The following is a 72,089-nucleotide window of genomic DNA, read 5'->3' as shown; positions in this document are numbered from 1 at the left end:
CGGGTATCTGCACCCACTCCGATCATTCATGAGCCATTTTTCAAACTACCTGCTGTTGCTGCACCAACAGTACAAGACACTGTGGTGCCAACACCTGTTGTTATCCCGCCTGTGGCAACAATGAATGATGATGAGGAACCTGTGGCTCAGGATCCTATAGAACCTATTGCCACACATGAGGGGGAGCAACAACAGCCTCAAACAAAAAATGTTCCAATTGAGGAGGCCCCTAGAAGGTCTCAAAGAGTTAGAAAATCAGCTATTCCTGCTGATTATGAAGTGTACAACACTGAAGAATTTCAAATGGAGGATGATCCCACCTCATTTGAAGAAGCCATGAAAAGTGATCATTCATCAAAGTGGCTTGAGGCCATGGAAGATGAGATGAGATCAATGAATGCAAATAAAGTTTGGGATTTGGAGATAATTCCTAAAGGAGCCAAAACAGTAGGCTGTAAATGGGTCTACAAAACAAAACTTGACTCTCAAGGGAATATAGAGAGATATAAAGCCCGACTTGTGGCAAAAGGCTTTACACAAAGAGAAGGGATTGATTACAATGAGACCTTTTCTCCAGTCTCATGTAAGGATTCCTTCAGAATCATAATGGCATTAGTGGCACATTACGATTTGGAATTATATCAGATGGATGTAAAGATGGCATTTCTCAACAGAGACTTAGAGGAAAATGTTTACATGGCACAACCGAAAGGTTTTGTCATGGAAAGAAAAGAACGTTTGGGATGCCGCCTAAAGAAATCTATTTATGGATTAAAACAAGCTTCAAGACAGTGGTACTTGAAGTTTGATCAGACAATAAAGAATTTTGGGTTTAAAGATAATGTTGAGGACAATTGTGTCTACGCAAAGTTTAAGAATGGGAAGTTTATCTTCCTTGTCCTGTATGTGGATGATATCTTACTTGCTAGTAGTGATGTCAGTCTACTACTGGAAACAAAGAAGTTTTTGTCCTCAAAGTTTGATATGAAAGATCTTGGTGAAGCTTCGTTCGTTCTAGGGATCGAGATTCACCGAGATAGAAGTAAAGGGGTATTAGGACTATCATAAAAGGCATACATAGAAAAAGTCTTAAAGAAATTCAGTATGCACAAATGTAGTCCCTCACCTGCTCCTATAGTCAAGGGCGATAGATATGGGGATTTTCAATGCCCCAGGAACCAATATGAGATCGATCAAATGAAAGTGGTTCCATATGCTTCAGCTGTCGGAAGCTTGCAATATGCTCAAGTGTGTACGCGCCCTGACTTGGCATTTGTTACCGGGTTACTTGGCAGATTCCAGAGCAATCCTGGAATAGAACACTGGAAATTGGTAAAGAAAGTCTTGCGTTATTTGCAAGGAACGAAAGGCCTCATGATGACGTATAGAAGATCTGATTCACTCCATATAGTGGGATATTCAGATTCTGATTATGCGGGAGATAATAGAAAATCCACGTCTGGATATGTGTTTACTCTCGCAGGGGGAGCTATTTCATGGAAAAGCTCAAAGCAAACCGTCACTACATCGTCCACAATGTATGCCGAGTTTGTAGCGTGTTATGAGGCAACGGGGCAGGTGAACTGGCTAAAGAAGTTCATACCCGGTTTGAAGGTGGTTGACGACATCAATAGACCACTGAAGTTATACTACGATAATAATCCAGCAGTACAGTATGCTCACAACAATAGGTCAAGTGGTGCTGCCAAACACATTGACATAAAGTATTATGTTGTAAAGGATAAAGTCCGGGATCAAATGATAAGTCTTGAGCATATAAGTACCGAAAAGATGCTCACGGATCCGCTTACAAAAGGCTTACCACCCAACGTGTTTAGAGAACATGTAGCCGGCATGGGTTTAAGGGAAAGCCTATGATTCCTGGACTATAAAGGGCCCAAAAGTTAAAGTAACTATTTCAGATCAGAGACATGCATTGTAGCTGTTAAATCTATTGGCGATTGACCGTGACGATGAGACATGCTCTATACATCATCTGTGAAGAAATGAGTAAGGATAAAAGGATTGAAGTTTAAAGTTTAAAGATAAAAGTAATAGTGAGATCAAGGGGGAGAATGTTAGATTGATCTCCTGACCAATAAGCCCAATGGCCTATTGGGCCTTGGTCTCGCGCCCTGATCGGGGGCGCCCAACCCTACATGGTTGGTGGGCCCCCGTCGCACTGCGCTATATAAAGAGGTGGGGGCTGGCGGCTCAAAGCACGAGGTTCGCCGTGAGCCGCAAACCCCACCGACAAACCCTAATTCCGATCTAAGAGGGCGCGCAGCCAGCGATGGGAAGCTCCGCTGATCCTCGCCGTCGTCACTGCTACGCCCAACCGCGCTGCATCGACGTCCGTGCAACCTCTACTCCACCCGTCGCTGCCCGTGTGCTGCCTCCATCACCGAACCAGCGATGGCCAGCACAACCGCGACTTCATCCGGAGGCTTAGGTTCATCACCAGCCCCTCTCTACCCTATCTCCCTCTCGGTATAGTGTTCTAGGTCTAAATGTGCATGTGCTTCACGGATCTAAGTGTTCATCCGTCTAGATCTACCCTAGTCGATCCACAGAATCGCAACAGCCTGCTCTGGCTTGCACAAGAAGCATCGTGATCAAACCACCTGCGTATATACATATACATATACATATACATATACATATACATATACATATACATATACATATACATATACATATACATATACATATACATATACCCAAAAAAGTGCCAATTTAGTGTTGCGTCAAATTCAACAGATACGCTGCATTCATATCTAATAAATTTTGCAGAGACAAAACAAAATCAAATGGTCACTCTGAAGGTGGCTATCTTAGCCAATAGATTATAAAATAATGTTCTTTTTATGTGTTTAGGTGGCCTTCATCCATGTGTTTAGGTGGCCTTCATCCGAACCCCTGCTAAACCATATATAATAAACTAAGCGAAATCTGTTTATTAATTTATGTCAAATCTCAAGCCATGACCGTTGATGCTAATTAACCAGCTGCAGCGCTACAGTAAAATAAAATAACCAAACGTTACAAACACGTGAACTTAGCCCAAACTAAATAGGCTTTGTCATGTTCATCATAATTTCCACACATGTCATCTATGCCTGGCATAAGCTCTCCGGGCCAGGTGCCGAGCATCACGATTAAATTAAATGTTGCATGCCATACCATGAGTATGCATGCTAACCCAGACAAAATAAATTAATTGCACGTGCCTCGGCCGAGTCGATGATGCAACATATCTTTCTAGGCCATGGCAAAATAAATATTTTAGCTTAGCCCGAATAAAATATTGCACCATATGCTGAGTACATCCATGAACGGGCATCTAAAAACATGCTAAATCATGATCTTAAATGATCCAAAAGACTATGTCAAATTTAGTCTTCAAAGTAAATTAGGTGCATACACACATGATACTATGCACCAAAGAAATGTCCAACAAACAAACAAATCATTCCCTCCTGGTCGTATATGCATATGGGGCATGGTCAAGATGTTACATGCCGAGTTAGCTAAATTTAGCGCCATATCATGATATGACCAAATAATAATATATTGGCAAATGATTTGCATAGATTAACTATGTGCATATCATGGGTCCCTAGAATGCTGAACAAGATAGCGACCAATCGTACAAGGAGTATACGTTAGCTCCTCAACAAATGAAAATTTCATGTTTAAATAAAATAACATGCATCAAGTTCAAACCTATGCCAAGCATGCATATTCATCCATCCATCCGAGACTACAAGACTGAAGACTTTGTTTTCTTTTTGTAGTTTGTAATAGGAAGCCATATGTTGTAATCTTATTTTTCATGTACTCATGTTGGAACTCTTAATCAGGGGTGTTCTCTATGGAGATGTAATTAACATAATTTTTATGCAAATATAAGAATTATGGAAGTATGGACTTGCAATACCTGTTCTTTTTCTTTTGTCCCAATTAAATTTAACCAAAACCAAATTTGTCTCTGCTAACGCGGAGGCGGGTCATAACTACCTGTTTCCCCGCCATCAGATTCTGGCACGCCCAGTGGGACATACTTCTACCCTCATCTTTGAGTTCCAACATGGTTGTATCATACGACTTTGATTTAAATTGTCAAATGATATTATATGCACATTCATATTTGCATTCAAGAAAACTCATATATGGTTTTCTTATATGAAGGTATGGCCGGACGTGTTCAAGACTTCATCACGATCCGCATTGGTTCCCACTGGGTCGATGTTCCCATGGGTCCCGTTCAAGCTTCCAACAAGTGCTGGTGAAAGCTCTAGTTTGGTTTTGGTGAATTGATGAAACCCTAAGTGCTAACCTAGTTTATCAAGTGATCATGAGATAGGTAGCACACTTCAAGTCGTGAAGCAAATGAAGACCATAGCATGATGAAGATGATGCCATGGTAATGATCAAGTGCTTGGACTTGGAAAGAAGAAAGAGAAAAACAAAAAGCTCAAGGCAAATGTATAAATTGTAGGAGCTATTTTGTTGTGGTGATCAAGACACTTAGAGAGTGTGATCACATTTAGGTTTGATAGCTTGTACTATTAAGAGGGGTGAAACTCGTATCGAAATGCGGTTATCAAAGTGCCACTAGATGCTCTAACTCATTGCATATGCATTTAGGATCTAGTGGAATGCTAACACCCTTGAAAATGTTTGTGAAAATATGCTAACACATGTGCACAAGGTGATACACTTGGTGGTTGGCACATTTGAGCAAGGGTGAAGAAGTTAGAGGTGAAAAGGAGTTAGTCTTGCTGGTCACTGAGTGACCGGACGTTGGTCTTAGAGGGACCGGCGCGTCTGGTCAAGTGTGGCAGCATAGACACCAGCGTCGATCATCGACTGGACACTAGGTCTCGGACTGATCGGATGCTGAGGTCCAGCATCTGGTCATGTTGACGGATAGCGCAGAATGAAGTCAACGAGTGACCGGACGCTGGCTATGTCCGGTCAAGCATGACCGGACGCGTCCGGTCGTGAAATATCATTTCTAGAACCATACTAGAAAAGACCGGACGCTGGAGGCTTAGTGTCCAGTCAGTGCGATCGCAGCATCCGGTCAACAGATGACCATTGAAATCTAATGAATAGTATTTGAAGCAGGGGACACGTGGCGTGAATCATGTGACCGGACGCTGAGGGCCAGCGTCCGGTCAATCCGATCGGAGCGTCCGGTCACCCCGCGTTGTGCCCGGTAAAGGGGTACAACGGCTCTATTTTCTGGGGGCTTCTATTTAAGCCCCATGACCGGTTGAAGCTCACACCTTTGGCCATTTTCATTGACATATCAACCTTGTGAGCTTAGCCAAAGCCCTCCCACTCATCTCCATCATTGATTCATCATCTTTGTGAGATTGGTAGTGAATCCAAGTGCATTGCTTGAGTGATTGCATCTAGAGGCACTTGGTGTTTGTATTTCGCTACGGATTTCTCTTATTACTCTTGGTGGTTGCCGCCACCTAGATGGCTTGGAGCAGCGAGGATCGTTGAGCGAAGGGTGGTGATTGTCTCTGGCTCCAATCATGGTGATTGTGATGGGTTCTTGACCTTTCCCCGGCGGAGAGCCAAAAGGTACTCTAGTGGATTGCTCATGGCCTATGTGATCCTCATCTTATGTTGGTTGTGCGGCACCCTATTGAGGGTTTGGTGTGTGAAGCCAATTAGCGCGTGAACCTCCAAGTGAGTGAATCGCCACAACGAGGACTAGCTTGCCGGCAAGCAAGTGAACCTCGGTAAAAAATCATTGTGTTCATCATTTAATTCTGAGGTGATTGGTCTTCATTGTTATTCATCCTTGTGATTGATTGGTTTCTTCCATGATAAGGCGGTATAAACCTTTTGATCACTCTCTTTACATTTACCATAAACTAGTTGTCAAGCTCTTTAGTGTAGCTAGTCGTGAGAGCTTGTTTGCTTGGTTGGTGTGGCTCTTTAGTTAGCTTTTGAGAGCACACTAACATAAGGTAGTGTCATAGCTATTGTGTGGATAGATACTATCTAACTAGAATTGTGGTCGGTGGCTTGCATTTTGAGTAGGCTAGCTGCAACACTTGCTTCGCCTCATAATTCTCTAACCATTTTGTTAAGTGTTGTTGTAGAAAATTTTATTAGGCTATTCACCCCCCTCTAGCCATTAGGACCTTTCAGCTGGTTCACTCCACACCACAGTTGTATCACCGGCTGTAGTTGCTCATGACCAAGAGGTCAATTCCAAGCCTGAAGAAGGGTTCACCCCTGTCATGTCCAAAGTCCGCAAAGCGGCGGGCAAGAAGAGTTGCTGCCAAAGCAAGGATGATGGCTCCAATGAGCACGCTATCAATGTGCGCAAGGCCACTTCCTCCAATGTGGTTGCTCCTAGCTCATCCAAGCCCAAGAGCACCAAGTCCCCTAGTTCCAACATGGTGCCAAAGTTCTACCCCGCCACGCTTGGGGAGTGGCCTATCCGTGCCAAAAGGGCGTCGCCAACCTAAGTCAACAGCCACCAATGATGTCCTCTTCATCGACTCCAAAGACAAAGGGGGAAATGCCACCTTCAATTACTCATGATAAGTTGGGGGCTGGTTCCTCCAAACCTGCCCCAAGCATACTAGGGGCACCTTCGGCAAAGAATGTGTCGATAATAGCTTTCCCACCTCCAAATAGGGGGATAGTGTTGCAGGATCAACCTCAACGTCTGCAGCCCTGCAACAAAGAAAGGGCTGTAGCGGCGGGAGAGATGGATCACCCACGTCCTTCCAACAAAGGAAAGGTCGTGGTGATAGAATATAGTATGTCATCCACTGAAAGTGATTCATCTACAAAAAGCCAACTTTGGGCTAAAGCTCCTGAGTTTATCCCCATGTTGGTCTATAATCCCAGCAATGATCTACCTAAGCGTGAGCTTCGGTGGCAAGGGATTCACCTCTCCCTCATTGATATAAAGAGGGGACATGTTGATCCAGCTGCGACACTCTCAAATCCTGTATCATCAGGGGTGGCACCATCATGGCCTTCTATACAAGATTCTGTGTCTCTAAAGCTGACACCACCGACGACAATGCAAAATCCTTCAAGCATGGGCCAACTTCAACAACGTAATTGACTCTATGACTAAAAGCACAATGTGCTTATGTTTGTGATTCAATTTTGGCTCAACAAAGCGGAGAATATCGTAGGATCCAAAATGCTGCGAGGCAAGCTTTTTAGGCTTCCATTGAAAGGGCCATATGCCAGGACCTAAGGAGTTTGTTGCCTGGAGCATCCACATACTCAGATAATATTGAGGGTTAAATCATGCGACGCGCCAAAATCTTGGCCAAACTACCCGAAGCATCAAGAGTTCGTAAAAAGGAACTCGAGGCGAGAGAGATATGCAAAGTAGGCTGCCAATGTACGTGCAAGACAGTGCCAGTTTAAAGCAAAGGGAGATGGCAATACCAACTGACTCCACATCTAGTTGGGTATGAGGGGATGCGTCATCAAGACATGCTGGTGGCACCCAAGGAGAAATAATAGCAGCTACTCCAAAAGTGGGAGATACAACAACACTAGCTTATCGACCTCCTCATAAAAGAGCCTTGAGCAACCATTTTGAGGTATTCTCTTCAATGCTAGTGAGTGTTGAGGAAGCAGCCTGCAACACGAGTGATACTTCCTCCGCTTCTACACACTTCAAAATAAAGAAGCCTTGTAAACAAATTCCAGTGGGTCATCACCCGGTGACTCGAAGCTTAACAAACTCTGGTAATTCAAGAAATAATACGATCTATGTAGGGTCTTATAACCCCCTATTTGATGATCATTCTAACTTGAAAATGAATTATTGGATACTACAGGCTCGGCTGATCCAAACCCACTAAATGGTGAAGATCCACAAGCCCCAAGTGAGGATGACTCACAACCTCCGCATAGTGAGAGTGAGCCTAGTAGTGCTGAACAAGTGCTTGCCACAAATCAAGGTCAATCTGTTGAAGAACATATGAACCAAATGATGGTTGCCTTACAACAGAAAGAAGAAGAGTTGGCCGCGCTTCGTGAGCAAGTGGCCAACACCAGAAATCGTACAAATGATGTGAACACTTTGATCAGTTATAACGGTCCCCATCACCAACCTGAAATCACACTCGAAGCCATACAAAGGATGATTTCAAAAGGCGTAAAGGCTCAATATATGCAAACACATTATTCCATGCGTCCAGGGGTATGTGAAACCATATTCACCGGAGGTGGACATGGTACCATTTTCAAACAATTATTGCCAATCATAATTTAGTAAATTTAATGGGACCAGATCGCCACATGAACATGTGGCCCATTTCCTTGCTGCATGTCAAGATATAGCCCACAATGGAGCTCTTCTCCTCCGTCAATTTGTACAAACATTATCGGGTCCAACTTTCACATGGTATAGCAAGTTGGCACCTGGCTCCATCTGTACATGGGAACAAATGCAAGACACCTTCCTAGAGCGTTTTTATAGCACTCAAAGGACGGTGGGAATAACTGAGCTGACTCAAACCTTACAAAGGCCAAATGAGAAAGCTGCGGATTTCATCAACAGGTGGAGGAATTTAAGCCTCCACTGCCCACAACCAATCACCAAACCAGAAGTAGTTCGTATGTGTATGAATAACTTGAGCCCAGACATGGCCATTCACCTAAAGGGTGTAAGGCTAATAACTTTCGAAGAGTTGTCCTCAAAGGCCACAAACATAGAGAATTATATGCATCACATGTCTTGTCTGCTGAGGACGTTCAACAAGGCGCCATTGGATAAAAACAACCCACGAGATAAGCCCACACCTTCTAAGCTGAAGCAAATGCAGGCCATGGATACAACGGTGGGTCCTCAAAAGTTCCAAACTAGGGGCACCACCACAAGATTACCAAGCAAAGGGGGTGCACTAGCTCCTAGGAGGCCAACTCTTAGCGAGCGACAAAATCAAAAGTACTCTTTCCCCGATGAAGAAGTGGGGTATCTCTTCATGGGCCTACGGGAGTTGAAACTCATCGAGCTCCCCAAACCGAAAAGGCTAGAAGAAGCTTCTAAATTCGATGAGCCAAATTTCTATCACTTTCATCGCATCTTGGGTCATATGCTCAAAGATTGTTTTGTGGTAAAAAGCATGATACAAAAGCTCATAGATGAAGGCACCATAGATGCCGATCTACTCAAAAGCATGACAAATGGAAAGAAAACGACTACGTCAAATGTTGCCACTTTTCAAAGTGATCCGGTGAGTTGTGCAACTCCAAAAATGTGGCCAACTTATGATCGATATATAATATCAAAACCTAAGCACGTTAATATGTCTTTCTCAGGGCATTCACAACAGCAAGCTAAGCGCCAACATGAAGGCAAGGCTTTCCTTCGATGGATCCACACCCCAAAATGTGGACCATCAGGTTCCCAAAGATCAGGAGAGCGTCGACAACAACTCTCAAGATGATTTGCTCTCCGACGAATGATGGAAAAAGGCGAAGGCCCGTGCTTCTACCAAAATATAAAGAAGCGCAAGGACAGCCCCTTTGAAGACGAATATGCTGCTTTCTCCATCACAGTTTTTGAGGATGACGAGGAGTCTCTTCACTTCCCTAAAGAAGAGGCACCCGAAGTTGCTGAAGTTCAGCTTAGATCAGGCCGTCAACTACCTAGGCCATCTCCTCAACAAAGAAATCCCCCAAATGTAACTCCAAATGATATGACTGACCATACTCCTAATGTGTTGATCAAGTATGATGTAATCTCACACTTAATGCCTTGTGTCTCTCTTCTGATTTGCGAAATGCATTTATTACTGCACTTTCCTTCCCTAAAGATTATAGGGTTGAGGTTTCATAGGCAGAAGTAAAGTTATCCCAAACTCAAAGTATTACATTCAATGACGAGGATCTATTGTTAGGAAATAAGAAGCATAATAGACCCCTTCTTATGTTCGGCGAGATTGATGATCTCCCCATTAATCGCATAATGATTGATGGTGGTTCAGCCATAAACTTGTTACCCTTGCACACTCTTAAAAAGATTGGGTATTCTAAAGGAAACTTATGTCGCTCAAATGTTGTCATTCATGGCTTTAACCAAGCTGGTCAAGAAGCATTGGGCACCATATCTCTGGTTCTAAAGTTTAAAAATTTTATGACATATGTATACTTCCATGTCATTGATGCGGCTACCTCATATAATGTTCTTATCGGTCGCCCATGGTTGCATGAAAATGGAGTTGTTCCATCTACTCTCCATCAATGCATCAAGTATAAAGATCCTTTAGGGAGCGTAGTAAGGATTTTTGCTGATAAAAAGCCATTCACTATAGCAGAATCCTTCTATGTTGATGCAAAGTTTTATTTTGAGCCTATTGATAAAGTCTCAAAACCAAAATCATCATTGTCGTTAGAACAAAATATCCCGAAGATAGAGGATGTCAAGTCTTCACCAAGCCAAAAGATATACCAATACATACCAAGCAATCAAAGGAAGGAAGGCGATCCGATATTTCGCATCATAAGTAAACCCTCTCAAAATAGAGGTATTTCAGTTCCAACTCCTTTACCTCCTTTGGTGCAAAATAAAATAAAACAGGCCCAAATTGAAAGGGATAATAAGAGTAAATTGGTTACACATGTCACTTTGTTAAATAAAGACGATAAAACATTACCCATCTCTTTATATGACAACAAAGTTCTTTATATTATGCAACAAATGGGCTATGATATTTCTACTGGTCCTTCTTTATGCGATGTCCGGGGGCAACTCACACCATTTGAAAAGTTGATGTCCTAGGCTTAGCTTGAAGCCCTGCACCAAGATCAAGCATTAAAAGAAGAGAAATATGGGTTAGGCTATGAAGTTAATATGATCCTCTGCCGAACCTCTTGATGCTAGGGAAGCATCTCCACAAATGGAAGATGGAAATCAACCAACTATTGATGAGTTGGAAGAAATTAATATCGGCACGGACGATGATCCCCGGTCAATCTTCATTAGTAAGCATCTATCTAAAGAAAGTAAGGAAAAATACCATAAATTTCTTTCTGCAAATAGAGATGTCTTTGCTTGGTCTTATGAAGAAATGCCAGGTCTAGACCCAACAGTGGTTGTGCATAAATTGGTCATTCGAAAAGATATTCCTTCGGTCAAGCAAGGACAAAGAAGATATCGTCTAGAACTTCTGCCACAAATAGAAGCCGAAGTTGATAAACTCATAGTTGTTGGGTTTATCCGAGAAGTGAAATACCCCAAATGGGTGTCTAGTATCGTGCCCACGAAAAAGAAAAATGGGCAGATCCGTGTATGTGTGGATTTTAGAGATTTAAATAAAGCCTATTCAAAAGATGAATTTCCAATTCTAATCTCTGAAATCCTTATTGATGCCACTATGGGATATGAAATATTCTCCTTCATGGATGGTTTCTCTGGTTACAACCAAATAAAAATGTCGCTGAAAGATGAGGAGTTAACAGCATTCCGTACGCCCAAGGGCATATATTGTTATAAAGTGATGCCTTTTGGATTAAAAAATGCAGGCGCCACGTATCAACGTGCAATGACCATTGTCCTCGATGGGTTGTTGTACGAAATCATTGAGTGCTATATAAATGATATTGTTGTAAAATCTAAGCGCGAGAAAGATCACTTAAAACATTTGGAAATAGTGTTTGACCACCTTAGAAAACATAAATTAAAGATGAATCCTATGAAGTGCGCCTTCGGAGTATCTTTGGAAAAATTCCTTGGTTTCATAGTCACCAAGCATGGCATTGAAATTGACCCTACTAAAATAAAGACAATTGTCGACATGCCTCGACCAACAAACTTGCATGAATTAAAGAGCCTCCAAGGCCATTTAGCGTACATTAGAAGGTTCATCTCAAACCTGTCTGGGAGGTGCAAACCTTTTTCCCGGCTCATGAAGAAAGTAGTCCCATTTCAATGGGACCAAGCATGTCAAAATGCATTCGAGAACATAAAAAATATTTAACAAATCCTCCTGTCCTAGGTGTGCCAATTAAAGGGCGACCATTAATCCTCTATACGGCAGCCATGCTGACTTCATTAGGCGCTCTTTTAGCACAAACCAATGATGCAGGGAAAGAAGTCTCTCTATATTATTTAAGCCGCACCCTACAGGGGGCAGAGTGCAATTACCCGGATATAGAAAAAATATGCCTGGCACTTGTATTTGCAGCACAAAAGCTTCACCATTACATGCTTGAACATACAATACATCTTGTCTCGAGAGCTGATCCACTCTGACATATCTTAAATAAAATGACATTATTTGGTAGATTGGCTAAGTGGGCGATGTTCCTTTCATAATTTGATATTGTGTTTGTGCCTCAAAAAGCCATTAAAGGTCAAGCTTTGGCTAATTTTCTAGCCGCACATCCCATACCTGATGACTTTCCCATTGATGATGATCTACCAGATGAGGTAGTCTTCACCACTACGGTGTCTAATCCTACATGGAAAATGCATTTTGACGGTGCTTGCCGGAAATCAGGAGCAGGCGCAGGGGTTGTGTTTGTCACACCAGACGAAGCGATACTTTCATATTCCTTCACATTAACTTTAGCGGTTTCAAATAATGCTGCTGAATATGAGGCTCTAATTATCGGGCTTGAAATGGCTCACAATATGGGTTTAAAGACACTCTCTATACATGGAGACTCCCAATTAATAATTAATCAATTGTTGGGAACATATACGGTAAAAAAGCAAGGGCTTTTGCCATATTTTTGGAAGGCAAAAGAACTAATGGCTATGTTTGCTGATATGAAAATTTAGCATGTTGTGAGAAGCCAAAATGAGAAAGCAGATGCATTGGCAAGCTAGCTGCCAGCATGTCACTAAATCCATATCGAACTGTGGATGTTCACATAGAGGAACAAAGAGTCCTCCCCATACTTACTGAGGAAGAGGACATACCATCTACTTCAGCCATGACTATAGATACATACGAAATTGAGATGGGTGATTGGAGAACACCTTTTCTCGATTATCTTCTTCATGGATATTTGCCCTTAGATTCTAGTGAAAGGTCTAGGATTCGAAAGAGATCACTGAATTATACATGTATAAACGACATGCTCTATCGGCGTTCATGCAATGGTATTTTACTTCGCTGCCTTACAGGCAATGAGGTAATCGGAGCTTTAAATGAAGTTCACTCCGGAGTGTGTGGCGCACACCAATCTAGACCCAAGCTACACTACCAACTGAGACATTTAGGTTATTATTAGCCTACAATGTTTGATGATTCTATGAAATTTGCAAAGAAATGCCATGAATGCCAAATACATGGTAATTTCATACATCAGCCCCATGAACCATTACATCCAACTAATATGTCTTGGCCCTTTGAAATGTGGGGAATGGATGTAGTTGGGCCAATAAATCCCTCATCTTCTAAGGGACACAAATTCATTCTTGCCGCAACTGATTACTTCTCTAAGTGGGCAGAAGCTGTAGCACTAAAAGAAGTCAAAGCGGAGAATGTTGAAAACTTTATAAGAACGAATCTTATATATCGATTTGGGGTTCTAGCCCGAATGGTATCTGATAATGGCATGCCTTTTAAAAATAGACAAATAGAGAAGATGTGTGCTAAATTCAAAATTAAGCATCACTTCTCCATAGGTTATAATCCAGCTGCTAATGATCAAATAGAAGCATTCAATAAAGTGCTATGCAAGTTGCTTAAAAAGATGGTCTCACAAAATAAGAGACACTGGCATGAAAAGTTACTCGAATCCTTGTGGCATATAGGACCACGACTCGAACGCCAACGAAAATGACTCCTTACTCACTTGTGTATGGAGGAGAGGCAGGTCCTACCGCTGGAGGTGCAAATTGCCTCCTTAAGAGTTGCTATCCAAGAAGAACTCAATGAAGATGAATCGGCAAAATTACGCCTAAGTGAACTAGACAACCTCGAAGAAAAATGTCTTCATGCATTGCAAAACTTGGAGGCATACCAAGCTAGAATGTCTCGAGCTTTTGACAAGCGCATAAGGAGGAGGTCGTTCAAAGAAGGGGATTTGGTTCTAGCGGTCATTCGGCCTATGAATATTACTCATCGAATGCAAAGCAAATTCGAGCCTAAATGGGAAGGTCCTTATATTGTGAAGGATGTCTACTCTAGTGGTGCTTATAGAATCATATCCCCGGATGGCGAGTATTGCCCACCCCCAGTAAATAGAAAATTTCTAAAGCATTACTACACATAGGGGAATATGCATATTACGCTCCATTGCTACAAGAGCCTAAACTATTGGCACAAAAAATGCTCCTTCATGAGCCTAAACTATAAAGAAGACATGCTCAATCGCTTCATGAGCTTAAATTGTAGCATCAATAAAAAAACAACAATGCTTTGCAGCTTTAAGAGCTTAAAGTGAAAGTAGAAAGATGCTCCTGCATGAGCCTAAACTATAAGAGAAAAAATATATACTACATTGCAGCATGAGATAGCCTAAAGTGCCAGTTACAAAGTTTAATTTGTGGGCAGCATGCAATCCATGGGTTTCACTGCATTCGGTTACAGGACATTGGTCTACCAACTATGTATCAAAAAGAAGAGACAGATGAACATAACAGACCAATGAGCCCTTCCAATGCATTGGAAACAAATAAAGGTTCTGATGCACATCTGAATTAAATAAGTAGTTCGGAAGTAAACCACTGATCATTACAAAGCTAAATGAAACATGACACATGTCCCATAAACCAAGAGAAATAAATGTTCATAATTAACTATAGGAAATAAAATACTTGAAGTCTGACATAAAGCTTGGCAAAGCGGATCGAATCAGTTGGATCCATCAGTTGACTTGGGAGAGGATTTGGTTCAAATTAGTCAAAAGCTTCTCAGCCTCCTAGATAGGAACCATCGTCTTTGCCAGGAGGTCATCATTGGCTCTCTTGTTTGCCTTTGTAGTGGCATCACACATCGCTTGTTCTTGCTCCTTCCTTCTAATTCCTGGACAGACTGAGTCTTCAATAGCTTTTCCTCCTTCTCCTCCAGTTCCTTCAAGGGAAGGTTAAACTTGGCAACCTCTGCTAAAAGCTCAGCTTTCCTCTCTTCAACTGAAACCATTTCCTGGGCGGTAGCTTGGAGAGCATTTTTCTTAACTAAAAGCTCTTGTTTAACCTCGCCAATAGCTTGGTCTACTCGCCCAGAGCTTGCTTCAAATTTAGAGTGGGCAAGTTGCAATTGTTGGGAAATAGCAACCAATTTGTCCAGCATAGCTTTGATCTTGGAAATGCTAGCAAAATTCCCAGGTAGACTAGTCGAAGTAAGTTGTAGGGCGGCACATCGCTCCGGGTCTTTCAATGTAGTAACATCCAGCCCGTTGAGAACCTTTAGTGACACCTGATATGCTGTTGCCAAGAAAATCTTCTCGATCTCAGTCTTGTCCATGCTTTGCGTATCCTCAGATAACGCTTGGCTGGAGGATGGATGGTCAAGCTGCTGTCCACAATCTAAAAAAAGACATTAAACAAGTTCGTAATAGAATATGGCTGTTACGTGCACAAACAACATCTACAGATTTAATAAAAAAATAAAATAATACCATTGATAAAAGTTGAAATTTCAGTTGAGTTAATGTCAGGAAGAACAACATGAGTCATATTATACGGGGACTTTGAAAAATCCCCACCTGACCCCGTGGTAGTAATGTAGCTTTCAATAGAAGGAAAAGGATGTAAATTGCCTTTCTTATCCACTATACCGAAATCTGTAATGACTGTATAATCTTCATCTTCCAGATGCTCCATAGTAGTGAGAGAATGGTTAAACTGATTGGGATCTTCGTCATCGAGAGTGACAGTTGGGGGCAAGTGCAATGGATGGGCCACAACCCTCATCCATATCAGTAAAATCAAGCCTTCTCTTGGCTGGTGGATCCCCATTATCTCTTGAAAGGATATTCAAGGGTGGGTGACACTTCTTGTTGTTCTCAACTAGCACAATAATTTGATTATCTATCAAATTCTCTTTTGCCAGCAGGTTGTCAAGTAACACATGTTGGGATGAAAAACCGGCAACAGGGTTTGTTTCAAAGTGATCCCGCTCCTAAAAATGAGAAAGGAATAAAATCAGTCATGAGAATAGGATTAATCTTCTTATAACTACACTAGTTCATATGATGGACAAGGGAGAAGGAAAATATACCATGGCCGTTTGACCCTGATAGTCGATCTGTACACCCTAGAAGGTTATGCAGCTCTCTCTTCCAATGATCATTATTGGTCGTCTCTTTATTCATGATAGATACAAGATAATCCTGAAGATGTTCTTCAGCTACCCTCTACACCACAGTCAAGTCACGAGAGGATAGATTCCAAGGAGCAAGACCTAGGTGTATGTGATAGTCACATTGTCCAGCCCCGAAACTGATAGGGTCATAGAGGTTATCTTGGCCTAGGCTATGTAAAATGGAGTTAAACAGTTCTATGAAAGCATTGAACCATCTAACCCAAGCCAGTGAAGCACGTCCTACATGATACTCATCTGGTATGAGGTGCAAGTCCTCATATATCAGGGCGTAGAAGATGTCGCCAGTGAGCATATGCTATCCCAACGTTAAATTCAGTTACCAAACTAGTCAACGGAGGATGAGGAACGACTTGATCCAACCCGAACTGTCGAGCTACACATTCCAGGTGGTATGGCTCCAAAATGCAAAAGTCCATCTTGTATGTAGCAATTCTCCATGGGAGCATACCACAACAAAGTGATAAATCAAATATTCTGTTTGTCCGAAGTGAGTTTGGTTGAGCTTTTAGGTCCTCGTCAAGAGGCCCGTAGGGATTCCACAAAATGTTCTCATCTCTACACAGAAGCTTATGAGCACTCTTGGGATTGAAAAGAGTTGGCTTCCTAGACATAGTATCCAGCATAGTTGGCCACACTGAAGGATACGGGCAAATAGGGATATTGACATGCTTCATTTTGTTACCAAATACCGCCAGTATGTGGTCCCCTATCCAGCCAATCATATAGTGGACAGGCCAAAGCCTCCTCAAAGATGCAGGATTAATAGGTTTGGTGCTAATAAGCCTTAAAGAGTAATACAAAGAACACAAAGCTGGTTGTGCCAAAGCAAATTGGCGGCCTAGAGTCATCCATGAGGCTGTCACTAGTACACCTGGTCGAATATATGGCCCCCCTCCGACAATCGCGAAGCAACATATCCAGAGTGTTAGGAATGTAGCGGTATAGATATTGGAGAACTCACTGCTATCAAAACCTAAAAGATTTACTGGGGTGCAATGAAAGTAATCGCACCACTTTTGGAAAGTAACTTTTCCTCTGTCCTCAAGTTTGCGCCATGCCCTGTAGAGAGGCAGTAAAGTCTTTGGATACAACAGCATAGCTGGCTCCATGTGAGCATGAGATGGAATGAATTTGTCATAAGGTTCCCCATCCAGTGATAAACCGGCCATGTTCTTCATATCTAAGAGGGTGATTGTATGCTCTCCGTGAGGAAATATGAAGGTGTTTGCAATTGAATCCCACCTCTCAGTAGAGCTCTTACCACAGAGGGGGATATAGGGTATTTTCCTAAGGAACAGAAGATTGGCCCATAAATATAATCCTTGTCCGTCTCGCTTCCCTTGAGATGAGATGAATGATTAGTTAAAACCCTAGCAGCCCATTCATGATAACCATTAGGCATTGGGATGTGCTCTATCTCAAAATTTGCCCATCCAAAATCACCTAACACCACTCGGCTGCCCAAAGGTGAGGCCATATCAGATCGAGGTGTAGGTGCTAGTGTGTGAAGAAAACGGGCTAGAAAATGAGGTTGAGATCTCCATGCACGATTGGGATTGGAAAAATTAAAATCCCCTTCGACTTGTTGTTCTTCCTTGAGAGCAGGGCATGTCGTTTCATTATCAAGGGGTTCATATGGTTGTAGTTTTGCCACTTCGTACAGAGGCGTCCTATGAGGAGGAGAAGGTAGTGGCGTGTCATCCATCTCCCTAAAGGAAAAATGATGGAATAGGTGAATGCCGTAGTGCAATCAGATCCACCAGGTAACTCAAAGCATAAATCGATATAAACATATGGTACTAAGATAGATGCGTACGAGAGCCAAAAAAATTGTATTCGCACGGCAAACAAAAGTCAAGCAGTGGCTGCACGAAAGCCGTGATCAAAACAACAGACACCAGGCTAATAAAAATATCAATCAAATTGTTTACATTCCAAATGCTGAAGGGTACCAATCTGCGTTGTATATGATGATTATATGGAGAGATAATAGACAAACAGCACCATCGTACCTTCAGCATAGGTGCCACCGTACATCGTAGCAGTGAGCGGATACTCGTCCACCAAAACTAAAATTTTTGGGCACTCCAATCCTTGACGATTGTAAACAGAAAGAAACCAAAGGATTTAGGAACACCATAAAGACATACGGTGAAACTAAGGGAAAGAGTGGGAGAACCTGGTTTGGTTCGTAGCAGGTGAGTCTCTGTTGCTGTGGAAATCCAAAAGAGATCTACAGTATGAGAATCCCTCTAGACCCTGGTTGGGAGAAGTAAATAACTAACCCCTATGTTGAGGCCAATATCCCACTACTTCCTATAATCTTGGGGATCAGGTTCATTCGTGATATGGCCTAGAAGGCTAGAAGCGGCAAGAGGATAAGTGCAAAGAGAGAGAGAGACATGCTTCCTTCATGAGCCTAAACGGTATGGAAAAAAAGATGCTCTATTGCGACATGAGCCTAAATTGTTGGCATAAAAAAAAATGCCCCCAATGCATCTTCAATGCATCATGAGTTTAAACCGAATGCAATAAAAAAACCAAAGTTCTTAAAATTAAACTATGACCATGAAACAAACATTTAAAATGTTATGTCCTCAAAGAGTCTGATATAAAGATCAATATAACGTGATGACTATACGTCATTGCTTGATAAATATCATTTATATGTGCAAATCTCCGTGTGAATCAAGTGCCCCAAAATATGTTTCCAAAGAGAAAAAAAGTGAGATCATAAAAAAATCTCAAGTTTCGAGCTCTAGATCCGTTAACATATACGAAGTAGTTTTCGCATCCGGACCTCGAGGGGGCATCCCATCAAGGGAGCGGAGCATAGGGTGCTCCAACTACGCAAGGCGCTCTACGGGTTGTGGCAAGCCCCAGCGAGCATGGAACGCCAAGCTTGACGCCACACTGGGTAAGCTTGGGTTCATGCGGTGCGCAACCAAGCACATGCTCTACACGTGGCAATGGGAGAAGGAGGAGCTCATCGTCGACGTGTGTGTGGATGACTTGATCGTCACCGACACGCGTGCGGAGGACATCGACAGCTTTAAGCACGAGATTTCAGCTCGTTTTTGAATGAGCGATCTCGGTGCGCTCTCCTACTACCTTGGCATCGAAGTGAGATAGGGGAAGGAGACGCTCATGTTCGGTCAGAGCGCATATGCCTTGAAGCTATTGGAGCGGAGTGGCATGGCTGAGTGCAAGCCGTGTGTGACTCTGATGAAAGAGTGGCTGAAGCTGATGAAGACCAGTACCACGGCGAAGGTAGATGCAACACTCTACTAGAGCATCGTCGGCGGTCTACGCTATCTAGTCCACATGAGGCCGGACATTGTGTTCGCCATGGGCTACGTCAGCCATTTCATGAAGGATCCCCAAGAGGATCACTAGGCTACGATGAAGCGGCTGCTGCGCTACGTCAAGAAGACGGTGGATCAGGGGACCGTCTGATGAGTACAGGCCTAATCTTCCGAGAGGTAGCCGGTAAGTTCAATTTGTGGAGATCTCGACGTTGGCGATCCGGCTTCAAATCAGACACGATTCGAACCCTGCAACCGTTACACCACTGCTCCGTTGGTTATCAACCAAGCACAACTTTATTGACCTCGCCAAGAAGGCTTTTCCTGCAAGCGAATCGAAGAGCACAAGCAAGAAGGTAAAACACGCAATCTAAAATTGCAAATATGAATGACGTGAATATCAATAAAGGATTCAAGAACTTGGTTCCAAAGGACTAATCGACACAGTGGAGGAGATCAAGAACGGAGGCCCTGGATCACTGTAAAAGGATTTGTCACCACAGTTACAATGAACGATTCAGTTCCTCGATGGGAAACTAAACTCTAAACAAAACCCAATTGTGTAGCTGGCGGCGGCGGCTGTGTTTATAGTCTAAGACTCGACCTAGGGTTGGGGACGGCCAGGGGTTGGGCGCCCACAACTTGGGCTTAAGGCCCGACACGATACATGGCCAAGTTGGCCCAAATAGGTGACGCAGCACCTTGCCGTGGTCACACATAATGATCCACGGACCTTCTAGAGCTAGGACCAGATCCAAAACGACGGCGTCGTCGTCCCCTTTCCAACGCATCCAAGAACGGCCCATTTCGATGTCGTATGAGAAAGTTATGACCAAAACAGTGACGACGTGTCTGCTGAATCCGAGGGCGACGTGGCAGCTGAGTTGGGAACGAATTGGAACTTGGGGAAGACCATGGCGTCGGTGTGTCCAGCATGGCGATGTCCTCATCATCCTCCCCTTCTCGAATTGGAGTCGTCCTCGACTCCATCTTGGCGATGTCCTCATCACCGTCTTCCCCAAGACCGGTGAAAGTGGGCTGCAGCTCACTATGTTCAGCGATGTTGACATGGCGGGGGACATCGACGGATGGTGGAGCACCTCAGGTGTGCTCGTCTTCCTCGGGTCGACTCCAATCTCATGGATGTCGCTGAAACAAAAGGTGGTGGCGCTGTCCACGTGCGAGGCAGAGTACGTGGTGGCGACCACAGCGGCATGCCAAGCTGTGTGGCTGTGCTGGCTGCTGGGCGAGCTGACCGATGTGGAAGCTCACCCACTAGCACTGATGGTGGACAACCAACCCGCCATCACCCTCGCGAAGAATTTGGTTCTCCATGACCGGAGCAAGCACATCGACGTCAAGTTCCACTTCCTCAGAGACTATATTGATGGAGGGCAGATCATCATCGAGTTTGTTAAAACTGGTCGGCAACTCACGGGCGTCCTCACCAAGCCACTTGGTCATCTTCGGTTCATGGAGCTGAAGAAGATGATCAGCATGGTGGAGATTCTAGGGTTAGCAGTAGGATTAGGGGAATAATTGTTAAGTAATCTGATGCTCTCCTCTATACAGCGCGGCAGGGGCAGGTGCCAAAATGGCTCCCCTACTGCTGAACTGTAGCCGCTGTAGGGGTAGGCGCCGAAAGGCTCACCTGCCGCACTGTAGCCACAGCAGGGGCATACGCCAAAGTCAGCATTATTGTCACATCTAGTCACTGTAGCAGCATGGCAGCCTGACATGTCTGTGCACTAGGATTAGATGGGTGGAGTTGTATATATAGCTTTCCACTGCAACTCAGTAAAATGAGCGAGTTTAGTTTTGCTATCTCCTCTGCAGAGCTCCGTCCAATGCTGGTGCTTGTGCTGTGTGTGTGCACTCTGTTCTCTCTCCCTTCTTCTACCTCTAGCCAAGCGTGTGGTCGGCAACGTCGGTGAGCGGTCAGCTCACCCATGTGGAAGATCCAAGGGCCAACACACACCACCAAAAGTTAATGACCTAAAAATGCAGTTTGAAAATTGATGGAGCTAGATGACACGTCACCAAAAGTTAATGAACCTACGATGCATTTAACTCATAAGTAAATTAGATTGTGATTATGAGAAATGTTCTGAATGCGCACTGAGTAATGTCACTAATGCCATCAAACATGCTTTACAAATTTCTTATAATTTTCAGTTTTGTTCTTTGTCATCTAGTTTTGGGCGTATTAATGCTTAAAGATGACAAATTTATCGAAGCTTGTTGCAGTTGCTAAGATGTAGGTTACTATAGAATGCAGATGTCTAATCAATTCAGGAAGATAAGGTGATAATGATTTTGACAAAATGTATGCATGAAGAGTGAGTAAGATGATCAGAAGAAGTGGAAGACCCTGCTCGAATGTGGGTACCATTGAACAATAATCACATTTTATACCATGTGAATGTTGTGCATGCATGCCTGTCATGACAGCTAGGTTGAAGCTTGGTGTCCTGATCCCACGCGCAGATCAATCACCTATGAAGTCGTGGCGCCGACATTGGCGCATGAGGCTATTGATGGCTGGACCTGCATCGAACCCGAGCCGAGCGTGCTCCCTCTCTAATCAGGATATTTGCCAAATAAGTGCATTGATTTCTGGACTTTTATGTCATGTGCATCTGGTGTTTCCACACCAGTTCCAAAACTTCTCATGGCCTGCATTTTTAGAATTACTTCTATTCTTCTAGAATAGTTCATATATGCATACTTCTGTCCACATTTCATGCACAACACTTGAGCATGGCGTTGAGCTCTAAGTGTTTGCAATTTGTCTTCAAATTTGGTCTTGGCCTCTTCTGGTGGTGCATCGAGAACACCTAGGTTGGGGGTTAGGTGTCTGCTTCCCCTGATATTTGTTGAAGTCTTTGTGAGGACGACGATTGAGGGATTTGCTTTGAGCTTCCAACACATCATCCTGCAAGAGTGCCAAGGACAATGCCACATCAATAGTTCTTGGTTTATGTAAGACTAGAGCAGCTCTAATGTCAGGTTGCAGGCCTTGCAAAAACTTGCTGACAAAGAAAACATCATCTAGGTGATTGTTATGGACCGGCACTCTATGCATAGCTAAGGAAAATCAATCATAGTACTCTTGTACATCAATAGTTTGTTTGATGTTCAATAACTCTTGCATAGAATTTTGATAGAGATCCTTGCCAAATTTGGTTTCTACAGGAATACATAACTCTACCTGTCGACGAAATATGGTCGGCAGTCCACCGAGGGGGGTGCCCATGGTGGTAGATTATCGGTAGGATGCGTGTGATCAGGAACCAGATGGTGACACAAGGCGCAGAGACAGCGATTTAGACAGGTTCGGGCCGTCTGATCGACGTAACACCCTACGTCCTGTGTCTTTGGTGTATTGTATTGAGATGTATACTGTATGATCTGTCCCTGAGGGGGACCCCTGCCTCTCCTTATATACTCTGGAGGAGGAGGGTTATAAGTAAAGTATCCTATTTGGTACTATTACAATATCTAGTACAACTTGTAATCTTGCCATGTACGCCTTGATCTCACGGGCCGGGCCACCTCGGATGGTGCGGCCCATGTACCATCTTGTGGTACCCGGGGGTATATCCCCCACAGCTAGTCCCCGAGCGCCATGTATTCTGATGCGACACGTTATTTCAACCTTCTCCGAACAGTGAGGCTTGAGTTCTTGACATCTCCGACCACCTGTTGTCGCCGGAGAAGGAGGTTGTCCGAAGAATGTATGGTGCTCTTAAGAAAAAAGAAATAGATTTCCGTCCCAGGAAGTGTGCCCACTTGTATTTCTAAAAGAAATATAAGTGCGTCTTGAAGCGTAGCATCTTTGATCATCAGAGGCGTAGTGGTCGAAAAACAAGAACATTCACCGCAAGGTGAAGTGTGCCCACTTAGTCCCCGAGCCTGGTAGTAGGTGACTTAGGCACGTGGTGCCAGGGTCTAAAAAGAATTCCCAGTTAAATTGAGAACCCAATCGTCGTACAGGCGATACGAGATGCACCGACAGGTGCATCGTACCGATGTAGTCCCCGAGCTTGCTGGAAGGCGAGGTATGAGCCTTGTAGCAAGGTCTAAACGAGAAAGAATATCCCAACTGTATGCGAGTCGCCAGTCGCATGTAGTTGAGACACATAGTCCCCGAGCTGTGGTCGGAGAGTGATCGAGGCAGTCCCCGAGCGCGGAGTGGTCTGGCGAGAAGTCCCAGAGCACGGAGTGGTCTGACGAGTCCCCGAGCACGGAGTGGTCTGGCGAGAAGTCCCAGAGCACAGAGTGGTCTGGCGAGTCCCCGAGCACGGAGTGGTCTGGCGAGAAGTCCCAGAGCACGGGCGTGGTCTAGCCAGAGTCCTCAAGCACCGTAGTGGTCTTGGCGAACCCCGATGCATGAGCTCGCTGACCGAACTGTGTTCCTGAAAAATAAACACGGAGAACAGTAGTACATGATGATGTACGAAATATATTGACCTCTCTGTCGGAGGTGAAGTAAACACTTGGTGTTCGGTTGGCGATGAATTATAGTTGGTGTAATATTCGAAAAATAACATTAGCTGTTTTTAGCCCTTTTGTTATGTAGTGGCGTAGCGCGATGTATTAACCTGTCCTGAAGAATGCGCCAGCCCTAGGCTGACCAACATCTCGTAGCGCGAGGTACGGAACGCTGCCGCGCGTAGAGTGCCAGTGTTACCAGGGAGCGACTGCCGACTACCCGTAGCGCAGAGGGCGGACTCTCATGCACACGTGGGGTGAAGCCAGAGACAGTGCCGGCTCTGGGATTCTCAAGCAGGAAGGAAAACGTATCGGCGAACCATTGTAAAAACTTATACATGTTTTGGATTGTATGTATGGAGAAAATTCGACGCGGAGCGCACCCTAAGGGTGGTTGGCGGAGGTGTACGATGATCAAAGAGATTTTCAATTAAAAATAATACTTAGCTTTATTGATGACCGGTGGGGTAGTCGGCGTGCCGCAATGTCCAAGAGATGGCTTGACGTGTCGTTGGCGATGAAGTTGTCTAGTCCTCGAGCTTTTTGACCTGTCGTCATGACTGTGGTCGCGATTGTCGTAGCGCCGTTCTTCGCGGCGATCATCATTGGGACGTAGTCTTGTGGTCGAGGTGGTCGAAGCTCGGTGGAGCTGCTCGGGACGTGGTCGACGTGGTCGGAGCTCGGCGGAGCTGCTCGGGACGTGGTCGACGTGGTCGCGGTCGACGTGGTCGGAGCTCGGCGGAGCTGCTCGGGACGTGGTCGACGTGGTCCGTGGTCGACGTGATCCGGATGGCTTGCTTGTGGCTCGATGCAGTCGGACGGGCGCGTGGGGTTGTAGTTGTAGTCGCGCTTGCGTCGGAGCCATGATGACGTTGAGGTCTTGATCTTCGAGAATTGTTGTCGCTGCGGATTTGTACTCCTTCCCAAACGTCGGCACAGTGTTGGATCTTGTCGTAATACACGCATGCATCTTCCTGTATCTGAGCGATGCACGCATGCAGATACATATACATGTACACGCAAGAAGCCAAGTTCGGACCGGCTTGCATGCTGCTACATGTTGTCGGAACTTCCGGGAAAGTCGGAGTTGTTGATCGAGACGGAGTTGAAGTCGAACTCAGCGGGCAGAGTCGGAATCGGTACCAGGTGAGTCGATCCCAGTACGGTGCTTGATGATGCCACTGATGAAGTGGTTTACGATCGAGACGAGGCGGTTGCTCATGGACCAGGCGATGAGCACATGTGAGCCCGAAGGAGATCTGAACTATCTTCAGCTTGCATGGCACTGTAGATCACACAGCCTTCGATTTCTTGCTTGCCTGACAGCTTGCACCCGAACGTTCATGCATGCGGTGGACTGGTAGCCAGCAACAACCAACATGCAAGTCCAATCTAGTCCTGTAGGGTTACGATGAACTGACGTCATGGTTCGTAGAAGTAGTGGCCGATGCCAAATCTGCGGTAGTAGATTCTGAACGCCCCTTTCAATGACGCTGCTGAAGCTGGGAAGCAGACCCGATCTCGTTGAAATCTCGGCTTGCTTCCCAGGTATACGACGCCGGAGGCGACGCCGTAGATAGCCGACTTAACGACGAGTTCGCGCAGCGACGTCAAGCCACTGCAAGAGCCTCAAGACGATGACTCCATCGTAGGTGAAGGACGCCGCCGCCAGAAGCTAAATTGCCACGGATGGCATTGATCTTCAGATCCCATCTGGTTCGCCGTAGATCAGCGCGCACGATCCCCTAAAGGGGTCCCCTACCTGGCGCGCCACTGTCGACGAAATATGGTCGGCAGTCCACCGAGGGGGTGCCCGTGGTGGTAGATTATCGGTAGGATGCGTGTGATCAGGAACCAGATGGTGACACAAGGCGCAGAGACAGCGATTTAGACAGGTTCGGGCCGTCTGATCGACGTAACACCCTACGTCCTGTGTCTTTGGTGTATTGTATTGAGATGTATACTGTATGATCTGTCCCTGAGGGGGACCCCTGCCTCTCCTTATATACTCTGGAGGAGGAGGGTTACAAGTAAAGTATCCTATTTGGTACTATTACAATATCTAGTACAACTTGTAATCTTGCCATGTACGCCTTGATCTCACGGGCCGGGCCACCTCGGATGGTGCAGGCCCATGTACCATCTTGTGGTACCCGGGGGTATATCCCCCACACTACCCAACTATCAACTCTATGCTGAGCTCCATATGTTTGCAACCATAACTAAGCAATGCCTTTAAAATGAAGGGTGGCAAAAGGGGTCCAACGATGAACAGGCACATTAAACATGTCAAAATACTTCTCGGCTTTTTCCTTCCAAACCCTAGGATGCGAGCCATCAAATTTGGGACAATCAGCCTTAGGTAAACGAAATTCTTTCTGGTGGTGGCCAATATAGTATGGAACAACTTCATTGGACTCAGGGAACATGGGAAGTGGAAGCTTGTGTACTGACCATTGGCCAGGAAGGATGTCAGCCCTTGCATCGGACCCCTGTGGTGCTGGTGCAACGTCGTGGTCAACAATGACCCGCCCCTCTTCCTCGCGCTTCGAGGACGGAGGCGGAGCAGGTTTGGGATGTGCTTCCAACACCTCAAGGACATGAGTTCCTTGAGATCTTTGCTGAGGCCGATTGCGAAGCTGTCGATGTTTGGACGCCAGTGATTGAAGGTCTCCATGAGCTTCATCATGGAGTTCATCTGCGTGGCGAGCGCATCCATCTTCTCCTCGGCGTTGGCCATACGGGTAGTGAGGGTAGGTTCTCTCGCCAGCGGATTGGGTGGAGGTTGGGGAGGTGGTGGCGGAACTGGTGGATTTGGTCAGGATTTGGGTTGTGGTGGCGGAATCGAACTCAATCGAACACCGTGCTAGATCCAACTGCAGACAACAATGGATGGGATTTTACGAAATCGAGCAACGAGAGTGGATTGGACTGGCCGCTGATACCAATTGTCAAGGTAACGGACGGAGATAAGGTAACTACCGGCGTACGCACGGTGAGGAGCACGGCGGCGTGGCCTCGGAGGCAGACGAACACGGGAGAGAGAGGAGTTTGGTTTTTTAGTTTAATTGTTCGCTGACCGCCTATCCACCCTCACAGCTAGTTTTAATCTAAATTACAAAACGCAAATGGCCTAAGGCCCAACTATTACACCCTTGCAGCACATAGGCTAGCTTACAGGCCCAACAAGCTAGTGTAGCCCAGTATCCCAGCACCGCCGCTTCATGGCCCAATCGTGACAGCATCATCAAGAGATTTTGAGAGATGAGTGGGAGAGAGATGCGAGGAACCAAGACGGAGGTTGAAGATAAACATTATCAAATTGGATCGGATGTTTTGCACACAATTTTAAGTCAAAGACTACATGCATCGACAGTAAAAAGGAAAATTTTCTGAGTATAGCATGTCCCATATATTTTTACATATTACTCGTAATGTTGATTAGTTCTTGTTCCTTCATTTGGACTTGTACACCTTTGACCTGTTGGGAAAAAAATGAAAAAAGAGAGACATATTTCCCCATTCTAGCTATTTGAAACAGGGGCGAGAATACTCAACTAATCCTACCTCTTGCAAGTAAACCTTGGTCTTTGGTAGCAGTCATCTCATCATCTCATTAACAAAAATTATGAAGCCGTTTAAAAAAGACTGACGTCTTTAAACGCCAACCGTCCGATCCAGATCACACGTCTAGGTCGAAGTGGAATATCGGTGCAGCGTACGCGCCCAGGTCCCCAAAGAGGAACGTGTCAACCTCCGCGTAGACGAAGCTCATGTCGTTTTCGTTCTCGAAATCGAAGAACGTCTGCACGTCGTCCGGGAAGCTGCACCGAGCCGGCGCGCCTTCGGCGAACTCAGGCTGCTGCGGCGGCGGCGGCGGCGATGGCAGCTGCAGAGGCGAAGGCGAGAACGAGGACAAAGACGGCGACGGCGAGCTGCTGCTCATGCTGCCGCCGCTGCTGCTCTCGGAGGCCGCCGCCTCCGCGGAGACCTGCTCCATCAGCTCCTTGAACTTAGGAGAGTGCAACACCATGTCGAGCGCCGACGACTTTGGCGCCATTTGATGAGCCGGCGCTCCCATCTCGTCAGGAAGCTGCTGCTGCGCGCCGAAGGGTCCGCTGGTGTGGTGCTGCAGGTAGCCCTCCTCGCCGTTGTGGAATTCCGCGTCGCCCGAGGTCTCCTCGAGGCCGATGGCGGCCGGACACTCGGGCAGGTCATCTGGTAGCTGGAACGGGACGACGTCCATCACGCCGAGGCTGTCGTCGCAGGGGCCATGGCATTGTCGACGCCAGTGATTGACGTAGTGGCTGATGTCGAAGTTGGTGACCGCGTTAAGGCCACGGTGCTCTATAGCTGCGATGTCGTACGCCACCGCCGCCGCCTCTTGCGTTGCTGTCACCACGATTATGGAGGAGTACTTAATAAGTTAGCAGTAAAATAGTAATTCTTGACAAACTCTTCTCACAGTACTTATAATAACCGGGAGACAAATAAGTACTCAAAATTTATAAATAAATCTATGACCACAGCTAATCAAACCTTGATTACCATACTTAATTACAGTCCTTTTCCGCAAGTATTCATTATTTTCCTTTGCATTAATCCTATATGTGTTTTGTTGGAATCAGCTTGAGCTATGTCACTTCTATCTTCTCCCGTGATTAAGGGATTTGGGAATTCTAGTCGTTATGTAATTATCTGTAAATCTGTTTTGCTTTTTTCTTTTTCCTCATCTAATAAAAAATCGGCAAAGCTTTTGCCGCCGTTCTAAAAAAAAGAGAGGATTTGGGAATCTTTATCTTTTCTCTTATAGTATCTCCAAAAGTTCCCTGTATCACTTCCTCATCCATATTTTTTTTGATGGAAAAAAGAGAAAAACTCATCTCCAGTTCTCCGTATATCTTTCTCATCTTTTGGCAATCGGTAAACAGACCGGTTTTGTGCGTAAAAATGCGTGCAGCCTTCTGGCGTGCATCCGCTCTTCCCCGACCATATCCCCCGCGTATCACCGATCTTCCTCCTTCGCAACGCATGGCTCCGGTCGTTCCAGGCGCTGGTTCCCATTCCTCCTTCGCAACGCAAGACGTACAGCCGCCGGTTCCCGTCGTTCCAGGCGCTAGGCAGGCACCGCGCGAGCCGCAAGCGTCCACGGGCGTTCGAGGCAGCGCCGGCGGCCAAGGCCCGCGAGCACGGATGCGCGGTGTGTGAGCATCCAAGGCGTGCGCCGGCGCCGTCGACGGCGCGGACGCGCGTTGCTGCGGGCGGACGAGCTGTGAGCTGAGGCTGGGGCCGGCAGGACGCCTGCGCTAGCTCAATCCTTTTCCGCCGGTAGGATGCGTGCATGTGGGAATCGATCCATCGACTCCCAACCGTCGGCGTCGGGTCCCTAGTAGCGGTAGGTCCCCCATCCTCGGCGGCCGAACTCGTCTACCGTGCGGACACCATGGTCACAGACGTGATCCAGTCGTGAAGCTGTACGTGGGTGTCGTTGTTCTCAGGAAGTCAGGAGGTAGAAGATGTCGGTAATTACGAAAATGCCACTGAACGATATTTAGGAGTTATTTTTTATTAACAGTACGTCGGAGATGACCTTATTTATTCCTCGTTGTCTCTGGGAGTTGAAAAACAGTAGGATTTTGGGAAGTAAATATTGAAAGCTCTTGGAGATGCTCTTAAATCATATTTCATAATTTAAAAATTAATGTCTCATTACATCTTAGTAGGCAATGGTGTTAGGTTGATCTCCACTAAGTTGGCCCAACAGTCAATTGGGCCCTTGATTTGCGCCCTGACGGGGGGCGCTCAGCCATACTCCTGGCTGATGAGCCCCCGTCGCGCAACACTGTAAATAGGAGGTGAGGGTTGGGGCTCAAAACACGAGGTTGACCGTAGCCGCCAGTGCCCCACCGACGATTTAACCCTAGACCAATCCCGAGGGTGTGCGGTGAGCGAAGGGAAGCGCCATCGCAGTTGCCGCCACCACTGACCGCGGCTCCACGTCGCTGCTTCCTCTACTCCGAGCATCGCTGCGGCACCATGGCCACGATATCGGTCCGGCGAGGTACATCACCGAAGTCTTCTATCTAAATTATGTTTTTACCCTACTAATCTGCACCTAGATGGTCCTAGAATCCCATCAAATGGGAGTACTATAACACTGCCCAACAATAATAATGGTAATTTATATGCAGATATAGGGGATTACTTTGATAATGAAACTGGTGGGTAGTTTAGAGGATTCAGGTTGATTTTCATCCCAATGAAAAAAACATATAATTTAGAAGGAACACCCAATTGTCATTATTGTCAATGATGATTCAAATTCGCTGAATTGACGGCCAAATGTTTATGTTCCTGAGAATTTCTATTGCTTTATTGGCGTGTTGTTTCTGTTGCGAGAATTTCTATGATTTATTGGCGTGTGTGTTTGTTTAACGTGGAGGATCCGAGAGAAGAGCAAGAAGTAATGGCTGATTCGTGATTACTGGACACGTGCTCCTTGATGATCATACCTTTTGACTTCAGCGCTCAGCTAAAAACCAGCAGGTAACACATCAGCAGAGTTTCAGAATGCGTGGACGCTGGACGGAGCATATCAAAAGGTTTTATATATTTTTTTTTCTATCAAAACCAAAAGATGTTTATATTTCCTCTATGTATGGTTCAGAAGATGGAAGACACGATGCTAGCCGGTAACGACACCAGATGGCTGTCTTCTGGATAAATAACCCATGCTGACTCACATGATAGGAATATATTCTGGGACCGGCGAAAAAATGTGACCAGGACCAAGAGATGGTACGGTAGCGGTACATACCGAAAGTGCCGAGGTAGAGGTACTTGTTGCCCAACACGCGGCCGATCCTCGCCTCCCATCTCCCGTTGTGATGATGCCTGCAGAATTAACGGAACGCCAGCTCTGAATCGACCGAGGATTCAACTTGCCGCCTGGAGAAGGGAAGGGGAAGAGGGATGCACTGAACCTACCTGGCAACGCCCCTGTACTTGGACACCCCACGCGAGAAGCCGCTGCTCCGCCGGCGCAGCGACCCGATGTACTCCTCCCTGGGCTGCCCCTCCATCTCCCTCAGCTCCTCGTCGTAGCCGCACAGCTGCAGCAGAGATTTGATTTTAATTTGGACGCACGCACGGTCTCGGTTTGGTCAGAGTCCAACCCGGCTGCTGCGGTTTTTGCTGAAAAAAACTGACGAAGAGAGGACAGGGAACTAAGTGGGGCTCCTGCTCCTCCGATGCATCTATCGAAGCAAACCGAAGGGGGGCCGTGCGCCCGTGCGTACCGGGAAGTTGAGGACGGTGGCGGGGCCCCAGTACTTGAGCGCCGCCAGGTCGTGAGCGCGCGCCGCCGCTTCCTCGTCGTCGTACGCGCCTGCAAACAAACGCCGAGGAGAAGGCGGTTGAGTTGAGCCAACGACAAAGCCGAACGAACCCATGGATGGAGATGGAACCAGCGAGGAGGAGCTCTGCTCTGCTCACCTAGATAAACTACAGGGACGCGCGTCGTTCGTAGTGCGTGCGCAAACCCGGCCGGCGGATCGCAGGACGACGGCAGAGGAACCAGCACGTAATAGCAAGCACGGAGGTCAGTCGCGGTCGCAGACCGGAGTCCAAGAACGAGCGAAGCAACGCAGCAGCAAAGTTTTTGGTGAAGGAAGCGATGGATGGGATGAACAGGGTACCTTGCTTGCCTTTCTTGTTCCGGGAGCCGTTGCGGGCGTCCTTGTCCCACAGGTGCGCCTCGAACCGCCCCGTCCACCGGTGCCTGCCGCCCGCCGGCCCGCCGGTTCGGTTCGGTTAGTTACACTTGATGAGCACAACGGATCGAGGAAATGTGTCGGAGCAATCGGGTTACCGTGTGACGCCGCGGTACGCGGAGCTGCGCTGGGAGGGGCTCTCCCGCGGCTCGCTGCTCTTCCTCCGCGCACGCTTCAGCTTCGGCTTCCCGGTGACGCTGACGCTGACGCCCGTGGCGGCGGTGTTAGGATCCTCGTCGGTGCCGGCGTTCTTGCGGGGCCTGGCCATGCGGAGAGGGACAGAGGAGGCGTCGTCGTCGGGGTGGACAGTGGCGATCGAAGTGGCTCGGCGATGGCGCTAGCAGCTAGCTGCACAAGGATGGAAAGCCGAGGGGTGTTTTAAAGACTCCCACAGGCCTATAAATAGCCAACGGGCCAGCCCGGCCGGCACGGCACGTCGTGCCCCCGGGCCGTGCCTCTTAGGACCATGGACCTGGCCTTCGGCCCAGACAAGGCCTGTCGGGCCGTTTCTCGTGCCGGGCTGGCCCAAAGAGCACGCCACGGCTGACGGGCCGTATCAGCCCAATGCCCACTGAGAGAGAGAGGTGTGGAAGGGTAGGCAGGGGCAGCTGTGCCTGCACGAGCCGCGCGGCGGCGGCCGACGGCGTGCTCGCACCCAACAGGCCGCAACAGGACGAGGCCGCGCGGGGGTTGGGGGTGTGGAGGAGGCGCTCGACGCTGCTGCACTCAAAGCCGTCCGCCGCTGCTTGACGCCGCCACGGAGGAGCTGCGGAGATTCGCGACTTCGCGAGTGTGACCGCGAGATCCGAGAGAGAGGAGCTAAGTGCGGCCGCACGGGGGACGGAGCAGGGCCAACGGTGCTGGGCGTGGAGGAGGAGGACAGCGAGGAGGCGGCGGGGCTGGAGCCACGGCCTGTGGGAGGAGCTGAATGCAGCGCGGAGGCGGAGGAGTGGAAGCAGCGGTAGCGACTTGCGAGAGGAGAGATAGAGAGGCGAGTGCGAGTGTGGCGCCAGGGGAATGCTTCTAGGGTTAGCCGGTTAGGACAGGGAGGGAGGCGGGCCGCTAACGGGCCTCCTGTTGAATAGCGGGCTGGTCCGGGCCGCCCGATGTGCCTGGGAGCGGCCCAGGCACGGCCTGCTCCACCGGGTCGGGCTGGCACGGGCCTGAAAACGGGCTTCAGGTCGGGACCAGCGGGCTGCGGGCTGCATGGCCAACTATACACAGGCCACACGAGCCTGAGCGAGAGAGAATGATGGCTGATGCGGGGTGGCGGCCACAGATTGGTTGGGCTCGTGACAGGTCAACGCGAGCTTGCCAAATGAGCAGACTGAGACGAGAGAGAGCGAGGGGAAGGAAACGGAGCGAGAAACAAGGAGCTGCTGCTGCTGCTGCAATGTGACTGTCGTCCCCTTGGTTACTCCACTCCCTGCTGGCCTCCTCTCCCTTGACTCTGGCCTGGGGGCTGGGGCATTGCCGGGATTGGCGCGGCGGCAACTGTGGCGCCATCCCATCGCTTCTCTTGCCGCGCCAGGTTGCTGAAATCACCCCCACCAATCTGACGAGAGGCCGTGCGGGCGTGCCGGTACCAAACTCTGAACTACCACGTCCGATATCGTACAGCCTATGCGTGCGGACGATCGATCACACCTGCACATTCGTCACTTGTGGGGGGTTTGACTTGGGCTTGGGTGGTACAGGCCGGACCAGCAAAAGTTCCAGGTTTGTGAAAAAAAAGCGTTGAAAAAAGAGAAAAAGCTTTAAAATTTAAACGATAGATAAGTGAGCAATTATGCAGCCGGTAATGCCGAATCCGGCAGTTGCAAAACACAAAGTGTATGACGCGGCGTGCGGATTAGGAACTGCTGATGATGTAGTACTTCTTGACCGGACCCGGGACTTGACCGAAGGAGGTCAAATCTTGAGTGCCCCGGGCACGCTGGAAGGCCCCGTGGACTTTACCGGGTCTACATTGGAAGGCCGCCCCGTGGCTCACCGGAACACGAAACGGGATTATATAATGAAATACATGTCACTATGACATGTTCTCTCTTAATAATAAAAAAAGGGAAACGTGCTAGAGTACATGCTACTGCACAGTATTCGATTCAGAATTCGAAAATGCCAAAGCTCATAAAAATTTCGCGATCGGACACGGCTGGTTTCCGAGCGAGGGCGGCGCGAGACCGAGTGGTGTTGGTACTACCCAGTACTCACAACAGACGGGGATGGTCAAGCAAAAGAGCCAAATGCAGGTGCAGCACTGGTTCTCTGACGACGCAATAAGTTTGAATCCGTTTCAGTTGTCACTTCCAGTTATTATGGTCCGAAAGCAGCTCGTATCTGAATCTGATGACTGGTTTTTAGTTCAAGATCCCTTAGATAATACGAATGGTTGGTTGATAATCTGAAGTCTGCACATCAATCTGAATACGGACCGTGCCTTGCCATTCCTCCTCCTCTTCCTCTTCTTCTTTTTTGCTCATACATGCATACATGTAAGTGATGAGGGTAGCGGGGACAAATGTGCACCCAGTTTATTTGAAATTTTCGCGTGAGATCCTGGTGGCGAGCCTCCTTTTTTTTGGTAGTGCTGTTCCACAGGAGGTGACCAAGGGCAAGTGCTGATACCACTCCACTTGTTTCGCTTGGTCGTAAACGATCGTAAATTTCTAGCCAGAACAGTATTTTTCTCTCATATCAAACCAGCCAGCAATAATAATCCACGACCTATACGATCGTATCAGCATCAGCCGAACAGGCTGACTAACCTGTAGGCTGTAGCCAGCCTCAGTGGACATTGGCAGGCACCATTAGAGATTAGAGAAGAGATGCTAACATTTCAGGTTTGGCAGACCTATTCCTAGTCATCTCTTTCTGTGGTCAAAATCTGTCTACTCTGTTTATTCTTAGTTTAGTCTTTGACATGCTTGGCTTGGTTCAGAAAGTTCATACCTTTTTATTCGCTACTAGCTGAAATGCAAATGGGGAAAAAGAGACATTTCCTTTTCCTTCTGATTCCATAAACATTCTAAGCTAGTAAATAAGCCAATAAATATGCAGCGACCACTTTCCTGCGACAGCATGGGCAGTTGGTTGGGCACAACTTTATGACAGATCCGATCAACCCCCAGCAGATTTTTGCCGTCAAAATTATTAGTAAACAGTTGTGATCAGTAGTAACCCCCCCTAACTAGCACCAGAAAAATTCAATTAGGTCTGCGGCAACTACAAGCGAGCCATGCTCTTAACTGTATGGCGGCGGGAGGGAGCAATTTGGCTGGCCTGCAGATTTTGACATTAAAGCGGAGCAGCCCTCCTGGACCTGTTCTAATTTCGGAATACCTGACACACTTGTGATCTTGATGGAGCAAAACCGTTGCTCTTCAAGTCTTCATGGCGCCCCCATCACCGGAATCATTATGATCTTAAGCTTAACCCATGATGTCAGTCGATTTTCAGAGTTCGTGTAATTGATAGCTCCGAAGGATCTGTGGCCAGTTGGCCATGCCTCACAGCATGTCACCACCCACCCGTTCTCCAGAGCTGCATGTCTTGCCGGTTCGCGGTTGGCAGTTGCTCGTGTCGTGTCACCGGCCAGCTGCCCATGACATGAGCGTTGCATACAAGCATCGTGTCATCGCGTGTGCGGTGTGCCCAGCTGTGTACTCCAATTCCATCACTAGCGGACGGACCGTGCAAATTTACCAGAGCCAGTCAACTGATCTGATGATTTTCTTTTTCTGGCAGTTTTTAGGTGATGTACAGGCTAAACGCAACTGGGTCAATCGCCATGAGACTAATCCAAGTCCAATCAATTCACTTTTGTCTTATTATATGTACTCTACTCCGTCTCAAATTATAAATCGTTCTAAATTTCTTGAGAGTCAGCATTTTAAATTTGATTAAAATTATAGAGAGAATTACAAAAATTTATAACATCAAATAGGTATACTATGAAAATATAATTAATGAAGAATCTAATGATATTTATTTAGTATCATAAATATTATTATTTTACAGATTTGCTAAACAACGTCCGGTTATTTTGGCCTCTGTGAACAACCGGATGTCCTGGCCGAGCGATGAAAGACCGACGGGCGGTACCGCACGCGCGCTCGGCTTCCTCATCCGACCGGTGCCCAGCCCAATCACCGCTTTCGCTTCGCCCAGCGGCCCAGGCAGCCCAGCAGCAAGCTAGCATGCATGCAAGCACACGGTGGCACGGATGCGCCGAGTGCAGGCAGAGCACAGCAGCGCGCGCTCCACATCGCCTCCACCAGCGCAGGCTGCCACCGCCGGATATTGTTTGTTTTTGAAATTTGTGAAGAATTTGTGAAGTATTTGACATATTTGATATTTATTTCTCTGATATTTACAATCCATAAAAATAATTTATAAATTTGGCATATGTTTATATGAGATCTGTAATTATCCTCAAATTACATCGCTGCATCCAATGATTTACACCGAAGAAATCATTGTAAATATAGTAATAAGACAGTGTAAATATAGCTATAAGATAGTGTAATTATATGGGCAAAATCTGGTTCTTGGGAGGGGCTAAAACAGCCAGTTGTTGAGTAGCCCCCCTATTTTATTATATAAATTTAGTCCTTAAGATGCTTTAACTCTCTAAGAGAGTTAGAATGATTTATAATTTGGCATGGAGAGAGTAATAGATTAAGGAAACGCTTTTCTTCTAGGGAAAACGTGTTTTTTTTGTTCCCCTTCACAAATAACCTATCTATATATGGGTACGAGTACGATTCGACCCTACCGGCCCAGGTTTCACCGTCTCACATCACGCACTATAATTTGTGCACTGTCCACATGAAACACCGATGAAATGGACAGTTTGGAATGTACCTGAAGAATTCGAGGACCAGCTGGATGTTGGAGGCCAAGCCAGCAATTGGCCAGGTATAAATCGAATGAAGACAAGCATTTGCATTGCAGAGAGTCATAGTAATGTGCTTGGTGCCTACATTGGGCTTTTGGATTGCACCGATGATGCCTTCGAGACAGCCTAGGGCCTACCTTGTGGAAGTGGCTAGGCCACGCATAGAAATTCTGAGGTTAAATGGCAGTGACAAAACCTGCTGGAATAAACTTCTGGAACAAACCAATCTGATTCCAGTATTTCTCGAACCCACATAGAAGTTCAAGTAATGTTCCTTAGGGAACGCTGTCGTGCTGACATTGTTGGGTGGTCTCTTGGGCGCCTTTTTTGAATGTCCCACAGGTGCTCTGATTTGTCAAGAACGAGACGAGATCTAAACACTTGTTTACAGCCAGGAGCATGAGATGCCGTCTATGCCGGCCGGTCTCTGCAAATGAAACCTAAATGCAGCAAAGGTTGCTTGCAGCATAGCCCCCTTCCTCTCTTCGCTAGTCTACTTGGCTTCATGTACATACATAACTGGTACAACTGCAGCCCACAGTATGTGCATATGCATGTTCTGCACAGGATCAGATTACAGCGTGCTGAGCACACAGCAAATACCCCAGTTTTCACCGTACTGTGTTGATGGAGATGTCTAATCATTGTTTTGCACTGTCCTAAAAATGTGAACTATACAATCTTGTGCTTCTAAATTCCAACACTTGAATGGCGGCACATAGGGTCAAGGGCATGCTTCAGATGGCACAGCCTGACCCAGCTATATGGAGAAGGATAGAGCTGCCTGTAGCAAAAGTTTTTGCATTATTAGAGAAGGAAAAAGAGAGCAAATGCCACTGTGTAGGCGCAGAATTCTCTCTGTGCTTACTACTTCATGTCTTATTTCTACTTTACTTTTTTTTGTTCTACATGGGCACAGACAGATGAAACAGTGGCAATCAACATAAAATTTTACTAGAAGAGAACATAATCTGAATCATTTGACTTCAGATGGTGCATGGCATAACATTCAACAATTTCTAGTGAAGTCTACAATGTCAAAAGCAGCAGCGCAGCACAGAGACAGTGCTAGGATCACTGAAATAGTTTATGCTCATACTCTGAATTTAGTGACAGGTATTGTTATACTATATGTACTGCTGACTTATGGCATTCAAAATATGACGATCAACTTAGTTCGTTCAATGATCAAAACATTAATTATGACGATTTTGCACTTAGGGTGATGTAATTTATCTAAAACAATCCCCATAAAGTAGGCTTAAAATAAATACCTCCATAACAGAATCTAATGATGTGTCATTTCGGGGGCTTTCTTGGGAATCAGAAGGTCTCATATGTGATTCTATCATACCAAGCTGCTCATATACCTCCTTCAGCATTATGATCTGTTCCTTGCTAGTCCTAGGGTCACTTAGCTCAACCATCTTTTCACTTTGCACACGCTTCAGCCTTGATATGGTTCTCTCAACACCAGCTCGTGGTGTGTAAGTTTCAGAGCTTCGACGGACATGTCTATCGACATTATTCATCGATCCAATTTTTCTTGTTGCAGCCAACCTGGACAGATTACGTGGCCCTCGCCCTTTGGTAACAACCGTGGGAGACAGTTGAGATTCTTCAGTCATTATTTCACTTTCAGTACATGAGGAATCAGTTGTCGTATTGCTTCTTTCTGGAATTTGGAGTGGATCAACTTCACTTAAAGGATGAACTACTAGTTCACCCATTTCAGTACCTACACAAGAATCCTTGAGTTTATCATGATTTACTGTGCATTCCATACCTTCCCTGGCCTGAACTGCTCCATCACTGCATATATCTGCCTGACAACTCACCACTGAGAGTGAGGAAGAACACGGAGGCTCATCCAAAGTCTGAGAGTCACGTACACAAGAATCCTTGAGTTGATCATGGTTTACTGTGCATTCCATATCTTCCCTGGCCTGAACTGCTCCATCACTGCATATATCTGTCTGATAACTCACCAATGAGAGCGAGGAAGAACACGGAGGCTCATCCAAAGTCCGAGAATCACCTACACAAGAATCCTTGAGTTGATCATGGTTTACTGTGCATTCCATATTTTCCCTGGCCTGATTACTCACCATTGAGAACGAGGAAGAACATGAAGGCTCATCTGAAGTCTGAGAGTCACGTACAACACCATTGCTTGGAGAATGTGGTTCTTCACCATTCTTTCCTCTACCATTCAAATCTGTTGAGAAGCTTTCCTTGGGCTCGAAAGCCATAACATTTCTTGAAATCTGCTCCCAACTGTCATCACTCAGCCTGCTCCTTGCTGATTGTACTCCACCATTTTTCTTGATGTCCATATCAGGATATAGTTTAGTCAACTGCAAAGTTGGCAGAGAGAAATTTCTTTTGATTTTATGACAAAGATTCTCCATGTTTTTGCTTCCAAACAAAGACTTATCACTATCTATTGTCTCATCTGCAATGTCAGAATCATCAATGCCAGCATCCAATAGCTTGTGTTTATACACCTGCAGTTGGTTCCTCAGATACGAGATCTCCAATTCTTTCAGCTCCATGACCTCCTTTAGAATCTCCAGTGCTCTGTTAGTGTGGTTGATCTTTTCCTCAGCTATTCTCTTGTACTGCCATGCTTCCATTCTCTCTGCGTCCTTCTCTTTTTGAAGCTTTTGAATCATTGACATGGCTGCGCTTGCAGCAGTTACTGATGCTTCTCTTTCCACTTCTAATTCCATGAATAACTTTTTCATCATAATGTACTGGGCGAATATTGCTCTCTGTAACTGAATAGTATCATTTTCTGCCATCTTGGTAAAAGGCTCTGATTAGTATTCAATGTTTGTCATTTGCCTTAAGATGAAAATCTGAATCCATCTGTCAGATCTCAGATCTGTACCATTTAAATATACATCGATCAGTGTTCTGAAAGATACACTACCAGAAAACTAGGATAAAAAGATGAGTTGACTAATCCTATGCATGACTTCACCAGAAAACTAGAATAAAATACGAGTTGACTAATCCTATGTATGACTTCTTACAAGGAGCTTATTAAATCAATATTCTCAACAAACAGGCACTATAATATGTCATAAATAGACATATGTATTATCTCTAGTTGATAACTGCACATATGAGCAGAGAAGAAGAACAACAAAAGTCTTCCAGAAAATTATATGTTCTAGAAAAGTAAACTCTTCTGAAAAAAAAAAAATTGTATTACCAACTTCAGTACAGGAATGCATGTATCACCTGTTGTACAATGTATTATATAGGTATCTTATATACCCCTTGTTCAGTATCCCATGCAGTGTGTTGCAACTTATAAGTTTCTCATGAAATTGTCATTTTAAGTCCTAGCCACAAGCATTTCATTTCTTTAACTAATCTCCTTAGATGGCCACATATTATTTACATTTCAACGGAGCTGCAAAAGTTTGACAATATTTCCAACATAACATTTCTCGCAAATCACTTCAAATGCTAAACATCACAAATCATGTATGAAAACAATATGTGCCAATTCAACATATATGTAGGCCCTTAATCTTGATCCCAGTTTCCAGTTTATCTTTACTCTTACTTCAATATAGCATCATTTTAATGTTTTTCATGCAGTTATTCCTATGATACTAATAATTTAGAAAGTACAAACTTCAGCATTGATTAGACACCAGTTGTGTTTAGGGACGAGGCCAGGTTGTGGTTCTTATAGGCCACTGGTCATAGTTCTGTTTTTCTAAAAAGCACTCTTGTAAGAACCATGCCCTAACAAGTTTGTGTGAGTCTTCTTACACCCACACCCTTTTTCCATTAAATATAATGATGTGTAGCTCTCCTGCGCGTTCGAGAAAAAAACTTTTATATTATCCTTAAATGACAAGCAGATTAACGCCAGCAGCATGTTTGATTCTCATAATTTATTTTACAAGGGAAAATGAAATCAACAAAGCATAATTCAGAAGGGAAAAACCAACTGGTCATGTTGAACTACTTGCCCATACAATGAAAATCTCATGGTCAAGATTTGTTCACTAACAGCATCATCGAGCCAGCAGACCAACCCACCAATACAAAACTAACTCAGAAACTATATGGAACAACCGAAACAACATGGTGGATCAGGATATAATATATAAATGCACAATTAGCCCATCTCAGGCAAGCAGATGAAAAGGGAAATAATCTGAGATGAAATGGTGCTGCCAAGAACCAAGGGCCAACCAATACAGTACATCGGAACCAAATAGCTGAAATTGAGTATCCAGTGTAGGACCGCAACATGCAAAAGTTAGAGAACATGCTAACTAAGAATAACGATATAGATTGTATGTCAACATTGTTCAGTTACACGAGAGGTTGTGTGATCAGTTTCAACAAAAGATAAAGAGATTTTGGCAACAATCAAGTACAAATTGTTTGAGGTCGTCATTTCCAACGATTGGGCATAGCTTGGAAAAGGTATAAGGAAATTACAGTAGTTACAGCAAACTCACCAAGATTGGCACCAACGAGCTAACGATCCTCCCTAGCTAAACTCCAATGGTTCTGCCTTCCCTTCCTGCATGGGAGGAAGAACTTGCAGGTAATCAGGATAATGTCTATTAATAGAGGAAGCATTGGACGCCTCATCTTAAGAGAGAGAAAGGCAGGATGGTGCGATTTATTTTTGGGATGTGGACCTGGCAGTTATCTGAATTTTTTTTCTCAAAATATCTGAATTTTTTTCCTCAAACTAAGTTATCTGAAAATCAATCTCCATCTAGAATCTATCCTGTTTTTCTTGAATGAGAGTACCATTTTTTAGGGTTTCCTCAAGTTGGCCATGACAGACAAAATTGCAACTCGGTATTATCGACTCATGCTGTCCTGCATGTCTGATAATAAGCAACCAAGAAGATCCTTGCACCGATCAATCATCCTGGTCAAATGAATAGGGTCTTCCAAGTTATCTGAAATGTTGGAGTTGCTATATTTCAGGTGCCTGAATTTTTGGAAAGTTTGAGGCAACAATTCACAAAAGACAACTAGTACAATTAAAAGGACAATTTACAAGAGAATAAACATTTTTTTCTATAGCCAAGCAATGACAAAATTGCATGTTGCCCCAACAATAACAAAAAATCAGGCACCTGAGATATAGGAAAAGTGAAAAGGTAATCCTAACAATAAACAATATAGCTTATATCATTTTCCAGGATACTCCGTTTCAAATTGTAAGTTATTTTGGCTTTTCTAAATACATAACTTTTACTAATGTATATCTAGGTGCATGGCAATAGCTATGTATCTAGAAAAGCCAAGTACTAACTAGTACTAGTATATAGAAGTATTAAGAACCCTAAATTCAGTGATGCCTTGATCATCTGATTTTTGACATATTTTGGTAGTGAACCTTAGATCAGTAAGGGTATCTTGAAGATCACATGACATATAACAAGCGTTAGAGTACAAGTGCGAGTGAACTAAAACTCCAAATAGCAGGTACATATGTTTCCTTAATATACATCTCTGATCATGATTTGAGTTACAAGGATATAAATATACCATAACTTAACATAAATGAACATACAGTCTGGGCAACAGCATCACGGTACAACTAGATGGTTCTTATTAGGTTTTTAGTCAATAGGAACTTCAACCTCCATCTTGAGCTCAGAATTGCCAATAATCTGAAAATGAATACCAAGTTTGTCAAGGAAAAAAATGATGTTTCCTTCCAGCTGTAATAGTGTAATACAGATGTGCAGTGGTTACATTGATGAGTCAAAACAAAGAAATTGCATTTACAACATAAACAGTTGCTTCATGTATTTCAGAATATAATAAGCAATTCGTCTGGACTAGCCTTATCATATGGTCAGACGCTCACACTGTTCATTGTTTGATTTACTGCAAAACAATGCATAATGTGCAATTGAGCATGTGTTGTGAATATTTGGCAAAGATAAGCTAATGGGCAATAGCAGGTGGCAGATGATAATGCCTAAATTTGGTTATAAAAGTATTTGCAGACATCAGATGACATAACATAAACATTTCATTCATTGATTCGATATTATGCAAGCAGTAGCAAATGGATCAGAAGAGTTGAAACTTATCTGAAAAATGTACATTTGAGAAGATAACTGTCACTTGTTCAGACATCGTAAGCCATCAGCATTGTATTCGATAAAAAAATAGGTACCAACAATCCAACATTGAGATCTTTATTCAGAAAATATTCTGAACCTCCTAATGCTTTAATATGTACTTTGTAGACTGCCATCTTGATTTTCACAGATTTACAAATAATAAAGCTCTTCCACAGAAAAATTGCCCCTTCTAATAACAGATTTGAAACAACATGTGTTCCAATACTTGCTAAGTTACCATAACACTTGGTGTTGATGACCGAGTGTAAGGAATAGTATCACAATTCACAACTAGATTTAGTTTTTAACTGCCATAAACTTATGAGCATACTTTCAGTTAAATCAGTCAAAATGATATAGTAGCTTCTGATACCCAGAAAGTATTTTTTTTTATGCCTGAAGTAGATTATGAGTGGTGACAATACGTTTATGACTGAGTAAATTTAGCTGTTAAAGGGGGAACCAGCTTACCTTCATAAAGTCTGGGAGTGTGAAATGTGAATCTTTTGTGTACCCAGCTTCTTCTAACACATGAGTCAAGACTTTCTGTAATGCACAATAAGTCATGTGAGCATATCCAGAAAAGACTAATGCTAATGCGCACGTAGGGCAGGGGGACAATACCAGAATGACCAAAATGTCTCTTACATTACTATCACACAAATAGGTAGAATAATGAATGTCTTTTAAAGCTACTGTACCCAAATTAAGAAATCTTAACTCTGGGAAACTATATATCCTGCCACATGGTGGCAATATTACCTTTTTTCTGGGGAGAAAGAAAGAGATAATTTGCAGACAAACTTCTTCAAAAGGCATTATGTTTTACCGAGATAACTTTTCAGCTGAAACTATCTAGCAGTTCATGCCCATGCAAGGAGTGCACGCATGAATAACACAACTAATTAATCATTGGCTAAAAGCAATATGTGAAAATATGTGGTATATCCAGTATTCCAGTCATTCAAGAAGCTGATAGAATCAAGTCAAGATTATTAATTTGTTTTGCTATGTCGTGTCATAACACAAGAAGGAACCAGAAATCCAGAGTACAAACCTGTCTCTGTTGCTCTGTCATAAATGAACCTGTGAGATCTCGCAAGATGCTCAAGATGTCATCAAAAGCAACCTTCCCGTTGCAGTCAGTATCATAAACCTTGAAAATAACTGGAGAGGAAATAGCATAATCAGACACAAAAAGGATTTCAAAGAACATCCACACTACATATTGACAAATAATGGAGAATTTTAATAAGAATATAATACCTACATTCAATCTTTTGCTGCGGGCTTGTGCGGGGGCTAAAAGCTGACAAAAATGCTACAAACTCCTTGAAGTTGAGCCCATCCAGCATCCTCAGGAGCCTCTGATATAGAACAAAGCAACCTTCAATTGCAAATTATCAGGGAACAACACCTCCTTGATCACACAATTCACTTGCTCAGCCAAAACCCTCAACGTAGCATGTTCTCTAGACATTAGCATACTCGACAAATCCGAGGATATTGTCGGAATGGAGGAGAGTGGGTGAGATGTAAGAGTTCAGCGGTAGGTGGGGGCCGTACCTGGGAGAGGGGATTTACGGCGAACTCAGGGACCGACATGAACTCGTCAGCGGAGACAAAACCACCTCCGTTGCGGTCAAGCTGGCAGAAGCGATGGTACAGCGACACGATCTCCTGCTGCGAGACTAGCGCCCATAGCCGCGGTGCATCAGATTAGATCAGACTAGACCAGATCAGGGGAGCAAATTAGGCGTCAGAGTTAGCGACTCACATGCGTGGTTACAATGGTCCTGGACCTCCTCGATGTCGTATTGGGTGAGCATAGAGGGAGTGCTCCCCATCTCGGCCAGACCGCGGGCGGCGGCGGAGGAGAAGGAGGAGATCGCCGGAGCCGGGCGAGGCGACGATCCTGGTCGGGGGCGGAGAGGGCGAGGCGTGACGCAATTTCCTATCTGGACGTGACATAAGAAATGCAACCATTGGAGTTTTTGGGCTTGGGCCGACACCGTGACCCTATTAAAGAATGGATGTGAACGAGCACATGGGCCATGGCCCGTTTTATCATATTCGCTTCTCAGTCGTTTCCCATTAAAAAGGTATACTCTCAAAGTATATACATAAATTATTGAGTTAAATGCAACATGGGTCTATGAACTTGTCATGGTGTACCACTTAAGTCCATAAACTCTCAAAATGTATTTATAGGTCACCTAACTTGTCAAATGGTACACCGCATGCCACATTGCTTCGTCAGTGTTTTCTTGATGTTTTTTTTTATCTAACCCCTTACAGCTAGGAACAAAGCGTGCATTGTCACCATGGCCGCGCCACCGCAGCAACCGGCGGCTAGCCTCGCCCATAGGCTTGCCGAAGTGCCTCCTGGCCGTGCTTGCCGAGGCCGCAGTCAAAGCGCCTCCTGCCGCGGCCCTGGAGCTCGCCCCCGCGGTGGGCGACGCTGCGCCGGCTTCTGGGTCAAGGTGCGCGTGCCAGTTCTCGCAGCGATACTTGCCGCCGTGGCCGCCGCCGACGTCGCGCCGCGCCAACGAGCGGTGCGGCCACGCCCTGCTGCCCCCACCTGATCGTGATCGTGGTCTCTCCCTAGCTCCTTCACGTCGCCGCTGCCGCTTGCAGTTTATAGTCGCAAGTAGGAGAGTAGTTACTATATACACATACGTAGCTGATGTTGTAGTCTAAATATCTAATAGCTGTCGTTACCATGTTTTGCATTGCTGCGTTGTTGTTACGGTACAATCTTAGAACGGCTCTGCATTGCTTCATGTTTTGCAATTTGCATTCCATTCCTCTCACGAAATTGAAGCAACGTCAAAGTAATAATCCTAGTAACACAGGATGCACACATGCAGTACATGGTTTGAGGTACGGAAAATGTTCTTTGTGTGGCTACAGTACATACAATTGCAAATTACAATACACTCTGCACAGCACACAATCGGACGCACAGACAGAGGATAAACATTTCCCTTGAGCAAACAATGCCCACCACAAGTCCACACAGCAAAGCAACAGACAAGATGACTAACGAAGGCATGCAGGAGTATGTATGTAACTACTATCTACATGAGAACAATGAACAAGCCGAGGAATTTGGTGGCCGAGGTAGTCCCTTTGGACCGGCGCTTGGCCGCCATGTCCTCGTACTTGAGGATCGCCTCGCGCCGCCGCGCCTCCACCGACGTGCGCTTCTCTTCCGCCTCCTTGTGGATGGCTGCCACCTGGTTCCTCATCTTCTCCGCGTACTCCGCCTTCTTCTTCTCCAGCTTCGCCTGCGACCATCGCCAGCCCATGGTCAGCTCTGCTCAGCAGTTGATACATGGTCATCATCAACAACAGAAGCAACGCCCCCAGTGTGTCGTGTGCGGCCTGCCGCACTTGCGTGCTTCGTCGAGCGACGTGGTGCCCCATTCCTCCTCTGCACACCATTCGCCATACTCGCTCTGCACCACTCCTGCCCTCGTGGAACGCACGGCTCGTGCTCGCCCTCGCCGTCCCGGCTTGCTGGCCGCGCGCGGGCCCTGCCCTCCCAAAGCAGGAGGACGACGATGCGGCCACGATGTCCTCAGTCTCCTTGGCCTCTTCCGCCTCGTCTCTCTTGCCGGCCGCCGCATCTGTTGTGTGCGTCGCGTGTGGAAGGAGGAGCAGGAGCTACGGTAGGAAGCGGCGGTGGCTGCAAGCGTGGTATGAGCGTGAGCGGCAGCGGCAGGACCGATAGGAGCGCAGGAGTGGTGTGTGCGATGGTGGAGTGTGTTATCCTCGCGGTCATGTACATGCTCGTCACGTTGTGCCAGCGCGTGTTCTGTTCCTGGCTGTAAGGGTACCATGCCAAGTTGACATGCCACGTAAGCAAGAAAACGCTAACGGAGCTGTATGAACCCACGGTACACCGTTTAACAAGTTATGTGACCCATAAATATATTTTAAGAGTTTATGGACCTAAGTGGTACACCATGACAAGTTCATGGACTCCTGGTGCATTTAACTCTAAATTATTATAACACAAACTAATACTCAAACTTATACTCTCAAATTACATGCATAAGTTAATATATAACATAAGTTTATATGTAAAACATACATACAAAACTTCTACGAACACAATATAAAATGCCTATACAAAAAAAAATGGAACACAAGATCACATGCAAAAAATATAAAAGACATAATTTATATATAAACTTCCGTAGAAACTTAATGCACAAAATTGTATGACATAAAAATTATGTGCATATGCATAAAATGCATCGGTGTATACTTCTATGATATAATATGGAGTAGTTCCTAATTTGGAAGATCAAAATACCACTGAAAAATATTTTTCTAATGGCATCTTAACAAAGGTGTCACTCTCAGGAAAGACAATCTTGCAAAAAAAATGCAAGACAATCTCAAATGTGGCTTCTGTTGTTCTCTAGAGACTATACAAAATTTATTTGTTGATTATCATTTTTTGCAAGGTTTATTTGAAATACCATTTTATATCACTTTTGGAATTCAACCTCCTTTTAGCTTCACTCATATGTTTGGTTTATGACTTTATGGTATTGCATCAAAACTCAAGAGCCAGATTTTAGTGCGTGTTGCAGCTCTATGCTAAGCAATTTGGTTGAATAGAAATGATATGATATTCGATAACAAGAAATCTAACACCTTTATGTAGGTCATTTTCAGGACAACATATTGGATTTGAACATGGTCGCCACTGCATATGAAGGAGGAAACAAGAAAGAATATGAAAAATGGTAGCAGACTTTGGAGACGGTGATCATGGAGATCTTCTCTAAGTTTGGATGGAAATTCTCAAATAGAATTGAAGCTTAGTTTTCTTTCTGTTTGTCTCTCTAATGTATTTCGGTTTGAGCCTAAGAGCTCATGGTTGTATTTGAACAGTTGTGTATGTCGTCAAATGATGAAGAGACTAGAATTCATTCCATTATCTAAAAAATACATAAAACGTATGCCACAAAACAACAATGCAGATAACTCATACGAACAAAGGTTGCCAAACAAAATTTATAGCAAACAAATATTATGAAAAGTATAATTGTAGGGTTGAGATGGCAGACTAGAGGGGGTAAATAGTCCTTTCTAAAATTAAACTTGTCGGCTAACCGAGATAAATATGGAATTAAAACTAATAGTTTAGCCAAGACTACGCCCCTCAATCTAAGTTCACAAGCACCTTATAAAGATCTTAATTAGGCAACAAAGGTGTCAGGAAAAGCTAGAGCTCACCTAATCAATTCTAGTAGCAAGGTCACATAAACCTATGCAACTAGTACTTCAAGCAACGGGAGAGTTCCTACACAATCTAGTAAACAAAAGCACAAAGCTCCTAAACTCACTAGCAATGCTCAATAACAAGGCTACACAAGCCAAATTAGGGAGCACGAATTACTTAGCTACACAAACTAAGTAAAGTGACTAACAAGGTTACTCAAACCGAATTAGTCACACAAGTGAGCTACTTCTGTGCTACACAAGTAAGAAGGTAACTAGCAAGCTACACAAGCACAATGTATATGAAAGTAAATACAAACTTGTGTTGAGAAATTGCAAACCAACAGGAAGAATAATATGACACGGTGATTTTTCTCCCGAGGTTCATGAATTTGCCAATACGCTAATCCCCGTTGTGTCGACCGCTTACTTGGTGGTTCGGTGGCTAATTGGCATCACCCGCTAAGCCCGTACGTTGGGCATCGCAAGAACCTACCCACAAGTGAAGGTAGCTCAATGACATACTTTACTAGTGTTGCTCTTTACGGCTCCCACGGGGTGAGCACGATACCCCTCATAAATCCTTCTCTGGAGCACCACATAATCTTCTTGCATGCTTCACGATGGAGAACTCAACACCAAGCCATCTAAGAGGTGGCAACCTTCAAGAGTAACAAACACCACCTGCTTGCAACTCGAACACCTAGTGCCACTCGATGTAATCTCACAATGCAATCGCACTAGAATTACTCACTCACAATCGGATCGAACTCTTACAAGCACAAGTGAGTTAGAGGGCATCCAAGCACTCTTGCACAAGCCACATAGGCATGAGGGTGCTTAGCAACTAGCCCAAGGCCAGCTAGTGCTTGGTTTTATAGCCCAAGGGTCAAAAGAGCCGTTGCTCAAAACCCCCTCTACGCATGGTCTGGACCAGACCCTCAAGAGCGACCGGACCCACCTTGTTCATAGGGTCGGTCCACCTGATTGAGCCATGTGTCCCTAGTGTTTGAAGCCGACCGTTGCTCCGCAATGGCTACTTCACCTATGCGTGAAACCTCCGGACCGGACCCGCGTCTCCACGACCGGACCCTACGACCACCTGGGTTCGGTTGGATCTAGAGAGGTCCCGAGAGGGCCAAAACTCTTTAGACCTAATCTGCTTGGCACAACTAGACTCTAAACAGTCAGGGTCTGGTTCACCTCCGCACGCCACATCACCTCTTCACTGAGCGAGTCAAGACCAGCCCCAGCATCCTGCGTCTAGACTCGCGCCATGCCAGAGTCCAAAGCACTCGCACCATTGCGTGACACTCTGCGTGCCACAACCAAACCCATGGCTTAGGGTCTGGTCCTGCTTGACGCTAGGGTCTAGAACCCCTACGAGCCACTACGCCGCTGCTACAACTGACCAGACCCGACCCTGACCTAGGTCCGGTCCCCTGGGTCTAGAACACCACAGTGCCACACCCTGTCTAGGGTTGATGACCAGACTCACGCACTCTGGGTCCGGTCCTCCCATAGCTAGGGTCCAGTCCACCTAGGGCACCTTCTTTTTCTTCTCCAAGTTGATCCAAAACAACTCCAATAACTTCTCCTTTGCAAATGTGCCAACACCACCACGTATACACCACCATGTAAATGTGTGTTAGCTTTTCACAAACATTTTTCCAAAGGATTAGTCACTCAATTTACCACGCCACTCGATCCTAGAAATGATATAAAGTTAGATCACTCGAGTGGCACTAGATGATCGATATGCAAATAAGTTTGCTCCTCTTGATAATATGGCCATCTATCCTAAACCGGGTCATAAACTTCTCTACACACCTATGATCGGTAAAATAAAATGCCCTATAGATTATACCTTTACCTTGCGCATTCCATTCCATTCTATCTCCTCCATAGTTGATGCAATACATGCACCAACCAATCACAAATGATATGAATCACTTTATATCATCACGTGACCATGTTGGTTCATCGATCTTAACTTCACTTGCTCTTCACCGTTGCTTCAGTCCATCGGTGCCAAGTCATCACTCAACTTGCCCTTCACACTTGCAACCAGTCCATCAAACCAAGTCTTGTCTTGATCTTCTCCACCTTAGTCACATGACTTCATGTCATGTCTCGTATGCAATGAGCTCCTTCATTGTCACACCCAATTTTAAGGATAAAATGGGATGCATATTCTTATGTGCACCCAGAGATCAATCACACACATAAGCTAACAAATCATGTAAAGTATCATCACAAGTGTTTATTACATCACGAATATTATCGCATAGTCTTCACATAAATATAACGAAAGTATAAAGATAACTCTCTCGTGGAAGCTCCATAACATAGGGACGTCAACTAGTTGACCATAAGACTAGTAATCCTTAGGATAGTCATCATTACCATAGCAATCTATTACTCAACAAGTGTAACATGAGGTTCATGAGGCTCAAAAGCTTGACACGGTTTAACAACATTTAACTTTTAGTTGTCACAATTTTAGCATAAGAGTAGCATCAAGTTGTCATAATCCCAAAGTAAACACATGATCAATGTAAACATGATTAATGAGTAGCATAAACAAATAATTATTAGTGATCATCTATTCCATAAGGGTTCCAAGGCCGCTCGTGACCAGTGAGCACGACTGATATACCAGTTTTACACTCTGTAGAGGTTGTACACTTTCACTATGAGTCGTGATACCCATATGCCCGAGTTAATTACTCCCAAAACACTTTCAAGGTGAGCAAACAGGGTACACTATGAAGCCTTTCAAAGGTTCATCTAACAAGTTAGGGCCGCTAGGTTTCCAATTGGCAAGTAGATGTAGAAACCCCTCTTTTGAATGGCACAATTCCTTCGCTGCTATACACATAAGAGTAGAGGCTGTCCTATACCCAACTCGGCAAGCCCCTCTTGCACCATAAAGGTAACCACTAACAAGCTAGAAAAAGGTCATCATACTTAACTAAAGCCAGAGCCATGTGGCTCTCATAGTTGTACTATAAGTCTCGGATGATCACTTACAGATAAGTCCTTAGGGAGAGGAATATGAAGCGTTTAGAAAGTAGCTAAATTCTCCAGCCCCCTTTTTCCAAGTTGCTAAAAAGTCATGTTTTACTATTTATTGCATATACCATTAGTCAAGTTACAAGATCATGGTTTCAGTTGAGCACTAGCAATAGCTACCCAATGCATATCCCATAGGTGACAAGGTATAAGTCCAATTCTAGGAAATCCTTAGTTCAAGGTGACACATGCAAATGAAATCCTTAGTTCAAGGTGACACATGCAAACAAGGATAGTCCCATGATATACTTGCCTTGATCAAAGTATTCATGTTGATCCTGCTCGTCAAAGTAGTACTCTTGATCACCCATGAATCGCTCACCGTCTATACTCGATCAACACAACAACATACAAGCATTCATAAGCAATCATGCGTAGCAAACAACAACTATCGATTAGAATAGTATACCAATAGCATAGAATCAAGATGAAAAGTTTGTAAAATGAATCTACATCTCGCTATGAATGCACAGACATGAAGATCACAAAAATCGGAGCTATAACGAAGAAATTATGAATTAAACAAGATTTCCTTTAGTAAAATAATATATTAAATCTAACCTTGAATTTCAAAAGTTGAAAACATATCTAACAGTAGTATGAGCATGTAGAGTACTGCAACTATGAATCTAACATAACTTGAATGGATTAAAACAGAGTTAAAATGAAAAAGTTATAGCTTAAATAAGAGTAGTGGCAAAACTATAAATAAAGAAAACGTATTTTGAATCTAATAGGAGGAAACTACGCTTTCAGAAAAAGAAAATGTATTTCAAGAATACGCTATGGACTACCGGTTTCATTTGGATAAAACTAAGGGGCTCTTATGCAAAATTTCCAGCCAAAGGGGTATTAGCCGATCTGAGCCGCTGAATCTAAAATGGACGGCTCAGATTAGATGGGAGGGGGAGGGAGTCGCCATCAGCGAACGACGATGCATGGCTAGAGAAGCAGAGGATCTTGCGGGCGTTCGGCCATTTGCCGATTCCAAGCATCACTGGCCAGCCATTTGCTGATTCCGGGCATCACTGGCCAAGGGAAGAGCACGGGGAGAGAGAGGGGCGCACGACGAACTCGATGAGGGCATCGAAATGGCTCGACGCGGTACTATGGCGAGGCAAGGCTAAGACGAGCGACTCAGGTAGGTCTGGTGGTGGCGCTACAATGACTAGGAGCAAGAGGGAGAGATAGCGCGGCACCACCCACTTGCTTACCAGATGGCGAAGCTCGGCGAGCAGTCTCGGACGTCGGTGGAGCGGCGGAATGGTGAGGCGAGCACGACGGCGGCGACGGTTAGGGTTTATGGCGTTGCGAGCTCGAGTGAAGGCGATGCGGTGCTCTAGGGTTAGCATAGGGAGGCGGCGTGGGTTTAGGCTACTATTTAAGAGGCGAAGAGGCGTGCGGGTCATGCCAAAATGCCATGGAATCGGGGCAGCGGCGGACTCCGAGCTGGAGGTGGAAGATGACGCCGACATGCAGGCCTGGGCTATCAGCGACAAAGCAAAGGAGAGGACGGCATCCGCGTGGCTTGCTAGGCTGGCCCGCTAGTGTGGCCCATGGGAGAAGGGAAGCTAGGCCTGTGAAATTGGAGAGTGGAGCTAGGCCGCGTGGGAGGGAAAAGGCCGAGCGGGCCAGAAAGCTAGGGAGGGAGAGGGGAGGAAAAGAGTTCCTTTTTCTTTTTATTTCAAATGTTTTTCAAATCCATTTTCAAATCCATTTGAATCATTTTGGAGTTTGGTTTCAAACCACACAATACAAAATAATATTTAGCAGCATGTGTGCACAAACATATAGCTAGACCTTATAGTTGATTTTAATTTTAACAAAAGTTATTATTTTTCTAAGTTTAAATGCTCACAAAATGCATAAATAAATTATTTTAAACTATTTTGAAAGCATGCAAATTTTAGGGTGTTACATTCATGACATGTGTGAGCCTTACAACATATCCAAGCCATTTTACCTCCATGGCATAGGTTGCTCAAACATGATGTACTTGTGGACTAATCATCTATGTATCTCAATCAAACACATATTAGTCCACCTAAGGTTGTCACTCAATTACCAAAACCAAACAATGACCTTTCAATCTCCCTCTTTTTGGTAATTGATGACAACTCTACAAAGATATGAAAATTGAAGCACTTTTGGATTCATGTTGCTTGCCCAAGCAATTTTATCATGTGTAAATGATTTTGGACAAGTATCATAAACCCTAATTGGTAGTATTAGCTCACCCTACATATGTGCTAGAGTGTTTGGTTTGAAGCTCGTATATATGCATAGATTGGAGTTGTGGAAGAGTAATTACTACCAAATGATGCTAAGGTGTATAGAATAAACCTTTGAAGCGTGATACCAATCGGAGTTGCACCTTTAAGTTCATCCTTAGCATCATGGTTAGTTAGATACCACTTGGAAACAAAAACACTAGATACCTCATGAGATCAACATTAGAAGCAAGGTACTAGTATTACTTGAAAAATACCAAGTGTCTAGCTAATCATCCTATGCATGCTAGTATTCAAATCATCAATCAAATTCTACAACTAGCATACACCACACAAGCATGCATATTAAATTTAAAACTTATGCATATACAAGCAAGCACATGAATATGCACAAAACAAATGCAAACAACCAAGTTCATGAGCTTGCTCTCCCTACTTGTGTGCTTCTCTTATCCAAGAATTTTGATCCCCTTGCATGCTATAATCTTGCTCCTTCTTTGTCCATGTCCATGTCCAAATCTAACTTCTTGAAATATCTTTGTAATAATCTCTCCCCTTTGTAATCAATTTCCATAAAAGGTGTGCTTCTTATTGATACAAAGGATTGTATTGGGGTAGATGGTTGACACTTGAATCTTGCATTTTTTATGGACACCACCATATATGTTGGAATGGCACAATTTTTAGCCCTTGAGATACCTCATGTAGGATCTTTTTTACCTTGACTACCAATTGGTGAGGCACCTCTTCCTATGTCATAGCATGGGTCATCCACTTGATAATCTTGAGCTCTTGTATTTGGGGAAACTTGTTTCACTTGATGATCACTTAAAGTTAAGGATCACTTGTGGAACCACCATCTTGTATCATGGAGCCACTTGTTTGTTTTATCAATAAAAACCATTTCTTGAATATTTTCTATCTTCATGAGTACAATTTGTACGAAATCACTTATAAGTTGATCTAGACACCACTTGTGAATTCTTATTAAAAAATTGTTTGAGTCTAGATACCACTTAAAACATACAAACTAGATATCCATTTGCATAGTTGTCTTGTTCATATACTCTTGTCACTATCATGAGCTTCTATTCTTGACTTGATCTAAATTGATTTGCCTAAGTTTCTAAGTCCTGGTTTGATCCAATGACAAACTTATTTACACCTCTTGAAAGGTTATCTTGCCAATATTATATTTGTCACTTGTTAGCAATCCAAATTAAATCAAGTACTTAGGTTCACTAGCTCATGAACAAACTCATATACTACCACTAGATCAATCAACCATTCAAGCAATAGTGGTAGGCTATGAATTTTAAAATTTTCATTCATTATGCATGATCCAATAAGCATGTACTATATGCACTAACCGCATACTAGTATGGTATGAAATGATCATGCACACTACAATGATACCTTTGCTATCTTGAAGTAGAGGATAGTCATTAGTTTCCAATTAAGCTCCGCAATAGCAATGTGAAGTCCAATTATAAGCTTGATGAAGACCAATTATCATTGATAGAATCCATTCTTCACCCATATAAAATGAGTACCATTTATGATCAAGTGTACTATCTTGTTGTGGTTGGCTTGCTTCTTCTTTTAATCAATGCTTGCATGAGAGAACTCTTTTGGGTGTTGCTTGCTCTCTACATCAATCCTTTTGATTTTCTTCAACTAAGCATCTCAAATGTTCCTTAGATCACCACTTACATATTAGTCTTCCAAGCACCACACTTGGTTTACCTATAAAAGGCTGGCAAGTCTCTACAATAGGGAGAAAGTGACCTCTCTCTAAAGAACCATTCTTGCTACTTAAAATAACTTGCTTGATTGATATAAGTGATGGACTTAATTTCATAAGAAACCTTGAATTCTTCTTTAAGTCCTTTTATTTCTACATGTTTAAGTCATTTTCTTTCTACCAAATGATCTTTAATTATCATTAGAACTCAAACTTCATCTTCATCTTGAATTTGATCTTGATCTCCAACTTGAGTACCAAATATGTGCCTAGTATAATCCACAATCAAATGGTCTTGTACTCTTTGCTTGTCATGCTTCTAGCCCATCTCAAAACCAAACTTAGGTACCTCAACCACTTATAAACATGTTTCTAACTTGAGAACCTTTCAATCAAAGTGACTTTTGATCAATCCAATAATTATCACTTTTCTAGCAGATTCTGTACCCTTCAAAGAATGACTCATAATTCCTAATGTACAAATCCAAATACTACGAAATTTGGTGGTGATGTGCTTAACTAAGTCATATAGCATTTGTAAAAATTTGAGCTTCATTTGATTTCTAGATTGCTATCATATTTCAATTATTCCACCACTGCTATATGTTGAAAACTGTTGCACTATAGCTGACAAGATCCACTTCTAAAACTAAAGCATATATTATCTAATTCTCATGAAATTTGTACAGAAACTAATACCATAAGTCTAGATCATTTATACCAAATTTCAAGCCAATCCAAATAGATTTGAATCACTCAAATTCAGACTTGATCTCAGCTAGCTCAGTTTTTCAATGAATGACAGATTTCAACACATTGAGCTATCTATCTTCAATTTGAACCAAACTTGAAATAGACTCGTTTGAATACTTCCATAAGACATATATCAATTCAATCCACTTACTAAAAGTTATCTCACGAACTTATCCAACTCAAATCAATCCAAACTAGTTTCTAAGCATTTATTTCATTCAATCATCTTATAGCAAGCAACATATGCATATATTTTTAATTCAATCAATCTCATATGCACCCAAATGAATGAGATCAACTTAGAGATATACCTTGGTTAGCTCATGATCATCCATAGAAAGCTTCAACTCAAATATGCAAGCCATCAAATAATTCCAATGAATCACCACAACTTGAACATGGCAATTGTATGCTGTAGTACATTTAGACTTCACTAATTCTTGGCTTGGCATTAGGATAGAATAGCACTAAGCTTCAATACTTGATTCAACATATGATGGACAATATGAAAACAATCAAATCAAGCCTCCAATGTCATGGTACCTACATACATTCATCCACTTTTTGATGGTATCCCAAACTAGTTTGGATCCTCTCAAGTTAGGAGCAACATACTTAGACAAAGCTCTAGTATGGGTAGCAGGATGTTTTGCAATTACAACCAATGAGGTACCATTGCCATCCTTTCTAAGCATATTAGTATCATCAATTGAAATAGGCTTAGGATTCTCACCTAGGGAACATGAATTAGCCATGTGTCCCCTTTCCCAGCATGAGTAGCAATTTCTCTTGGTTAGAGCCTTCTTATCCTTGCTCTTGTATTGCTTCTCATTGACTTGCCTCTCATGAGTTTCTTGAGTCTTATTCTCAAGCTTGGTAGGACACCTCGAGGTAAAGTGTCCTATATCTTCACACTTGAAGCACTTGATGTGAGCATACACCTTTTTCTCATCTTGAGTCTTGCTCATCATCTTGGCATCTTGAATAAGCATTCGATGCCTTGCTCTTCCACCCCTTCTTGTTTTCTTCTTCATTCATCATCAAGTCACTACCATCTTCATGATTGATCTTAATTTGCTCTCGGGGTCTCTTTTCTTGCTCAAATTGTGGCTTTAGCTGAGGCTCTTCTTTTTGCTTCACTAATTGCTTGGTTGGGCACATTGAGGTGAGATGATCCTAAGTACGGCAGTTGAAGCACTTGACATGCTTTAGCCTCTCTTCTTCTTTCTTCAACTTGAGCTTCTCTTCATTGGGGCAACCATTTGCAAGATGTCTCACTTCATGGCATTTGAAGCACATGAAATGAGATAGCCTTTTTTGTTCTTGCTTCTTCATCTTTCTTTCTCTTTTTCTTTCCCCTTTGTCATGCTCTTGTTGAAGTCAAGGCCACTCTTGTCACCAAAGTTTCTTTGAGTCTTCAACATATGCTCAAATATGACTTTTGAGTTGTAGCACCTCTCTAACTTGTTGCTCAATTTCTTCACTTCCCTTTTAAGCTTATTGTTCTCCTTCAAAATGTTAGTCTCACAAGATATAGTGGAAGAACAAGCATATATATGTGAAGAACATGGCATATCTAATAAATCATCATAAGAGGTGGATATATACTTCTTCCCTGCATCACAAGAGTTAGTCACTTGTTGCAATTGATCACTTGACTCACGTGATGAGCTCTCATTATTTTTAAGTTTCTTTGAAAATGCTTTGATAAGAGAAGCATGTTGTTCTAAGAATTCTTCATGAGACACAAGAAGCTTCTCATGAGTCAATTTTAGCTCATTATGTAAAGATTTAAGAACATCAAGTAAGTGCTTATGATCTTCACATGAATTCTTTAGAAATGAGTTTTCTTTTTTCTAATTTCATTGTTTTAACTTTCTTATTTTCTAAAGACATGATCATGCTAGCAAGTCTACTAACAAGCTCATCATATGAATCAGCATGATCAACCATATTAGCATTTTGCACCTTTGTGTGACCTTGTGACATGAAGCATTGTGGTGAAGGTGATGGGCTTGTAGAAGGATAACTCTCATATCCTGAGCATGAACCATCATCTACAAGTGTGCATGGGGTAGCATCTGTAAGGAAAATGGACCCGAGGCCCATTTACTTTGGATTTTGGTGTTTAATGACCAACACAACCAAGTTGGACTAATGAATTTGCAAGTGATTATTTTGTAGTTTAATAGGGTGCAAGACATGACTTGGACAAAGACGATGTGACGATCCAATGATCAACACCTTAAGCAAGACTTAGGAGCACAAGAGAAGACCCAAGATATCAAGCAAAGTCCAAGCATGAAGATAGAAACCAAGTTGCATGCAAGATCACAAAGAAATGAGCTCATAGAAGTGATCGGACGTTGGAGGAAAGTGATCGGATGCTCCGATCAGTGGCTCAACAACAGCAGGTGTCAGCAGCAGCGATCGGACGCTGAACAAGCAAATCGACCAGATGCACTGATGGCACTATTCATCAGTCCGGCAACACATTCAGCATTGATCGGACGCTGGCGGCAAACCGACCGGACATAGGACAACAACGTCTGATCGAATACAGAGAGGTTCCAGAGCGGTGAAAATGCGACCGGACACGTCCGGTGGCATGTGACCGGACACTGACAGCGTCCGATCAGTTGATCGCAGCTCTAACGATCAGGACAATTGGACGCGTCCGGTCAGGACATGATCAGCATTCGGTCAGTAGCAGAAAAATGGGATTTCATCCCCAACGACTACTTTCTCAACGGGGCTTATAAATACAACCTCCAACCAGCCAAATGATGTGTGTGGAGCTAAGGAAACATATCACGGGTGTTGATACACCATTTTAGTGATCTCCACTTGCATAGTGCTTAGTGATTCATTAGGTGATTATCATAGGTGCTTTGCAAAGTGCTTAGGTTGATTAGACCACCGCTTATGCGCTTGCTCTAGGTTTAGGCCTAGTGTTTAGTGAGGTTTGCATACCTCTTACCACTCGGTGCTTGTGCGCACCATTATTGTACATCGGAGGTGATGAGGACATCACTACTTCATCGCATACAAGCCAAGTAGAGGAGGAGGTCCAGCATGGGCGTCTAATTCATCTTTTTCGTGGTGGAAGCCGAGTCCAACTCAAGTTCGAGTCCGGAGTCCAACTCAAGTTCGAGTCCGGTTCGGGCTCCAGGACCAGTCTGCCTTAAACTGGTCACCTAGGACACATCCGGACTCCGTTTTCGACGATCCACATATGGATGGAAAGCTAATTGGATAAGGAAACCAACCCAATTGGTTTCACATCAAAAGGCCTTCGTAATCAACAGTAATCGTCGAAATAAGTGAGCATCCAGAATCTGTTAGGGTGCTGCGACACCGTCTTTTGGTCTGTTGGACCGTGTATCGTGTTTGGGCCCATTAGGGGCTGTGTCTAGGGGGGGTGATGCCCAAGACTCTATAAATACCAGCCATCACTCTCCTTAGGGTTTGGAGTTTTGTTTAGTTCTTGATTTTCCTCGTGAAACAGACATCGTTTTGCTGCAACTGTGCCGCCAAGGCTGCTTGCTGTGAACCAGGGCCCCTAGTTCTTGATCTTGTTCGCCTGTGGCGATTAGTCCTTTCGAATAAAGACTTGAACTCCATCTTATTTTATAAGCCTCATATTTATTTGCAATTTCAGACTGCGTTCATCCTATTCTTGCTTGTGTTCTCGATTCGCTTGCAGGAAAGCCTTCTCGGCAAGGTCAATCGCGTTCGCGTAGGTTGATAACCAACGGAGCAGTGGTGTAACGGTTGCGGGGGTCCGAATCAGTCTTGGTTCAAAGCCTAGATCGTGAACGGTCGAGTCTCCACCAATCGACGCTATCATACCTTTCGGAAGATCGGGCCTAGTCTACATCAAGTGGTATCAGAGACCTTGTTGCCCGTTAGGTATAACTTTGTTTCCCCCTTTAGATTGTTACTGTTTTTGCATTACCTATAGTCCACAAAAAAGCCAAAAAAAATACATCAGTCACATATTCCCTGTCCTATAGCCTCATTGTGCCATGCAAGTTCATCTTTGATTTGCTGTTGTTGAGTTTGTGCCCTAGGTCAAGTTCTTGTTGCTGGTTTTAGATCAGTTTTTAAGTCTAGTTTGTGTTTTTCCCTTTGTTTTTCATCATAATCCAGTGAACACCTTCAAGTATTGCTTGTGATTCCTTTGTATTCATCAAACTCTAGTCCATGCCATCTTACTTGTTACACTTGTCTTCACTGTTTTCATCAAATCCTTGCTGTCAGTGATCAATTTTGCGTACATTGTTCCCGTTTTGTCCTCTAATTCGGAGTCCGTTCTTAAAACTGGTCTAGTTTTCGCATACGAACTCCATTTTTGACAGTTCCATATATACAAATCGATCAAAAAAAAAATTCGAATCCATCTATCCCCAGCTTTGCTAGGGTTCGGAATTTTTAGATTGGTCAAAAAGTGGTCACTAAAAGATCCTCGTTTCGTGGTCACAAGGTTTTTGTCGATTTTCATCTAGTTTTCTGAAAAATTCCACAGGCCACGTCTTACACTTGTTTGAGCTCATATTTTCTGTGGTTACTTCTTTTGTGCTCCTAAGTAAAGGAAAAATATAAAAAAAATAAAATAAAAAATGTCAAAATTTCCCCAAAAAAAACAACGACAGCCCAAAAAATAGAAAAAAAGAGAGGGCAAGAGGAACAATATCTAGAGGAGCACATAGAGAGCGCTATTTGAGCTGTATTTGCGTGTGCTGATTTCTACTTTATTCCTAATCATATTCTTGCTGTCCACATCACTTGATACATCTGGTACTTAGAACGTGAGTAGGTCAGCAACTAAGACAAGTACTTAGGATACTTATTCAGCTTTGTTATTCAGTTGCGAATTTTGTTATTCCTTGCTACTTTATTGTGCCTGTCCAAGCTCCACTTTCTTCTAACCAAGTACAGGTTCACCTTGCAACTGTTACACTCAAGCTACAACGGTATCACAGTCACCGACTGATTGCACCGCCTGTTGCTTTGGTAAGAACACTTGTAAGACTGTATAAGACGCTTGAGAGTTGAGTGCCTTATTTTTCCTTATCCACAACCTAAGTAGTTGGTAGGGATAATACTATTTGTGTTGTCTTTTTCTTTCTACTAACCATGTCAGGAAAAGCCGGAGGCAGCAGCCAAGGAAACGAGGACACACCTATGGATTTCAATGACTGTGTTTCTAAGAATGAGCTCTGTGCCATTTTTGATGACAAGTTCAATGAGATCCTTCAACAAATCACCAATTTGGCCAAGAGGATTGAAGATGTTGAACAACGACATCCGAAACCACATCCTGAAGAAGATAATGATGATCTCTCTGAGGAGGACGATGGCGACGTGGAGGCTGAAGCCGAAGCTCAACGACGTGCTGAGGATGCATGTAACCATAATCGGTTGAACTTTAACTGATGTGGTATGGGATGTAACAACCAAGGTAATAATGATCTTTTCTCTAAAACCAAGTTTAAGATACCTCCTTTTTCTGGTTCTGCTGATCCTGAAGCATATTTAGATTGAGAGATGGCTGTAGATCAAAAATTTAGCTCCCATCAAGTACCTGAAGAATATAGAGTTAGACTTGCTACTAGTGAGTTTACTAGTTTTGCTCTTTTCTGGTGGAATAATATTTGCAATAATGCTAATGCTAATGCTAATGCTCAAATACCTCAAACCTAGACTGTTCTTAAACGACGAATGAAATCAAGATTTGTTCCTCCATACTATCAACGTGATCTGCGATTAAAACTGTAACATTTAAATCAAGGTAGTAAAACTGTCGAGGAATATTATCAGGAGCTTTTAATTGGTCTAGCACATAGTAACATACAAGAGGACGATATGGATAAGTGTTCTAGATTTTTTGGAGGTTTACGTCGTGAAATACATGATGTTCTTGACTATAAAGAATGGACTAGATTTTCTCAATTATATCATTATGCTATTAAAGCTGAAAGAGAAGTATAGGGACAACAACTTAGGCGATCCACGACTCCATCCGTGACTCCATCCATTCCTTCATGTCCAACCGAGGTGAGTAAATTTTCTAATGTGCAGACACCACCAGCGCCTGTAAAGAAGAATTCTCCTATCACACCTTCTTTCAGTGGATCTGCTACACCTTCCTCTAGTAGCTCTTCTAAAGTTATGTGCCACCGTTGCAAGGGCATGGGACATATTGCTAAAGAATGCCCCAGCAAATGCGCATATATTGCTACTGATGATGGTGGGTATGCTAGTGCTAGTGATGAAGAGAATGAATTTGCACTTGCAACTGATCTTTATGCAGATAAATTTATGGATAGTGCTGAAGATCCTGATGAGGTAATTGATAGTGTGGCATGCACTAAAGACTACAAATCAATCCTTGTTCAGCGTGTTTTGAGTACATAAGTTGAGCCAGTAGACAAGCTACAACGCCATAATTTGTTTCAAATATTCCTCATTGTCAATAATTTCTGTGTTCGTGCTATAATTGATGGAGGGAGCAGCAATAATTTAGTAAGTTCTGAGCTTGTCAAGACTCTTGGTTTATCTACACGTGCTCTTCCACATTCATACCATGTTCAGTGGTTCAACAATAGTGGTAAGGCAAAGGTGACATAATCTGCTTGTGTGCAATTTTTTATCGGGTCATACCATGATTATGCTGATTTTGATGTCATGCCTATGCAAGCTTGTTCACTTTTGTTAGGCTGCCCTTGGTAATATGATAATAATGTTGTACATCATGGTAGGCAAAATAGATATACTTTTATGTTTAAAGGAAAGACCATTGCTTTACTTCCTTTATCACCTGCTGAAATTGTGCAATATGAAAAGGAACTTGCTGAAAAGAAAAAGAAAGGTCATGATAAAGACTTTAGCAAACCAACAAATGAACCATCAAGTAACATGAAAGAAGTTTTATTTGCTCTTAAATCTGTTCTTGTTGATCATGATGAACCATGTTATGCTCTAACTTATACATCACCGATATGTCCACTTGGTCCTACTCCTAGTGCTATGCCTCTTGTTGGTACTAACCTTTTACAGGAGAAGGAGGACGAATTCCCAATAGGGAAGCCACCATGGCAGCCGCCTTTGTGAAGGATGGGGTGCGAAGATGAACGTCTTCTTCTGGAACCATCGTTGCTGTCATCCAATGGAGGAGACGATCTACTTCAGTTGAGGACGACTTCAATTCAAGAAAGGGAGGATGATGAGGACATCACTACTTCATCGCATACAAGCCAAGTAGAGGAGGAGGTCCAGCATGGGCATCCAATTCATCTTTTTCGTGGTGGAAGCTGAGTCCAACTTAAGTTTGAGTCTGGAGTCCACCTCAAGTTCAAGTCCGGTTCAGGCTCCAGGACCAGTCTGCCTTAAACTGGTCACCCAGGACGCATTCGGACTCCGTTTTTGACAATCCACATATGGATGGAAAGCTAATTGGATAAGAAAACCAACCCAATTGGTTTCACGTCAAAAGGCCTTCATAATCAACGGGAATCGTCGAAATAAGTCAGCATCCAGAATCTGTCAGGGTGCTACGACATCGTCTTTTGGTCCATTGGACCGTGTATCGTGTTTGGGCCCATTAGGGGCCGCGTCCAGGGGGGGTGACGCCCAAGACTCTATAAATACTAGCCGTCACTCTCCTTAGGGTTTGGGGTTTTATTTAGTTCTTGATTTCCTCATGAAAAAGACATCGTTTTGCTGCAACTATGCCGCTAAGGCTGCTTGCTATGAACCAGGGCCCCAGTTCTTGATCTTGTTCGCCTATGGCGATTAGTCCTTTCGAATAAAGACTTGAACTCCATTTTATTTTCATAAGCCTCATATTTATTTGCAATTTCAGATTGCGTTCATCCCGTTCTTGCTTGTGTTCTCGATTCGCTTGCAGGAAAGCCTTCTCGGCGAGGTCAATCACGTTCGCGTGGTTGATAACCAACGGAGCAGTGGTGTAACGGTTGTGGGGGTCCGAATCAGTCTTGGTTCGAAGCCTAGATCATGAACGTCGAGTCTCCACCAATCGACGCTATCATACCTTTCGGAAGATCAAGCCTAGTCTACATCAGGAGGGGCTTGTAGTCTTGCAAGATCACACCAACCGCGGTTGTGATGTGGCCGCCACCGTGTACCGGAGGGAACAAGGCCCGCAGCATTTCGGCTGAAAGCTTGATAGTGAAGATGGTGGAGTGCATCCGAGAGAGGCTTGCCGGAAGGCATGTTGGAGACCCACTTGCATGTGGGGAAGGCACGAGGCTATCCACGGAGTTACCCAACCAGGAGCTTGGCCCTTGCGAGGGGCTTCAATGAGGACTAGGGGGAAGCTTGCACGCTTCTCGATACCTTAGTAAAAATACCGAAGTCATCGATGGGAGTTTGTATATCTCTACTTTGCTCTTTAGCTTCTACATTTACATTGATTGTATTACTCCTTTTGTGGTAGAGATAGCAATACACTAGCAAAACCGTAGTTGCACATTTAGATAGTTTATCTTTTGCACAGGTTTTGCTAGGATTAGAAAAAGAGGCCATAGTTTAGAGTTAAAATTTTAAGTTGCCTAATTCACCCCCCCTCTTAGGGATCACGGTCCCCTTCAATTGATATCATAGCCGGTTGGCTCAATTTGGACCTTTGGCTTAACCGCCGTTGAGCCGATGCTATCTAGAGTGGTTGGGATAGATATCTCTAGGCCTCCACACTTTGATGGCACTAACTTCCTCTACTATAGAGCTAGAATGGCTTGCTACCTTGAGGCGGTTGATTTGAGAGTTTGGAGAGTCACTCGTGACAGGATGAAACCCATTAAGAATCCTGATAAATCCACAAAGAGTGAAGAAAAGAAAATATATTTCAATGCTAGAGCTAAGAATTGCTTGTTTGAATCTTTTACCATGGATGTGTTTAACCAAGTGTTCACTTTAAATATGGCACATGAAATATGGTTAAAACTCCAAGCGCTCCATGATGGCACATCAAATGTCCATGAGAAAAAACATTGTCTAGCTAAACAAAATTATGATTCCTTTACAATGAATGATGATGAGCTTGTTCGTGATATGTATTCTCGATTGAATCTAATTATCAATGGGCTCCATTCAATAGGACTAACAAAGCTAGATGATGTGGACATTGTGAGGAAGATCATCTCCGTGCTACCACAAAAGAAATATGCAAGTATCATCACCATCATTCACAACATGGAGGACTTGAGCACCATGACCCCGGTCATAATCATTGGCCAGATAGTGGAATTTGAAATGTCATGCAAGATGGGTCAAGAAGAAGCCTCTTCATCAAGCAAAGGCAAAGCTCTCGCATGTAGCGAGAAAAAGAAGATGAAGGGCAAGCAAGTTGAGACAAGCTCAAGCTCAAGCTCCTCAAGTGAAGATGAAGAAGGTGAGGATGATGATGATGATGATGATGATGATGATTCAAGTGATGATGATCAATCTTCCTCCTCCACCTCTGACCTTGATGAAGAATCAATCAAACTAATCAAAAAGGTGGAGAAGATGATCCAAAAGCTCAATGTCAAGGGTGTGCCCATCCAAATTCAAGATCTCATTTTCACCAATCAAAGAAATGAGCAAAGAAAGAAAGGATGCCATGGATGTGGCGAGTTGGGGCACTTTGTGGAAGTTTGTCCAAACAAGCCCACATCTAAGACAAAGAAGAAGGCGTACAAGAACCAAGCCCTCACATCAATAAGGTCATGGGATGATTCTTCAAGTGAAGAAGAACACCATCACAAGAGGCGAGGGCGCAAGCACTCATCATCAAGCTCTTCTCGTATGTGCCTTATGGCACGAGGTAATGAAAGCTCATCCTCTAGTGAGAGTGATAGTGATGATGAAATGCCTTCTTATGAGGAAATTGTGCAACAAAATCTTATTTATGCTAAAGTTTGCACTAGTCAACAAAAGAAGCTCGGAAAATTAAAAGGAAAACTAGATAGTTCACAAGAAGCATACAAAACTTTGCTTGAACAATATGAGAACTTTGCTAATCTCAATATTGAACTATCTACTAAAATTGAGCAACTTGAGGCTAGTGCAACAACAAATGCATGCACAATCAATGATGAGAAACTTGTAAAGAAAAATGAAAAATTAAAAGAAAAGTTAGCTAGCTCATAAGATGCTTATAAAAGTTTGCGTGCTAAAATAGAAACCATGTGCAAATATTGTGATGAGCTAACTAATAAAGTTGCTAATCTTGAAGCCATTAGTACGACCCCCACCAAGGCGGCTAAAAAGAAAAGTTCTATCTTTAACATGTCTAAAAAGGATGTCTCTACTTCTTGTAATGATTTATGTTTAGACTCATCTTTGTGCAACCAAGTTTGTGTTGAGAAAGTTGTTATAGATATATGCACACAAGAGGTTGCAAAGGAGAATGAGCAACTCAAGCAAGAAGTAGCTCGCCTCACCAAGGACTTGACTCAAGTAAAAGGCAAGGCGAAGCAAGCCCAACTTCATCAAGATAACACCGTCAAGGGAGTGAAGAAGCTTGATAAAGGACAAATCATAGTTTGCTACGTGTGCCACAAGGAAGGGCATATCCTATGAGTGCAAGGTGAAGAATGGGGGAGGAGCAAAGAAGAAAGAGAAGAAGCAAACAAGCAAGCTCTCCAACACCTACACCAACAAGGTGGACAAGAAGGCCTCCACACCATACTTGTTAAAGAAGAATAAAAATGATAAGGTGGTGGCCATCAAGGTGAACAAGCAAGCCAACAATGGGGTCAAACGCTTTTGGGTGCCAAAGGAAATCATTTCCAACATGAAGAGCACCAAGAAAGTTTGGATCCCGAAAGGGAAGTGAGAAGTCCATTGGACTTTGGGGAATTTAGAGACTTGGCAAAGTATGGGTGCATTTCATGGGGTGCATCATGATGGTCAAAATCATTGCCAAGTGGGTTAGTGAATACTATGGACCCAAATTCCCCTTCTCATATTAGGTAACTAGATTCAATTTCCTTCAAGTAGTATCAATTTGCATTTTCTACAAGTGGTATTTCTTACAAATTGGTATATTTAATCATCTAGTTACTTTTCGTGCCTATGTTTGCATTTGCATGATTATATCTTTTGTCATGCATACACTAGGTATATCTTATGGTAGGCTTGCTCGATTTCATTCTTATTTCTTGGAGCAATCCTATATGGTTTAAAATTGTTTAGAAGCACGGCACATAGCTTGTCTTATGATTGTTCATCTAATATGTGCCAAAGTCCAAATTGTCGATAATTTCTCCCGAATATCGCATTCAAAAATGACTCACATTCCTATGATGTCATCTTTCAAGTGGTATTTTTTATTCTAAAATCAATGTGCATGTTTTCTACAAGTATTCCATACTTGTGTGCATAAATTTAGGGGAGAGGTTACTCTACAAATTGGATGCCTTGAGACTAACACCTTTTTCAAGCTTATTATGTGTGTAGTAGTCTCATTGCAAGGAAAATGGAGTCCCCGGAGTTAAGCATCATGCTTCAAATATCCACCACCTATTGCAAGTGGTAGAATTCAAATTAGTTTCCACATGTGGTATTTCTAAACCGATATCATCATGTTGATATCATTTTGATATTTATATGCTTTCTCCATGCGTTATATACATTAAATTCCCTTGTGCAATAATTTGCCAATTATGCATATGCTTTTCCTTCTACCATATGTATGCATATACTTAGGGGGAGCTTAATCTATATAATGTGAGAGTAAAATTTTGTGATCTATTTCACTCTATACACAAAGGATCACAAAGTTTGACCCTCCCTTGTGCTACTAATGTCTTCCATTTCGGTGTTTGATTCCAAAGGGGAGAATTTAGAGGACCAAAAGCAAGCATAAATTTGTGGGATCAAAGCTAGATCATTTACAAGTGGTAATGGTCTACAAGTGGTGTCTACAAGTGGTAATGGTCCGAGAAAAGGAGGATAGTGGATTATGGATTAGCCTATGTAATGTGGAGAATTTGTAGGAAATAAGGCTAAAATCCATAATGCCACATGGGGACGTTTGCAAGGGCAAGATAAGTTTTTAATGTGGTATTCTTTAGTTTTACAAGCAGTATTTTTAGCATCATATAATCTTGCCCCTTGCATTGCATCATAGCAAGTAGGTAGTTTTTAAATTTCAAAATTCTATTATTTGCTTGCTTTGGTCGTGTTGTCATCAATCACCAAAAAGGGGGAGATTGTAAGGAAAATGGACCCGAGGCCCATTTACTTTAGATTTTGGTGTTTGATGACCAACACAACCAAGTTGGACTAATGAATTTGCAAGTGATTATTTTGTAGTTCAATAGGGTGCAAGACGTGACTTGGACAAAGGCGACGTGATGATCCGATGATCAACACCTTAAGCAAGACCTTAGGAGCATAAGAGAATACCCAAGATATCAAGCAAAGTCCAAGCATGAAGATAGGAACCAAGCCGCGCGCAAGATCGTGAAGAAATGAGCTCACAGAAGTGACTGGACACTGGACCGGACGCTGGAGGAAAGTGACCGAATGCTCCGATCAGTGGCTCAACAACAGCAGGTGTTAGCAGCAGCGACCGGACACTGATCAAGCAAATCGACCGGACGCACCAATGGCACTGTTCATCAGTCCGGCAACACATTCAGCATTGATCGGACGCTGGTGGCAAACCGACCGGACGTAGGACAGCAGTGTCCGATCGAGTATAGAGAGGTTCTAGAGCATCAAAAATGTGACCGGACGTGTCCAGTCAGGACATGATCAGCGTCCGGTCAGTAGCAGAAAAGTAGGATTTTGTCCCCAATGGCTACTTTCTCAGTGGGGCTTATAAATACAACCCCCAACTGGCCAAATGACGTGTGTGGAGCTAAGGAAACATATCAAGGGTGTTGATACACCATTTTAGTGATCTCCACTTGCATAGTGCTTAGTGATTCATTAGGTGATTAGCGCAAGTGCTTTGGGAAGTGTTTAGGTTGATTAGACCACCGCTTATGCACTTGCTCTAGGTTTAGGCCTAGTGTTTAGTGAGGTTTGCATACCTCTTACCACTCGGTGCTTGCGCGCACCATTATTGTATATCAGAGGGGCTCGTAGTCTTGCGAGATCACACCAACCACGGTTGTGGTGTAGCCACCACCGTGTACTAGGGGGAACAAGGCTCATGACATTTCAGCCGAAAGCTTGATAGTGAAGACAGCGGGGAGCATCCGGGAGAGGCTTGCTAGAAGGCATGTCGGAGACCCACTTACGAGTGGGGAAGGCTCGAGGCTATCCATGGAGTTACCCGACCGAGAGCTTGGCCCTTGCGAGGGATTCCTTGCGAGGGGCTCCAACGAGGACTAGGGGAAAGCTTGCGCGCTTCTCGATACCTCTATAAAAATACCGGAGTCATCGACGGGAGTTTGTATATCTCTACTTTGCTCTTTAGCTTTAGCATTTACATTGATTGTATTACTCCTTTTGCGGTAGAGATAGCAATACACTAGCAAAACCGTAGTTGCACATTTAGATAGCTTATCTTTTGCACAGGTTTTGCTAGGATTAGAAAAAGAGGCCACAATTTAGAGTTAGAATTTTAAGTTGCCTAATTCACCCCCCTCTTAGGCGTCACGGTCCCCTTCAGCATCATCATCAACCTTGTCAAGTGAACTTGTGGTAGAACGATCATCATCATCACTTGACCATGAGTAAGGATGGGAGTGGGGCAGGTTCGGTGTGGATATCCGGTGGTTTTGGGTCCAGCGGTTTTGGTTTTGAGGACAATTTTGTACCCACGGTTTTTGGGTTTGGATACCCGAACGATTGCGGGTTTGGGGGCGAATCTGAGTTTTCCCTTGTGGATCACCATTGGAGTCCCGAAAACATTAAGCCCACTAGAAGCCCATCTAATAACCCTAGGTATATAACTCTAAATTTAGAGCCTGTCACTCACCCCATCTGGTCACCCACACCCACCCACCCCATCCCAATCCATGTCCACTCGGTCTCGTAGAGGAGCAGGGGCCGGTGCCACCCCATCAGATCTGCTCATCGCTCATCCTCATCGGTCATCGGTGCTAACCCATGCAGCAGTAGGTGCCAGCCGCTATGGCCTAGGCCAGCATCCAGCGGCGGTGGCGCCTCTAAATCTACCTTCCATTTCTACCACTTGTTCCATTCTAGTCGGGGCTGTGGTCGAGCGATGTGGGATCTAAGCCACCTTTATGGACCTTTTTCGAGCCTTTGGTTGAATGCATCGTTTTGGTTGCATGCTCTCTGTATATCTGACTCTTCCTCGCCTTGTCCTCATTGTCATCGTCGTTCTCTTGAATGCTAGATTGCATTATCTCCTTAACGGATTGAAAGGTCCTAAATGGCTAGAGGGGGGGGGTGAATAGCCTATAAAAATTTCTACAAATACACTAGAGCAAGAGGTTAGTACACTAAATAGTGAAATGCAATTTTGCTCTAGCTCTACAAGGGTTGCAAGCCGCCTATTCAACAACTCTAGTTGCTATGATCACTAGGCACAAACAATAGCTATGTCACTACTCACTAAGAGCTCTCAATAAGTCTACACTAAAGAGCTCCACTAGGTGATACTAAACTAGCAAGCAAGACAAGCTCTCAAAACTAATTACACTAAAGAGCTTGACAACCAATTTACAAGGAATGTAAAAGAGTGAGTATGGTGATTATACCGCTGCGTTGAGGAACGAACCAATCACAAGATGAATACCAATTCAATCACCGGGAGAATACCAAAGGGCAAAAGACAACCAATTTTTCTCCTGAGGTTCATGTGCTTGCCAGCATGCTAGTCCCTATTTTGTCGACCAACACTTGGTGGTTCAGTGGCTAATAGGTATCACACACCTAGCCCACCACAAGAACCTACCCACAAGTAAGGTAATTCAATGACACAAGCAATTTACTAGAGCTACCTTGTGACTCTTCGCCAAGGAAGGTGCAAGACCCCTCACAATCATCGGAGCTAGCCATGAACAACCACCAACATGTGCTAAATCTCCTCCGCTGCTCCAAGCCATCTAGGTGGTGGCAACCACTAAGAGAAACAAGAAATCCACAGCCACAACAATCCCCAAGTGCCACTAGATGCAATCACTCAAGCAAATGCACTAGGAATCACTCCCATTGTCACTATGATGATGAATCAATGATGGAGATAAGTGGGAGGTATTTGCTTAGGCTCACAAGGATGTCAAGTATGTCAAAGTGCTAAGAAAGTGAGCCCCAAGCCAGCCAAGAACTATATATAGAGCCCCTTTGGCTCAAAGAGCCATTGGGAGCTCGCAAACAAGACCAGACTCACTGACCAAACGCACCCCAGCATTCGGTCGGTTGCGTCCAGTCAGCCGATGCCTCCCACGTGTCCTCCCTTTAACTGTCATACGTTCATCTCTAATAGCTAGCTCCCGATAGCGCGAATACTTAAGTTAGGACTGGACTCACTCCTTGATTGACCGAACTCTAGAGTACACGGCGTTAGGTCATGAACAGAAAGGTTCTAGAGCCAATTTCCATTGACCGGACGCGTCAGGTCAGAGATGACCTAATGCGCCCGTGCATCCGATCATGCCACCATGCCACCTTGCAATTTGTGACCAGACACGCCTGTCGGTCCCGAGCCAGCGTCCGGTCCTTCCACCTCGCTCTCGGGCAGAGCATCACCCCTACTTATAATTGATCGGACACTGCCTAGGATCAGGTCCCACGTCCGGTGCAGTGTTCGGTCAGTGACCAACACTGCCTTTTCCTTTTCTATCTCCTCAACCGCTTTGCCCTTGCTTCCAACTTGCTAACCACAAAGTGTAGAACTTATGTGCACATGTGTTAGCATTTTACAAGGGTCAAAGTTAGCACACTAGGTTCCTAAATGCAATGCATGAATCATGTCACTTAGTGGCACTCGATAAACCATTTTGCCAAAGATTTCCATCGATCCTAAATACACTCACACTCTTTATGGTGTCTTGAGTGCCAAAACAAAAACCTATTTGATACCTTTGCCTTGATCAACTTTATTTTTGTTTTTCTCTTTCTTCTTTTCAAGTTGGAGTTTGATCATCTTCAACACATGTCCGTCTCTATCTCCATGGGCTTCATCACCATGCTCCATCACTTGGTATGTACCAACCTTG

At 44.1% G+C, this 72,089-nt stretch overlaps 3 protein-coding genes and 1 pseudogene across 3 annotated transcripts; 1 reads left to right on the top strand and 3 right to left on the bottom strand.

Annotated features, from left to right (window-relative positions):
* The first annotated feature begins 7,014 nt into the window (after positions 1–7,014).
* Positions 7,015–9,477, top strand: LOC136499928 (uncharacterized; annotated as a pseudogene).
* A 17,995-nt stretch (positions 9,478–27,472) lies between these two features.
* Positions 27,473–32,216, bottom strand: LOC136502109 (AP2-like ethylene-responsive transcription factor At1g16060). The gene is made up of 7 exons (XM_066497587.1): positions 31,962–32,216; positions 31,789–31,871; positions 31,586–31,594; positions 31,390–31,478; positions 31,079–31,203; positions 30,909–30,985; positions 27,473–28,483 (listed from the first exon to the last, which is right to left on the bottom strand). Exons 1-7 carry the CDS (start codon positions 32,129–32,131, stop codon positions 27,774–27,776), a joined length of 1,263 nt encoding a protein of 420 aa, XP_066353684.1. The 5' UTR covers positions 32,132–32,216; the 3' UTR covers positions 27,473–27,773.
* Positions 32,217–37,132: 4,916 nt separating this feature from the next.
* Positions 37,133–42,367, bottom strand: LOC136502107 (uncharacterized). The gene is made up of 5 exons (XM_066497585.1): positions 42,333–42,367; positions 41,558–41,681; positions 41,257–41,321; positions 38,038–39,650; positions 37,133–37,547 (listed from the first exon to the last, which is right to left on the bottom strand). Exons 4-5 carry the CDS (start codon positions 39,565–39,567, stop codon positions 37,524–37,526), a joined length of 1,554 nt encoding a protein of 517 aa, XP_066353682.1. The 5' UTR covers positions 39,568–39,650; positions 41,257–41,321; positions 41,558–41,681; positions 42,333–42,367; the 3' UTR covers positions 37,133–37,523.
* On the bottom strand, positions 42,193–44,861 carry LOC136502108 (uncharacterized). The gene is made up of 6 exons (XM_066497586.1): positions 44,672–44,861; positions 44,461–44,585; positions 44,165–44,261; positions 43,952–44,061; positions 43,366–43,440; positions 42,193–42,432 (listed from the first exon to the last, which is right to left on the bottom strand). Exons 1-6 carry the CDS (start codon positions 44,739–44,741, stop codon positions 42,382–42,384), a joined length of 528 nt encoding a protein of 175 aa, XP_066353683.1. The 5' UTR covers positions 44,742–44,861; the 3' UTR covers positions 42,193–42,381.
* Between the last annotated feature and the right edge of the window lie 27,228 nt (positions 44,862–72,089).

This window comes from Miscanthus floridulus, chromosome 13 (genome assembly GCF_019320115.1).
Source record: "Miscanthus floridulus cultivar M001 chromosome 13, ASM1932011v1, whole genome shotgun sequence".
NCBI classification, from domain to species: Eukaryota; Viridiplantae; Streptophyta; class Magnoliopsida; order Poales; family Poaceae; genus Miscanthus; species Miscanthus floridulus.
Note: the sequence above shows the minus strand (reverse complement) of the source record. Positions and strands in the feature narration are given on the sequence as shown.

Coding starts and splice junctions, on each gene's coding strand:
- LOC136502109 (XM_066497587.1), bottom strand. CDS start 32,131: ATGGCCAGGCCCCGCAAGAACGCCGGCACCGACGAGGATCCTAACACC. Junction 31,872..31,961: donor GCGTACCGCGGCGTCACACG/GTAACCCGATTG, acceptor GGCGGGCGGCAG/GCACCGGTGGACGGGGCGGT. Junction 31,204..31,389: donor CCACCGTCCTCAACTTCCCG/GTACGCACGGGC, acceptor TCTCTGCTGCAG/CTGTGCGGCTACGACGAGGA.
- LOC136502107 (XM_066497585.1), bottom strand. CDS start 39,567: ATGGCAGAAAATGATACTATTCAGTTACAGAGAGCAATATTCGCCCAG. Junction 37,548..38,037: donor CATTAGATTCTGTTATGGAG/GTATTTATTTTA, acceptor CTTTTGCTACAG/GCAGCTCTATCCTTCTCCAT.
- LOC136502108 (XM_066497586.1), bottom strand. CDS start 44,741: ATGGGGAGCACTCCCTCTATGCTCACCCAATACGACATCGAGGAGGTC. Junction 44,062..44,164: donor CCCGCAGCAAAAGATTGAAT/GTAGGTATTATA, acceptor TTTCCTCTCCAG/TTATTTTCAAGGTTTATGAT. Junction 42,433..43,365: donor CACTCCCAGACTTTATGAAG/GTAAGCTGGTTC, acceptor ATTCATTTTCAG/ATTATTGGCAATTCTGAGCT.